Source organism: Elephas maximus, chromosome 19, assembly GCF_024166365.1.
Source record: "Elephas maximus indicus isolate mEleMax1 chromosome 19, mEleMax1 primary haplotype, whole genome shotgun sequence".
NCBI classification, from domain to species: domain Eukaryota; kingdom Metazoa; phylum Chordata; class Mammalia; order Proboscidea; family Elephantidae; genus Elephas; species Elephas maximus.
In genome coordinates this window covers 47936203-48008291 of record NC_064837.1, presented here as the reverse complement: position 1 = coordinate 48008291, position 72089 = coordinate 47936203, and the positions used below count along the sequence as shown (strand labels likewise).

Below are 72089 nucleotides of genomic sequence, written 5' to 3'. Positions count from 1 at the left end.
AGTCCATTAATAATTGTCAAAGATAGACGAGCCTAAAAGTATGAAGCTGGAGGTAGGCTTCCCTTCTTAGTGGACAGAAACAGTGATTGGAAAGTGTGAATACAAGACATTACACCTCTGGCCTCAGTTTCCCCCGAAGTCTGAATTCTGCTGACCGATGAATGTAGAGGCTGGGATTTTAAAGTATCTTTTCGTCATTTAGGCAGCTCTGCGCCACATGACACTAAAACTTTAAAAAAAAATTTTTTTTTTTTCTTTTTAAAACAAGTGTCCTAATAAAGAGGCTTCAGGAAAGAGGGGACTTTAAAACCACAATCTCTCTGTCGCTTACTGTTTGAGCTTCCACAGCAGGCGTGTTTGCTAACAGGTGGAGTAAAACCCTGCCTGTTGTCTGTAACCTGGGGGACTGCAGTGTAACTGTAGTACACTGACAGTGGCCCTTGAGGACTGGGGTTAGGATAACTGCAGACAGTGTCAAGAACCAAGTGTCAAGAGGACAGGGACTTCTGGTATGAAAGTGGGAAAATCTGAGAAGCAAAACGTCTGAAGAATCTGAATACTAAGCAAATTATCATGGGGACTCGCTCATGAATCCGAGTTTTAAAATAAACCCAGATATGAACTTGGACTTCAGGACCACAGTGGCCTGGATAACACAGGACTCCAGTTAGCCTATTTTTCAGATGAGAGTCAGCTACAAGAGTCACAAAAACCGTAATACTTACAGGAAGCATTTTAAGTAAAATAGCAATGAAAGGAGAAGAGTAGGACAGCAACTCAGCCACAGATTAGTGTTAAAAGAATTTGGCAGGACTTTAAAGTCAAATTCTAAGTAGACTTCATTCAAAAGGTCCATGTCCCAAGCTAGTATAAGACTTAATTCCTTAAAATGCCTATGATTATTAAGGCCATGGCTCCTGATTATAAATACAAAGAAGCACTGCTATACCATGGTTTCTGATTTCTCGGATTTGAATACACCGTAGTCGAATCCCATCCTCCAGGCCGTAAATGCTGCTTGCAGTCAAAGCCTGAATTATATTCTTAGCCAATAACGTCAAGCTCCCCAGGAGATTTCAACGTGCAGCTTAAAGATGAGAACCACTGGGTTGAAGGGTTTCTCCTGAGTCTAATTATAATTTGCTATAAATTTACGATTTTTAAGTGAAGCAAAACCAAACAAAAACTGCTATACAATGTGTTTATTACAAGAGCAAAACAGAAACCAAATCATCCAGCAGAGGGCGCACAAGCAAAATAAAATTTTTTTTTTTTTAAGCGTAACATAAAACCTTAATACTTTAGGACCCAAATGATTCATTTTCCCTTCAGTGGTATTATTTCCTGTGAGTAAATAAACTCGATCACAGTTATACAGAGAGTTATCCCAGGTCTCTTGACTCCAGGCCCTATGTTCTTTCCCAAGGCAACGCTACAATGATTTTTCCGTGTTCATTTATTTGCCTACAGAAACATGCAACCAAATTTATTACTAGATTAAAAACATGAGAAGATACCTTTTGATCTGTAATACACATCATAGAAACAAGAGATAATTTGGGGAAAAACCCAAAGAATTGTTTTTCCTCCTTAGAACAGGTAAATTGGATCATTCTACATTCATTCATTCTTTCATTCAACTACTAACCCTGCGTTTAGCAAATAAAACCTGTTGCCATCGAGTCAGTTCCGACTCATGGTCAAACCCTGTAGGACAGAGTAGAAGCTCCCCATAGGGCTTTCAAGGAGCAGCTGGTGGATTCAAACTGCCAGGCTTCTGGTTAGCAGCTGGTAGCTCTTAACCACTGCACCACCAGGGGTGTGTGGTAGATGTTATATCCAAACTTCGCTTAAGATCCCTGTATAGCCCTTTAAGGAGCCCTGGTGTCAGTGGTGTCAATAGGAGGGCGCAGGGGGTAGTGACCACACCAGGTGACACTGTCAGAGGGGGTGACACCAAAATGCCTAAAATTTTCATAGAGTGTTTCTGGAGAAACTTATTATTTTTTATAAATTTTTAAATAAATGTTTGCTTTTTGTAAGCCCAGATTATAAAACATTTTTTTGTAAGCCCAGCTTATATGTATCAATATACCTATAAGGCTAAAACTCTATGCTAATTTACTTTCTGAGCCTTCTAATGCATTCTGGAAACCCTGGTGGTGTAGTGGTTAAGAGCTACAACTGCTAACCAAGAGGCTGGCAGTTCAAATCCACCAGGCGCTCCTTGGAAACCTTGTGGGGCAGTTCTACTCTCTCCTATAGGGTCGCTATGAGTGAAAGCAGACTCCAGGGCAGTGGGTTTTTTGGTTAATGTGCTCAGAGCTTGAAATTATTATTACCCAAATACAACGATGCTTCCAATAATGTGGTTTCGTCTGCACACACGACATGCTGGCGCTGTTGTTTCCGTTGCTGCTGGTGTTTGTCCAGTCAGGAATTCGGTCAGATTTTCCAGTGTTTTAGCTACAATGTTGTGGTAATTAGTATTTGTGAACTTACATCAGTAACTTTTTTGAAAATGAAGTAGTAATTAAAGGAAAAGGAGAAAAATCAAAAAAGGCTTCCTCAGTTACGAATAATGTTATAACTAATAATGTTGTAATTCAATACAGAAAGATTATACAATTTTATTGCTGGTATTCATATAATCTAAGAAATATTACATTGAAGCAATTTATAACTATATCACATATTATTCTGTGATTAAAATTGATAATGAACGTTACTAAGGATTCTGTATGATCTGGTACTGGGGGAGGTACATGGGGGGTGACACCATGAGGTACCACACTGAGTGACACCAACCCTAGTGACCCCACTGCCTGGTGATACAGTGGTTGAGCACTCGGCTGCTAACTGAAGGGTCATCAGTTCCTGTCCACCAGCCGCTCTGTGAGAGACAGCTGTGGCATTCTGCTTCCGTAAAGATTATAGCCTTGGAAACCTGGGGCAGTTCTACTCTGTCCTACAGGGTCACCGTGAGTCCTACTCAACAGCAGTAGGTTTGGTTTTTGGTTGGGCTGAGGTTCAGGATATTTTAGCCCATTCTTCAGTCTGTTTTGTGGGGTACACTATTAGATATCACTGTGGTGTGTTTCGTTATGTGGCTGTGGGTGTTAATTTTTTTTTTTTTTTTTAAGATGGGCAGGGTGTTTCCAGATCAGTCTTCCAGAGTCACTGCACTTCATACACTTACTCACTCGACAAACATTTGTTGGCAGAGGTCTAGGTTCAGCAATTTGATCTCATTAGTCTATTCAGGGTTGATTAGGAGCTAAGGGAAAGGAGCCATATAAACCCAATTGACAAAAGACTCCTATTCATTTACAATGGCAGTGTTGTCGTTTTACCATTATCCAGTGGACCTTTGTCTCAGAATCAATGTGGCTACAAACTAAATTACATATAAGAAAATTGTTTGATGATCATGGAATAGGGGTAAGGCTGTGAACAGGCTCGAAAGGCATTTTTCTAAGTGATTTGAAAGGGAATTCAGTGCCTAGTGACCCTCTCTTGTGCTGAGAATACTGTGTCTGCCAGATGGCCTATTGCACAATAGTCTGTTGTTTGTTCTAGTCTCCACCTAGTCTCCACTTTAGCCAGGTGTTCCCATTTACAGCCACCTGCAAACCCTAAGCTGGCCTCTCTGCCTGGACTGTGAATCCGCAAGCAGAGAACAGACCTACTCGTTTTTTTACCTGGATGATATTAGACTCTCAAATTTGGATGGGTGGGTGGATGGACGGATGGGTGATTGTGTGGGTGGATGAGTGAACGGAAGGGTGGATGGATTCAGTGGAAGCATGAATGAAAGGCAACTCCAATTACTCAGACTCTGCCTGGGTTTCCAGAGGCCTAAGCTCCTGACCCCGTTTGGGGAGTGTGGGGTGAGGTCACGGTGAATCACTACAAGATAGTGCTTTGGCTTGTACTTTAATTTACAGGCACACACTGATACCTTTCCCATTTCAAACAATCAGTGTAAAGAAACGAGATACAATTGGAAAGATGGTGTATTATCTAGTCTGGTCATTTAAATTCGGTATTTAAAAACGTGTGGCCTATATACCTCTCTTTAAAGATATAAGGAATTATTCCACCCACAAAGTCCAATGACTTCCCATAGCACACAAAGTAAAAACGAAAATCCTTGCAGGACAAAGCCATCTGCACCCCGTTGTCATTTACCTCCGACTTCCTTTCCTAACACTCCCCTTTCTGTCCCTCAGTCTCAGCCGCTGGGCTCCAGACTGCCCCACCCACACTCACACCTCCAGACCTTTGCACCTGGGAGGCCCGCCACTCACCCCAGACTTCTACGTGGCTCTTCTCATTCCCAACTTGCTGTTTTCATTCAAATACCACTCTCACAGTGAAGCCAAACCCTAATTAGTTTATATAAAATTGTGCCTCCCTGTCGTTCCCAGCTCCCCTCACTGTCTCCACAGCCTGAATCACCCTCTGCCATACTCTCTTCACCTCTAACTCCACCTCTGAATACAAGTTCCACAAGGCCAGAAACCTTCTGTGGTCTTTCCATTACTATACCTTCAGTGCCTACAGCAGGGCCTGGCACATACTTATAAGTATTTACAGTAAAGCCTGCGAAAGCCAGAACCTGTGCAAGGCAGAAAACTTTCAAAGAAGGAAAACTAAAAGGAGTGACAGAAAAGTGGTAAGACTGCAACCTCTCAAGACAGAAAACTTGCAAGACCCAGAAAAACAAGGCAGTTCCATTGAGTTCTGGCTCTCACAGATTTCACTGTATACATATTCTACAAGGCTCAACCAAAAAAATTAAAATCGCTGGTCTCCCAAATCCTGAATCTTCCTCTCCAAATTCTTTTAGCTCCATGTTAACCTCCATATTTCTAGAGAACATGTTTATGCTGTCATTTCTTTTTTTTTAAATAATTTTTATTGTGCTTTAAGTGAAAGTTTATAAATCAAGTCAGTCTCTCACACAAAAACCCATATACACCTTGCTACACACTCCCAGTTACTCTCCCCCTAATGAGACAGCCTGCTCCCTCCCTCCACTCACTCTTTTCGTGTCCTTTTTGCCAGCTTCTAACCCCCTCCACCCTGTCATCTCCCCTCCAGGCAGGAGATGCCAACACAGTCTCAAGTGTCCACCTGATTGAAGAAGCTCACTCCTCACCAGCATCCCTCTCCAACCCATTGTCCAGTCCAATCCATGTCTGAAGAGTTGGCTTTGGGAATGGTTGCTGTCCTGGGCCAACAGAAGGTCTGGGGGCCATGACCACCGGGGTCCTTCTAGTCTCAGTCAGACCATTAAGTCTGGTCTTATGAGAATTTGGGGTCTGCATCCCACTGCTCTCCTGCTCCCTCAGGGGTTCTCTGTTGTGTTCCCTGTCAGGACAGTCATGGGTTGTAGCCGGGCACCATCTAGTTCTTCTGGTCTCAGGATGATATAGTCGCTGGTTCATGTGGCCCTTTCTGTCTCTTGGGCTCGTAATCACCTTGTGTTCTTGGTGTTCTTCATTCTCCTTTGATCCAGGTGGGTTGAGACCAATTGATGCATCTTATATGGCTGCTTGCTAGCATTTAAGACCCCAGATGCCACTCTTCAAAGTGGGATGCAGAATGTTTTCTTGATAGATTTTATTATTGTAATTGACTTAGATGTCCCCTGAAACCATGGTCCCCAGACCCTGCCCCTGCTACACTGGCCTTCGAACCATTCAGTTTATTCAGGAAACTTCTTTGCTTTTGGTTTAGTCCAATTGTGCTGACCTCCCCTGTATTGTGTGCTATCTTTCCCTTCACCTAAAGTAGTTCTTATCTACTATCTAATTAGTGAATACTCCTCTCCCACCCTCCCTCTCTCCCTCCTCTCATAACCACAAAAGAATGTTTTCTTCTCAGTTTAAATTATTTCTCAAGTTCTTATAATAGTGGTCTTATACAATATTTGTCCTTTTGCAACAGACTAATTTCACTCAGCATAATACCTTCCAGGTTCTTCCATGTTATGAAATGTTTCACAGATTCCTCACTGTTCTTTATTGATGCGTAATATTCCATTGTGTGAATATACTATAATTTATTTATCCATTCATCCGTTGATGAGCACCTTGGTTGCTTCCATCTTTTTGCTATTGTAAACAGTGCTGCAATAAACATGGGTGTGCATATATCTGTTCGTGTAAAGGCTCTTATTTCTCTAGGATATGTTCCAAGGAGTGGGATTGCCGGATCGTATGGTAGTTCTATTTCTAGCTTTTTAAGGAAGTGCCAAATCGATTTCCAAAGTGGTTGTACCATTTGACATTCCCACCAGCAGTGTAGAAGTGTTCCAATCTCTCCACAGCCTCTCCAACGTTTATTATTTTGTGCTTTTTGGATTAATGCCAGCCTCGTTGGAGTGAGATGAAATCTCATTGTAGTTTTGATCTGCGTTTCTCTAATGGCTAATGATCGTGAACTTTTCCTCATATATCTGTTAGCTACCTGAATGTCTTCTTTAGTGAAGTATCTATTCATACCTTTTGCCCATTTTTTAATTGGGTTATTTGTCTTTTTGCAGTTGAGTTTTTGCAGTATCATGTAGATTTTAGAGATCAGGCGCTGATCAGAAATGTCATAGCTAAAAACTTTTTCCCAGCCTGTAGGTAGTCTTTTTACTCTTTTGGTGAAGTCTTTGGATGAGCATAAGTGTTTGATTTTTAGGAGCTCCCAGTTATCTAGTTTTTCTTCTACTTTCTTTATAATGTTTTCTATACTGTTTATGCCATGTATTAGGGCTCCTAATGTTGTCCCTTTTTTTTCTTCCATGATCTTTATCGTTTTAGATTTTATATTTAGGTCTTTGATCCATTTTGAGTTAGTTTTTGTGCATGGAGTGAGGTATGGGCCTTGTTTCTTTTTTTGCAGATGGATATCCAGTTAAGCCAGCACCATTTGTTAAAAAGACTGTCTTTTCCCCATTTAACTGTTTTGGGGCCTTTGTCATATATCACCTGCTCATATGTGCATGGATTTATGTCTGGATTCTCAATTCTGTTCCATTGGTCCATGTATCTGTTGTTGTACCAGTACCAGGCTGTTTTGACTACTGTGGCGGTATAATAGGTTCTAAAATCAGGTAAAGTAAGGCTTCCCACTTTGTTCTTCTTTTTCAGTAATGCCTTATTTATCCAGAGCCTCTTTCCCTTCCATATGAAATTGGTGATTTGTTAATCCATCTCATTAAAGAATGTCCTTGGGATTTGGATCGGAATTGCCCTAAACGTATAGATCGCTTTTGGTAGAATAGACATTTTTATAATGTTAAGTCTTCCTATCCATGAGCAGGTATGTCCTTCCACTTATGTAAGTCTCTTGGTTTCTTGCAGAAGTGTACTGTAGTTTTCTTTGTATAAGTCTTTAACATCTCTGGTAAGATTTATTCCTAAGTATTTTATCTTCTTGGGGGCTACTGTAAATGGCATTGATTTGGTGATTTTCTCTTCGATGTTCTTTTTGTTGGTGTACAGGAATTCAACTGATTTTTGTATGTTTATCTTATATCCCGATACTCTGCTGAAATCTTCTATTAGTTTCAGTAGTTTTCTGGAGGATTCCTTAGGGTTTTCTGTGTATAAGATCATGTCATCTGCAAATAGAGATACTTTTACTTCTTCCTTGCCAATCTGGATGCCCTTTATTTCTTTATCTAGCCTAATTGCTCTGGCTAGGACTTTTCCAGCACAATGTTGAATAAGAGTGGTGATAAAGGGTTATGCTGCCATTTCTTGATTCATCAAATTAAGACATTAAAGACCCAAGTTCCTAATGTGGAGGATGGATAATACTGGATCTTATACCACCTCACACCTCCAGTTTCCATTTCTCTACCTTTCTAGTATAATTATCTCTTTCGTCTTATCCTCCTGCTAGACTGAAGCTCCATGTGCAGGAGTTTTTGTCCCTTTTGCTCACTGAAGTATCCACACATCCTAGAACGGTGTCTGCCACATAATAGGCACTGAATAAGTATTTGTGGACTGAATGAATAGATTCACATCTGTATGGCATGTGGCTTATCCACAAGTCATTCATTATTGTCCTCTCAGGATGCACTGGCCAACCCCCACTTCCCTTCCTGTTGCCTGACTCATCTACTCTCCCTTGAAAGCTGCACTAACAAATGATCACCTCCAGGAAAAATTCAATGACATCCTTTCATCCAGCTTTATTTAGGGGTCCCTCCTCTATAGCTCAAATATTTTCATTAACAATTAACTTATTTATGACTGTCCATTTATTAATCAGTTTCCTCAATTAGTCTATAACCCCCTTGGGGTTGTGAACCATACTGACCACCTCTCAACTCCACTATTTATCACATGCTGCCAGTTGCCATAGAGTTGACTCCAACTATCGATGAGCCCACGTGTTTCAGAGTAGAACTGTGCTTCATGGGTTTTCAATGGCTGATCTTTTAGAAGTAGATAGCCAGGACTTTCTCAAACCTCCAACCTTTCAATCACCAGCCAAATGCACCAAGGACTCCTTATTACATGCTAGACCTATTTTAAAAGATTCTCAAAAAGTTCAGAATGAGGAGCAGATGGCCTGGCACACAGACTGTCCTGCTTGCCACTTTCAGACGAGAGAAATTATTTCTTCCTTATATATTTTTTTTATTATACCAGGTGAGCCCTTATGGTGAACCACTCACAGCATTTCTAGAGATGAAATTTGGCTCAACTGCTTTTCCCTTCATTCTTCCCTTCCCTGTGTTAATTAATCCCAGGTCATTTCATACACTATTTTTTTTTTTTTTTGCAATTGAGTTTCTGTCTACTTCCACATTCAAATATCTCTCAAAACTAAAAATAACGGAGATGGAACCAACACAGCACTATAGACAGAAGCACCACCCCATTCCTCCACAGCAAAGACTCCAAAAAACTAAGTAAAACAGATACAAACATCAATCCTGGAATTCTAAGCATCAAAAGAAAGGATAAAGGACTTATCCAAGCACCAAATGGAATAAGAAATTGACAGAGAACAGAGAATGAGGAGAGCTATGGAGTAAAGGTCCCTTATCAGCTAACATGGCATGGATCCACCATTGTGGACCTGTTAGCCACCAAGAACAGTGGACAGAGAGCATGGGAAGGTGGCTTCATGGAGTTCCCAGCAGAAGACAGAGCACCTGATAACCAGGGATACATGTTTTCCCATTCCCCACCCCTCCCCCTGTGAGGTCTCTGCCACTTTCCACCAGGCCACAGTCCATTGGCCGGGGAGATGCCAGCTCCTTGCTGCCTGGATTCATCCCACCATCACTGGCCAGCTCCTTCAGTGTCATTTTTTTTTTTGTTGTTGTTTTTTTTTTTTGGCTTCTTCTTTTTCTCTCTCATCACCTTCCTTTCCTTTCTCATGAACACCTGGTGCTGTCTGCCATCTCCACTCCTTCTGGATGGGCTGAGCAGTGCCGCTCAGCTGGGAACCACTTCACCAATCCATACCACCAAGCCACCGGGCTCCCTTGGCGCTTTTTTTTTCCTTTTCTTGGTTTTTTGTCTCTCTCTCTACCTTCCTTCCTTTCCTTTCTCCCAAACACCTGGCAACATGTGCCATACCTGCACCTTCTTGACAGACTTTGCAGCATTGCTTGGCTGGGGAGTCACTTCCAGTGGGCTCCCTTGAGACATTTTTCTTTATTTTTCCCTGTGGTTTCTTGTCTCTGTCCCTTCCTCCCTTTCCTTTCTCTCACCCATCTAGCCACGTGTGATGACTTTGCCCATTCTTTTTTTTGTTTTTTTGTTTAATGCTTTAAGGCTTTCATTACAAAATAATAGCAGCCATGAGGTTAAAGTTTGTTCCTACAGTTTCCTATACAGCATCTGCATGATTCTTTTTATTCTTATTGTGCTTGAAGTGAAAGTTTACAAATCAAGTCAGTCTCTCATACAAAAACTTATATACAGCTTGCTATATACTCCTAGTTGCTCTCCCCCTACTGAGACAGCACACTCCTTCTCTCCACCCCATATTTCTGTGTCCATGCAGCCAGCTTCTGTCCCCCTCGGCCTTCACATCTCCCCTCCAGACAGAAGCTGCCCACATAATCTCATGTGTCTACTTGATCCAAGAGGCTCATTCCTCACCAGTATCATTTTCTATCTTATAATCCAGTCCAATCCCTGTCTGAACAGTTGGTTTTGGGAACGGTTCCTGTCTTGGGCTAACAGAAGGTCTGAGGACCATGACCTCTGGGGGGGCCCCTCCAGTCTCAGTCAGACTATTAAGTCTGGTCTTTTTACAAGAATTTGAGGTCTGCATCCCACTGTTCTCCTGCTCCTTCAGGGATTCTCTGTTGTGTTCCCTATCATGGCAGTTATCGGCTGTAGCCGGGCACCATCTAGTTCTTCTGGTCTCATGCTGATATAGTCTGATTTATGTGGCCCTATCTGTCTCTTGGTTTTTTTTTTTTTTTTATCTGTCTCTTGGGCTCATAATTACCTTGTGTCTTTGGTGTTCTTCATTCTCCTCTGCTCCAGGTGGGTTGAGACCAATTGATGCATCTTAGATGGCCACTCGCTAGCATTTAAGACCCCAGACGCGGCTCTCCAAAATGGGATAAGAATGTTTTCTTAATAGATTTTATTATACCAATTGACTTAGATGCCCCCTGAAACCATAGTCCCCAAATCCCTGCCTCTGCTACGCTGGCCTTCGAAGCGTTCAGTTTATTCAAGAAACTTCTTTGCTTTTGGTTTAGTCCAGTTGTGCTGACCTCTCCTGTATTGTGTGTTGTCTCTCCCTTCACCTAAATTAGTTCTTGTCTACTACCTAAGTAGTGAATACCCCTCTCCTTTTCCCCTTCCTCCTGCCCTCCCTCCCCCCCAGTAACCATCAAAGAATATTTTCTTCTCTGTATAAACTATTTCTTGAGTTCTTATAATATTTGTCCCATACAATATTTGTCCTTTTGCAACTGACTGATTTCACTTAGCATAATGCCTTCCAGATTACTCCATGTTATGAAAATTTTCACGGATTCATCACTGTTCTTTATTGATGCATAGTATTCTATTGTGTGAATATATCGTAATTTATTTATCCATTCATCCATTGATGGGCACCTTGGTTGCTTCCATCTTTTCACTATTCTAAACAGTGCTGCAATGAACATGGGTGTGCATATATCTGTTCGTGTAAAGGTCCTTATTTCTCTAGGATATATTCCAAGGAGTGGGATTGCTGGATCATATGGGAGTTCTATTTCTAGTTTTTTAAGGAAGAGCCAAACCAATTTCGAAAGTGCTTGTACCATTTTACATTCCCACCAGCAGTGTATAAGTATTCCAGGCTCTCCACAACCTCTCCAACATTTATTATTTTGTGTTTTTTGGATTAATGCCAGCCTTGTTGGAGTGAAATGGAATTTCATTGTAGTTTTGATTTGCATTTCTCTAATGGCTAATGATCGTGAGCATTTCCTCATGTATCTGTTAGCTACATGAATGTCTTTTTTGTTGAAGTGCCTGTTCATATCCTTTGCCCATTTTTTAATTGGGTTATTTGTCTTTTTGTTGTTGAGTTTTTGCAGTTACATGTAGATTTTAGAGATAAGCCACTTACTGGAAATGTTATAACTAAAAACTTTTTCCCAATCTGTAGGTAATCTTTTTATTCTTTTGGTGAAGTCTTTGGATGAGCATAGGTGTTTGACTTTTACGAGCTCCCAGTTATCTAATTTCTCTTCTGGTGTTTGTACATTTCTAGTAATGTTTTGTATACTGTTTATGCCATGTATCGACTCAACAGCACTGGGTTTTGGGCCCCTTCTTGATGGACAGTGCCACACTGCCCAGCTAGAAAGCCACCGGCACACAACTTTCCTCGGTCTCTGCCACTGTAGTGGTAGGCTCCCACAGCACCTTTTTTTTTTGTTGTGTTTGGCTTCTGTTTATCTTTCTTCTTTCTCTTCTTCTCCACACCCACTTACCTACACACATCACATCCTTTCATTCCCTCCTGCCTATCTGCACTGCACAGTGAGCTGTGCAACCCTAAGTGACACAGGCATGGGCCACTGGCCCCTGCCCTGCACTGCTCCCTGCCGCTGCCCTGTCAGCCCCAATACATGCCACAAAAGACCTATCCTCACCCCTCCCCCCTCTGCTGAACCTGTCCTGTTGCACCATAACTGAGTGGCTGTCCCTCCCCATTGGACAAGATGGTAAGAAGTATCATGCCCACAGACAAGCAAACAACAAAGAACACCAAGCCTGCCTGCCCAGACATAACCAAATAAAACAAAAAAGGAGGATGAGACAAACAAATCTACAACTAATAAACAAAGAAAATAAATCCTAGATGTTCCAAAGACAGCAGAAAAAAAATCAAAACGTATTTTAAAAAGGACAGGATGGTTCCAGTAGGCACCCAAAATGAAACACAAGATGACCATCTAGTAGAAGAAAAGGCACTGGAACTACCTGATAGTGAATTCGAAACTCTAATATTCAAGATTATCCAAGAGATGACAGAAAAAGCAGGCAAAAATAAGGAAAAAATAGACAAAGTCATGGAAACTATAGACAAAATCATGGAAAAGACAGACAAAACAATGGAAGAATTCAGGAAAATAATACAGGAACAAAAATGTCAAAATAAACTCACTAGAAATCATACAAAAACAGCAATTAGAAATCCAAAAGAAAAACAACAAGATTTCAGAAATGGACAGTGTCATACAAGGTTTGAGGAGCAAGTGTGAAACAATGGAAGATAGGATGGGTGAAATTGAAGACAAATCCTTGGATACCACTTTGAAGAAAAATCAGAGAAAACAATGAAGAAAAATGAAGAAACCCTGAGAATGACGTGGGATAAATTCAAAGGCAAAAATTTGCAAGTGATTGGAGTTCCAGAACAGGGGAGAAAACAGAAAACACAGACAGGATCATTGAAGAACTGCTGACTGAAAACTTCCCTAATATCATGAAAGATGAAAAGTTGATTATCCAAGAAGCTCAACAAACCCCATATAGGATAGACCCCAAAAGAAAATCACCAAGACATATCATAATCACACGTGCTAAAACCAAAGACAAAGAAAGAATTCTCAGAGCAGCTCAAGAAAAACAAAAAGTCACAGCAATAAACTCACAGAGGGGAAACAATAAGATTAAGCTCTGATTACTTGGCAGAAACCATGTGGGCAAGAAGGCAATGGGACGACATAGATAAACCTTGAAAGAAAAAAATTGCCAACTAAAAATAATACATCCTGCAAAACTCTCACTCGAATATGATGGTGAATTAGGACATTTCCAGATAAATAGAAATTAAGGGAATATGTAAAAAACCAAACCAAATTTATAAGAACTATTAAAGGGAGTTCTTTGGTTAAAGAACCAACAATACAACAGCCTGAAACTAGGACATGAGGCCACATCAGTCAGATACCAATGTAGGTAATGAACTCTCAAGGAAAAACGAAGCTAAAAGATTTACAACAGGGAACCAGAGAGGTTAATCTGTAATTGACAACAATGTCAGAACAACAAAACAGGGAATAAATGCTGTAGAAAAAAAAAATGCTGTAGGTATAGAACTTTCAAATGGAGAGGAGGTCAAGGTGATACCAAGTTTAAAAAAAAAATCGTTCAAACGTAGGAAGATAGAGGTTAAATTTCAAGGTAACCACAAAGAAAGTTAATTAGCCTGCTCACAAAATAAAGAAGAAAAATATAAAGTCTCAGTAAACACAAAATCTACAAAAATGAAAAAAAATCCACGACCAAAAGTAATTTGGCACAAAACAGTAAGAGGAACAAATAAAATGTCAGACCAGAAAAAAAGCACTACAAAATGACAACAATAAACTCACACCTATCGATAATCACACTGAACGTAAATGGTCCAAATGCACCCTTAAAGACACAGAGAGTGACAGAATAGATTTTTTTTAAAAAAAAGGACCCATCAATACGCTGTCTAAAAGAGACACACCTTAGAAACAAAGATATAAATATTTTAAAAATCAAAGGATGGAAAAAAATATATCAAGCAAACAGCTACCAAAAAAAGAGCAGGGGTGGCAGTACTAATCTCAGATAAAATAGACTTTTAAACAAAATCCACCAAAAAGGACGAAGAAGGGCATTATATGATTAAAGGGACAATCCATCATGAAGACATAATCATAGTAAATATCCATGCACTCAAAGACAGAACTCCAAGATACATAAACTCTAAAAGCACTGAAAAGAGAAACTGACAGTTCTGCAATAATAGTAGGACACTTCAACACACCACTCTCAATAAAGGACAGAACATTTAGAAAGAAACTCCACAAAAGTACAGAACATCTAAAGGCCACAATCAACCAACTTGACATCATAGATCTATATAGAACACTCTACCCAACAGCAGCAAAGTACACATTCTTTTCCAACGCACATGGAATGTTCTCCAGAATAGACCACAAATCAATCTTTGACAAAATCCAAAACACTCAGATAATACAAAGCACATTCTCTGATCACAACACCATAAAAGTAGAAATTAATAACAGGAAAAAAATCAAATTCTTGGACATTAAATGACACCTTGCTTAAAAACTACTGAGTAATAGAAGAAATCAAAGAAGGAATCAAAAAATTCCTAATATCAAATGAAAATGAAAACACTTCTTACCAAAACTTTTGGGACACAGCAAAGGCGGTGTTCAGAGGTTAATTTTAGCAATAGATGCACACTTCAAAAAAGAAGAAAGGGACAAAATCAAAATACATATTAGCTACACAACTCAAACAAATAGAAAGAGAACAGCAAAAGAAGCCCATAGCCACCAGAAGAAAGGAAATAATAAAGATCAGAACAGAAATAAATGAAATAAAGAATAGAAAAACAATAGAAAGAATCAACAAAACCAAAAGTTGGATCTTTGAAAGGATCAACAAAATCGACAAACCACTGGCCAAACTGACAAAAGAAAAACAGGATAGGGCACAAATAATCCAAATAAGAAACGAAATGGGAGACATTACAACAGACCGAATTGAAACAAAAAAGATCATAACAGAGTACTATGAAAAACTATACTCCTACAAATTTGAAAACGTAGAGGAAATGGACAAATTTCTAGAAATATACTACCTAACCAAACTAACAAAGCTGAAGTTGAAAATCTGAACAGACCCATAACAAGAGAAGAGATCTGAAAAGGTAATTTAAAAAAAATTCCTAACAACAACAACAAAAAGCCCTGGCCCAGATGGCTTCACTGGAGAGTTCTACCAAACATTCAGAGAAGAGCTTACACCAGCAGTACTTAAACTATTTCAGAATATAGAAAAGGAAGTGATACTTCTGAATTCATTCTGTGAAGTCAGCATAACCCTAATACCAGACAAAGACACCACAAAAAAAGAAAATTACAGACGAATATCTCTCATGAATATAGATGCAAAAATCCACAACAAAATTCTAGCCAATAGAATTCAGCATCATATCAAAAAAATAATACGCCACAAACAAGTGGGATTCATACCAGGTATGCAAGGATGGTTCAACACTAGAAAATCAATCCATATAAGCCACCACATAAATAAAGTAAGGGAAAAGAAACACAGGATCATCTCAATCAATGCAGAAAAGGCATTCAATAAAGTCCAACACCCATCTGTGATAAAAACTCTGAATAAAATAGGTATAGAAGGGAAATTCCTCAACATAATAAAGGGCATCTATACAAAACCAACAGCCAACATCATTCTTAATGGAGAGAGGCTGAAAACATTCCCTTTGAGAACAGGAACAAGACAAGGATGCCCTTTATCACCACTCCTATTTAACACTGTGCTGGAAGTCCTAGCTAGAGCAATAAGGCAAGAAAAAGAAATAAAGGCCATCAAATTTGGTAAGGAAGAAGTAAAACTATCCCTGTTTGCGGATGACATGATACTATACGTAGAAAACCCAAAAGACTCCAAGAGAAAACTACTGGAAGTAATAGATTCAGCAGAGTACCAGGATATAAGATAAACATACAAAAATCAATTGGATTTCTATATACCAATAAAGAGAATAACCAAAGAAAATCAGAAAAATAATACCATTTTTAATAGTCCCTAAAAAAATAAAATAATTAGGAATAAATCTAACCAGGGGTGTAAAAGACCTATACAAAGAAAATTGCAAAACACTACTGCAAGAAACCAAGAGACCTACACAAATGGAAAAACATACCATTCTCACGGATAGGGAGAATTAACATTGTGAAAATGTCAATTTTATCCAAAGCAATCTACAAATACAATGCAATTCTGATCCGAATACCAACAGCATTCTTTAAAGAGATGGAAAAACTAATCATTAACTTTATATGGAAAGGGAAGAGGCCCCAGTTAAGTAAAACACTGAAGAAGAAGAATAAACTAGGAGGACTTGCACTACCTTACCTCAGAACCTTCTGTATAGCTACAGTAGTCAAAGCAGCCTGGTACTGGTACAAAGAAGGATACATTGACCAATGGAACAGAATTGAGAGCCTAGATGTAAATCTATCTGTAAAAAAAAAAAAAAAAAAATTTTTTTTTTTACAGTCACCCGATCGTTGACAAAGGCCCAAAGTCCATCCAATGGGGAAAAGACAGTCTTTTTAACATATGGTGCTGGCAAAACTGGATGTTCATCTGCAAAAGAAGTGAAACAGGAGCCATGCCTCACACCATACACAAAAACTAATTCGAAATGGATAAAAAATCTAAATATAAAACCAAAAGCTATAAAGATCATAGAAGAAAAAATAGGGTCAACTCTAGAGACCCTAATACACGGCATTAACAGGATATAAACCATAACTAACAACACACAAACACCAGAAGATAAGCTAGATAACTGGGATCTTCTAAAATTTAAACACTTATGCTCATCAAGACAGATCTGACAAACCTGTTTTGGAAGAAGTACAACCAGAATGCTCCTTAGAAACAAGGATGGCGAAACTGCATCTTACATAGTTTGGACATGTTGTCAGGAGGGATCAGTCACCAGAGAAGGGTCAACGGAAAAGAGGAAGACCCTCAACGAGGTGGATTGACACAGTGGCTCCAACAATGGGTTCAAGCAAAACAACAATTGTAAGGATAGTGCAGGACTGGGCAATGTCTCGTTCTGTTGTGCGTAGGGTCGCTATGAGTCGGAACCGACTCAACGGCACCTAACAACAACAACATGCTCATCGAAAGCATTCACCAAAAGAGTGAAAAGAGAACCAACAGACTGGGAAAATTTTTTGGGCTCTGACAAATCCAACAAAGGCCTAATCTCTAAAATCTACAGGAAAATTCAGTATCTCTACAATAAAAAGACAAATAATCCAATTTAAAAATGGGCAAAGGATATGAACAGACACTTCACCAAAGAAGACATTCAAGTGGCTAACAGACACATGAGGAAATGCTCCTGATCACTAGCCATTAGAGAAATGCAAATCAAAACCACAATGAGATAACATCTCACCCTGACATTACTGACAAATAAAAGAAACAGAAATAACAAATGTTGGAGAGGCTGCGGGGAGATTAGAACTCTCATGCGCTGTTGGTGGGAATGCAAAATGGCACAGCCATTTTGGAAACCAATCTGGCACTTCCTTAAAAACCTAGAAATAGAGACATCACACAAATAGACATATGCACAGCTATGCTCACTGCAGCATAGTTCACAATAGCAAAAAGATGTAAACAGCCTAGATGCCCATCTACAAATGAATGGCTAAACAAACTATGGTACATACACGCAATGGAGTGCTACAAAACAATAAAGAACAATGATGACTCTGCAAAGCATCTCACAACATGGATGAATCTGGAGGGCATTTTGCTAAGTGAAATAAGTCAATCACAAAAGGACAAATATTGTATGAGATCACAACTATAAAAACTCATGAAAAGATTTACACACAAAAAGAAACAATCTTTGATGGTTATGAGAGAGAGGAGGATGGGGAGGGAAAAACATTAAAAAGACAATAGATAAGTGGTAACTTTGGTGAAGGGTAAAACAGTTCACAATACTGGGGAAGCCAGCACAACTTATCCAAGGCAAGATCATGGAAGCTCCATGGACACATGGGACACTAAGGGACCAAATTACTGGGCTGAGGGCTGTGGAGATCATGGTCTCGGGAACATCTAGCTCAACTCCCATAACATAGTTCATAAAGAAAATGTTCTACATTCTACTTTGGTGAGTAGCATCTGGGGACTTTAAAGCTTGTGAACAGCCATCTAATATACTCTACTGGTCTCACCCCATCTGGAGCAAAGGAGAATGAAGAAAACCAAAACACAAAGGAAAGATTAGTCCAGAGGACTAATGGACCACAATTACCACAGCTTCCACCAGACTGAGTCCAGCACAACTAGATGGTTCTTGGCTACCACCACCGACTGCTCTGAGAGGGATCACAATAGAGGGTCCCAGAGAGGGCTAGAGAAACATGTAGAACAAAATTCTAACTCACCAAAAAAAAAAAAAAGACCAGCCTTACTGGTCTGACAGAGAGACTGGAGAACTGGAGAAACGCCAACAGTGTGGCCCCTGGACACCCTTATAGCTCAGTAATGAAGTCACTCCTGAAGTTCACCCTTCAGCCAAAGATTAGACAGGCCCACAAAACAAAAGGAGACTAAATGGACACACGAGACCAGGGGCAAGGATGAAAAGGCAGGAGGGGACAGGAAAGCTGGTAATGCGGAATCTTAGGTCTTGAAGGGGAGAGTGTTGACATGTCATGGGGTTGGCAACCAATGTCACAAAACAATATGGATATTAATTGTTTAATGAGAAGCTAGTTCGCTCTGTGTAAACCTTCATCTAAAGTACAGTAATAAATAGAAATAACAAATTTCAACTAACAGAGTTAAACCCATCAGAGCATCACGACTTCCTTCAGACTTAGAACTGTTGCCTTTAGAAACAATGTGATTTAACATTAAGCTCCTCCTGACAAAGTCAAGCACTCAAAACTAAAATGTCCAACAAATCGAAACATCTTCCCGTCACTACTCCTGCTACTTTACAGTGGTAGTTCTGGAACTTTATCTTGTATCAGAACCACCTGGAGGACTTGTTAAAACACAGATTGCTGGGTCATAGACCGGAGTTGCTGATTCAGAGGATCAGGGATGGGGCTTGTTAATTTGAACTTGTAACAAGTTCCCAGGTGATGCTGATGTTGCTGGTGGGGGACCACATATGAGAACCCTTGATTCCCAGTAACTCTCCAGAGGGCTCAGGCACAGAGCTGAGCACCTGTGAATGGGGCTGGACGCCTGCAAAGACAATCAGCTGTTAAGTACGTTATTACAGCATTTCTCAAACGTTAGTGTGCACATGAATCACCTAGGGATCTTGTTAAAATGCAGATTCTTATTCTGTAGGTAGGGGTGGGGCCTGAAAGTCTACCTTTCAAACCAGCTCCTAAGTGATACAGGAGATGCTGAACCACTTAATTAAAACTTCAGACAAAACGGAACCCTGGTGACACAATGGTCGAGAGCTCAGCTGCTAACCGAAAGGTCAGCAGTTTAAATCCACCAGTCTATCCTTGGAAACCCTATGGGGGCAGCTCTACTCTGTCTGTCCTATATGGTCGCTATAAGTCAGAATCAACTTGATGGCAACGGGTTTGGGTTTTTTTTGTTTGTTTGATTGTTTTGGACAAAATAGAAATAAGTTAACCTTGTAGCTTTCACCATATGAACCTTCCAATCTGGATGGGCACAGCTGACTCATCTGTACTGCCCAGATGTATCTGAGCTCTGTTCAAACATTGCAGATAACACAGTAAACCTGGTGAGAAAGGCTGGAAGGGTAGGGCTGTTTATACATATTGAATTAGAAATTTACTCTTCATCATGGTGCTTTGTTACATAGTTACACATTTAGCCTTCCATTGACTTCCTGCTTTAGAACATCCGGCATCTAATGCATTATTGAGCTCAATCCTCCCAAGGGCCTGTGTTATCTCTTTTATTTCTTAGGCTCCATGAGTCGGATTCAATTCAATGGCAACGGGTTAGTTTTTAGTTAAAGGGATTGTGGTGATAGGAAAACAAAAGAGAGCCTCAGCTCTTCCCAGAATTTACCCAATCCATTTACTCTCTTATAGCTGCAGATGAATATTACTTACACACTTAGGAGAGGGCGGGACCAGTCACATAATTTTCAGAGCCCAGTGCAAAAGGAAAGTTTGTGGCCCTTTGCTCAAAAATTATTAAGAATTTCGATACTGTGACAGCAGAGCATTAAATGAACCATGGGGACCTTCTAAGGCCATAGGCTCATGAACCCGACTGCTGCAGGAGGGTCTTTAACATAAGGAAAAACACAGGAATTTGGAAACAAACCAGATGCCCTCGCATTCTTCCCTTCTTTCTCCTTCTCAAAACGTATGTCAGAAATGAATAGATATGGTGAGAAGGGTGGTGTCATTCATTACGTCATTGGATAAAAACAAGTGGTCCCTGTTTCATCTTTGGCCTGCCTTTCCTTCGTGTATTGCTAACTATTCCGACCTTCTGCTTAAAAAAAAAAGTCTTACTAGATGCCACTGATCCCAACAAGGGCTAAACTTTGGTTTGACTATGATAAAATGGTTTACCTAATCTGTGATAAGGAAACATACAGAACAAACAGGATTAGAGGGGAGAGTGTGTAATCTACTCAAATAACAAGCTTTTCAAGTCATAGGAGGGTGCTTCTCACACTTCCAGCGCTCCCCATTCTGCTTCAGGAGAAGGGGGTAGGGGCAGGGTTCTGAAAGTCTCAAACCCCCGAGGGAAGCCTGAAATGCCAGGACCACACTTGAAGAAGCAGAGCTCTAGAGCTGCCTTGGCCATTACGGCCGTCACTAACCACATATACCTACTGAGCATTTGAAGATGGCTAGGAGTCCAAAATGATCGGCAGTTCAAATCCGCCAGTCGCTCCTTGGAAACTCTATGGGGCAGTTCTACTCTGTCCTATAGGGTCGCTATGAGTCGGAATTGACTAGACGGCGCTGGGTTTTAGTCCAAAATGATGACTTACCCAAAAAAAAAAGAGGGAGAATACAGAATGTGAAGTATTGCATAAATCTTTGTATATTGATTACACATATAATTAATTTATAGATAATTACATTAATTATATAAAATTAATTTTAATAACACATTTTACATAGATAAGATGTTATCAAAATTAATTTCATCTATTTTTTATGTTTTTTACTAGAAATGTTACTAAAAAAATTTAAATTACTAGAAAATCTAGAATACTGGCAGAGTGTTCAGGATCATCACTGCAACAGAGGCAAAAGTGATGTTAGATGGTTTTGAACAGTACTTTCTAGTAACCTTACAAAAAAATTCTCAAATACTAATTTTTATTCCATAGGACCTGTCATCCACACTAAGACAAAGATATTTAATGTTTTCTCTTAGTTTATATTTAAACTTATATATTTTTTAATAAATTTAGGAAACAGATAAAATAAGTCGTTAGCTATTTTTCCTCTAAATCAAGGTACGTGTAAATCTGACCTTTCGTTTATAACAGAATGGTGTGAATAAATGCGAGTACACGTGAGTGGGTACATATACACTGCGTTTCAAGCCTGACAGAGTAATGCATTGGGCATATGCTTACAAGGAAACAAATGAAAGAATTCAAAATCGATTACCAGTAGCTTCTCTGAAGATGAGGGCAAAAGTTTTAGGATGACCTTTGAAAGATGGTTTTAAAAAATCTGGATCAGGCTCAGGTTTGAAGCCACAGTTTTACCTAATGAATTCATTCTTTCTCCATCAAAAGACCTGGTTCATCCCAAAAGGAAAATTTTATGGCTGGCAGTTTTACCTTGGGGATTATCACCTAGATATAGAAATAACCTCAGTATAATTTTAAAATACCAGAGCTTTGCAATAATATGCAAATTACTTGTTCAGCTCCTTTCCATAGGGCTGTGAAAAGGACAAAGTTTTTAAGGGATCTCTTGTAGTTCCACCAAAAGATATTTCATTCGAGTTTCCACATTAAAAATGTCAGATAAACGGGAAATCCAGGGTGGAAAGGAGTAGTGTGCTGTCACATTATAAAGAAAGCATCTAGGGTCACATAACAACGTGTGTATAAATTTTTGTATGAGAAACTAACTTAAGCTGTAAACTTTCACTTAAAGCACAATTTTAAAAAATGTCAGATAAAATTTCTGGAATTCTAAGATGCAAAATGATGGAGACGAAATGATCATAATAATTATAACAAAACAGATTGAAGGATAAGAGAGTGAAACAGGCCAGAATAAGTGGTTTCCACTTTTACTCATTGGCTAGTTGGTCGCTGCATCGAGGGTCAAGTATTTTGGATAGTTTTTCCATTTTTGACAATGCTAAGGCACCATGGTAGCATAGTGGTTAAGAGCTACGGCTGCTAACCAAAATGTCGGCAGTTCGAATCCACCAGGTGCTCCTTGGAAACTCTATGGGGCAGTTCTACTCTGTCCTACAGAGTCACTATGAGTCGGAATTAACTCCACGGCAAAAGGTTTTTAAGGCATCATCATATGTCAGTGTAACCTAGAGTTTCAAAAAAGGATCTGAACTAGAGATTAAAGAAAAAACCCTGAATTCTGGACAAATGTCATACTTGTTATGTTCAGTAAAGGTAACTGGTAAATGAACACACACCACAGTAAATACTGGGAATTTAATAAAGCCTCAAATGACTTAGGAATGAAATGAGCCCTACAGTGAGAAACAAAATGAACTACTGGTATGGATCAAATTGCCCAGAAATGTCATGTGTCAACATTAATGTCAGTTCCTCGGAACCAATCTGTCGCTCCTTAATTTCTCCAGGCTTCCCAGACCAGCAGGCCTCCTGACAGTTCATTTCACAGGGATGCATCTACTTTGAAAAAGTGTGTGTAACTCCCGACCTGTCCACTCTATCAATGTAAGACTTGGCCATAAAATCCTGTATATTTTGCCCTGGGTAGCAATTATTAACTATCCCTCAACACATGTGTCAGACACATAAGCAATTGCTTCAGCCTGTTTATACCTCTTCGTTCCTTAAAAAAGTACCAAACAGCAAACAATGAGGCCTCTGTGGAATCTGAGGCATCAAAAATATTCGTTTCACGGTGAAAGTCTGGTAGTAACAACTCATTCTTGGGGAAAAAAATTAATAAAAACAAGTATCCATTGATATCTAGTATGTCTCCAGAAAGGTGTAAAGTCTCTGGCTATGAGACAGGAAGCGTATAACAGGAACAAAACACAAAACCGCAAAAAAGGTTTACTATCTGCTGTGGCCACTGCCACTCCTGAATCTCGGTTATTGTGATGATGTGGTTCTCTGCCTTGACTTTTGTAAATCAGGTTAAATGGGAGTCCTCACAGTGGGGGTGTTTCCTCCTGACCCTCCACCACCCGTGCCTGATTATGTAAGGACTGATTACCTTATTTTATGCTAGCAACCCCACGCTACAATGAACGCATGACCTAGAACCCAGAGCCTAGAGACTGCCTCACCTAATTGTCTATCATCAGGGTCCCGTGAGTCTATTGTCTGCTCTCACATCCTAGGCTTCCTCATCGTTCTCATCCACCCACATTAGAACAATGGCATTCTTTATTCTGAGTACTCTGCTCCCTTTGGAGTTGTTAAGGCATGACAAGAGTTAATACCGGTGACTTCTTACTATCATTTCATCCCGTCCCTGCTCATTTTCCTCCCTCAGGGGTGTTGCTCATGTTGGTCCTCAATGCCTGTCAAGGATCACTTAATCGGCAATGGTCTGGGGGTGGACAAGAACCCTGCTCTCCCCACTCGCTCTAGAATTCCAAATCCTATTTGTATTTCGCATTTCATCCCAATGCTATCCATCTGAAAGTCTTCCAATTTCTTCAGCTGGTTCCTCTGATTGCCCCTCTGATTTCTCACAGCACTCGATCAGGACTCATGTTGTCCTTCTTTGCTAGACCACAAGCTCATCTAGTGCGGTGTCTGATCGCCCAGTCAGTACTCAACAAATACTTATTGAAGAGTAAATGATTTGATTAATTTACCTATTTTTCTATTTTTTAAAAGCCAGTTGTCAAAATCTCATTTCATGTTTTGTCAACTTCCTAGTTCAGTAGAAGCTGACTTTTATAGGAAGTTTTCCTAAAACCTATTTACAACTCCTCCTTCCAAAATTAACCAGTTGCCGTCAAGTCGATTTCAACTCATGGCGACCCCACTTGTGTCAGAATAGAACTTTCAGTGGCTGACTTTTCTAAAGTAGATTGCCAGGCCTTTCTTCTGAGGCACCTCTGGGTGGATTCGAACCTCCAAGCTTTCGGTTGGCAGCCGAGCACGCTAACCGCACCACCCAGAGACGACTCCTTCCAAAATTAGAAGTTAGGAGAAGTTTATTTTCTCTCAACCTCTCTTTTTTTCTCCCTCTCCCTCTCTGTTTTTCAAGTTCCATCTGCACCTTGCAGCAAATTTTCTATGTAAGTGTCTGAAGCTTTTCTTTTAATCAATATTATGCTTTGTTTAGTCTGTTTTTTTAACATAAATGTGTGCACATTAAAAAATAATGACATAACATCAAACTGAGCTGAAATGTGAATGCATCTGCCATTTGTGTTCTGAGGGACTAATTAATAATACACCTCTCCATCTAGTTTGATGTATTCTTATACATTGTACCTTGCTCTAGGACTACGCTGAGGCCAATGATCATTGTCACATCTCTGAACAGCTATTTCAATTCTGTGCTATTATGAGCAAACGAAAGAAGAAATTGAAAGAGTAGGTCTCTAGCCTCAGGGTAGAAGCTAGATAGAATGCATGGGCATATACCTAATACTAGCCTTTTTTTAAAAAGTAATATAATTGGTGTGAGTTTCATTTATTCATCAGGGCGGTGTTTGCAAGACAGCTTTCCTGGGTCACGCAAACCTACTGAAAATTAATTTAGAGAGCAAACATTATGTTGGTTAGTCTGAACTTTCTATATTTGTATTGTTGCTATAGGCAAGTCATTTAATCTGTGTAAACCTTAGTCTTCTCGTTTATAAAACGAGGATGACCTAAATAATTTTCAAGGTCATTCCCAGGTATGAGAGTGCTTCATATTCAAAAATCAGCATCATGAAAAATAAAAACAACCTGTCAATAATTGCCATTTATTTATTTGCTTTCAGATGTTCAAATAACATAAAAGTAATCATAAAACTGAAGCGCAGGTTTTTTTCTTCCCTTACAATATAGTCCGAAAACCTTAATGCTAATTAATTCATTATTACCAGCTAGTTCCACCACTTCTCTGTCAGTTTGTCTTGCTGTGATAGCTTGTATGTTGCCATGATATTGGAAGTTATGCCACCACTATTTCATGGGTGCCTGGAACAGACTAGAAAGAAGGACCTGGCAGTCTACTTCTGAAAAAACTGGCCAGTGAAAACCTTATGAATAGCAGTAGAACATTGTCTGATATAGTGCCAGAAGGTGAGCCCTTCAGGTTGGAAGACACTAAAAAAACAACTAGGAAAGAGCTGTCTCCTCAAAGTAGAGCCAACCTTAATGACGTAGATGGAGTAAAGCTGGTGGGATCTTCATTTGCTGATGTGGCACAACTCAAAATGAGAAGAAACAGCTACAAACATTCACTAATCATCAGAGCATGGAATGTACAAAGTACGAATCTAGGAAAACTGGAAGTAGTCAAAAATGAAATGGAATGCATAAAGTTGATATCCTAGGCATTAGTGACCTGAAATGGTCTGGTATTGGCTATTTTGAATCAGACAACCATATGGTCTACTATGCCGGTAATGACAAATTGAAGTGGAATGGAGGTGCATTCATCGTCAAAAAGAACATTTCAAGACCTATCCTAAAGTACAGTGCTGTCAGTGATAATACCCATATGCCTACAAGAAAAGCCGCTGCTATTCATAAGTTTTTCACTGGCTAATTCTTTTCAGAAGTAGAGTGCCAGGTCCTTCTTCCTAGGACAATCTCCATATGTCTACAAGGAAGACCAGTTAATATGACTATTATTCAAATTTATGCACCAACCATTAAGGACAAAGATGAAGAAATTAAAGATTTTTACCAACTTCTGCAGTCTGAAATTGATCGAACACGTAGTCAGGATGCATTGATAACTACTGGTGATTGGAATGCAAAAATTGGAAACGAAGGATCAGTAATTGGAAAATATGGCCTTGGTGATAGAAACGATGCCGGAGATCACATGATAGAATTTTGCAAGACCAACGACTTCTTCATTGCAAATACTTTTTTTCAACAACATAAACAGCAACTATACATGTGGACCTTGCCAGATGGAATACACAGGAATCAAATCAACTACATTTGTGGAAAGAGACGATGGAAAAGCTCAAAATCATCAATCAGAATAAGGCCAGGGGCCAATTGTGGAACAGATCATCAATTGCTCATATGTAAATTCAGGTTGAAGCTGAAGGAAATTAGAACAAGTTCACGAGAGCCAAAGTACAACCTTGAGTATCTCCCACCTGAATTTAGAAACCATCTCAAGAATAGATTTGACACATTGAACACTAATGACTGAAGATCAGACGAGTTGTGGAGTGATATCAAGGACATCATACACGAAGAAAGAAAGAGGGTCATTAAAAAGACAGGAAAGAAAGAAAAGACCAAAATGGATGTCAGAAGAGATTCTGAAACTTGCTGTTGAGCACCAAGTAGCTAAAGCAAATGGAAGAAATGGTGAAGTAAAAGAATTGAACGGGAGATTTCAAAGGGTGGCTTGAGAAGACAAAGTATTATAATGACATGTGCAAAGAGCTGCAGTTAGAAAACCAAAAGGAAAGAACACATTTGGAATTTCTCAAGCTGAAAGAACTTAAGAAAAAATTCAAGCCTCGAGTTGCAATAGTGAAGGATTCTATGGGAAAAATATTGAACAACTCAGGAATCATCAAAAGAAGATGAAAGAAGTACACACAGTCACTATACCAAAAAGAATTGGTCAACATTCAACCATTTCAGGAGGTAGCATATGATCAGGAACCAATGGCACTGAAGGAAGAAGTCCAAACTGCACTGAAGGCATTGGCGAAAAACAAGGCTTCAGGAATTGACAGAATACCAGCTGAGATGTTTCGACAAACAGATGCAGCCCTGAAGTGCTCACTCATCTATACCAAGAAATTGGAAGACAGCTACCTGGCCAACTGACTGGAAGAGATCCATATTTATACCTATTCCAAAGAAAGGACATCCAACCAAATGTGAAAATTATCGAACAATATCGTTAATGTGATTCACAAGTAAAATTTTGCTGAAGATCATTCAAAACAGCTGCAGCGGTATATCAACATGGAACTGCCAGAAATTCAAGCCAGATTTAGAAGAGGATGTAGAATAATGGATCTCACTGCTGATGTCAAATGGATCCTGGCTGAAAGCAAAGAACATCAGAAAGATGTTTACCTATATTTTATGGATTATGCAAAGGTATTTGACTGTGTGGATCTTAACAAATTATGGATAACATTGTGAAGAATGCGAATTCCAGAACACTTAATTGTGTTCATGAGGAATCTGTACATAGACCAAGAGGAAGTAACTCGAAGAGAACAAGAGGATACTCCGTGATTTAAAATCAGGAAATATGTGCGTCAGGGTTGTATCTTTTTCACTATACTTATTCAATCTGTATGCTTAGGAAATAATCTGAGAAGCTGGACTATATGAAGAAGAATGCGATATCAAGATTGGAGGAAAACTCATTAACAACCTGCATTATGCAGATGACACAACCTTCCTTGCTGAAAGAGAAAAGGACTTGAAGCACTTACTGGTGAAGACCAAAGACTACAGCTTTCAGTATGGATTACACCTCCACATAAAGAAAACAAAAATTCCCACAACTGAACCAATAAAGCAACATCATGATAAATGGAGAGCAGATTAAAGTTGTCAAGGATTTCATTTTACTTGAATCCACAATCCATGCCCATGGAAGCAGCAGTCAAGAAATCGGTGGGCAAATCTGCTGCAAAAAAACCTCTTTAAAGTGTTTTAAAAAAAAAGACAAAGATGTCACCCTGAGAACTAAGGTGTGCCTGACCCAAGGTATTTTCAGTCACCTCATATGCATTTGAAACCTGGACAATGAATAAGGAACAAGCATTTATGGAGTACCTGCAATCAAATACCACTCATGAGATTGGATGTCTGGAGGTTCACGGGTAGGTGCTGTGGCCTACAGCTCAACCACAGAAAATATGAGTATAGCCTCAAGGCACTGCACACACCCATCCTGATAATGGAAACTTTCCTACTGTGAGTGTGGGTGGGGACCTGTGAGAAAGATAAGAATACTGTGGAAAGCGAAATGCATTGGAAATTCTAGGAGGTGGCAATCATAGTGGCAAGAAAGCCTGACTCATGGTGGGTGTGGAGCTGACCTTTTGCAGGGCAGAGGGACACCATTCACCAGGCCAGGTGCAAAACACTATGCCATTTAAATTTCCTGGTAACAGGATCCAGAGCCAGACAGCAATTGAGAAATATAAATGATCATTTAGTCAGAGAACCTTTGGATTAGGAAAAAACAAACCTTCAAGGTCATCTAGTCCACCGCTCACCTAAATTCATTTAATTCACTTCCCCAAACTATATCTCTGTATGTATGTTTCATTCCTATTGCAAATATTTGACATTTGTTTGTACAAAATACACTAATAGTTCTTAGAAAATACAATAGTAAATAGGGACAAACTTAAAAGGCAAAAAAAAAAACAGAGGTTCTGAAAAGAGATTTAGCACCATGAATAAACCGTTGTCCTTTACACAAGTGTTGCTGTAGGGTGCCAACCTCACATGACAGAGTAGAACTGCCCCTTCGGGCTTTCTTGGCTGTAATCTTTAAAGCAGTAGTTCGTCATGTCTTTCTCTCCCAAGGAGCCACTGGGTGGGTTCAAATCATCAACCTTTCAGTTAGCAATTAACCATTGTGCTACCAGGGTTCCTTTTATACCAGTGTAACTTACTATTATATACCTGCATCTGGCTTTTTAAATACTTAAAAAAAAAAAAAAATTTTTTTTTTTAATTATTCATGAGGATTGTAAATATTCTTTATAATGGGGGAAAAAATCTGTCAAAGCAGGTGCAAGGGCTAAAAGAATACACCTTCCTGTTTCCTTTTGTTACCTGTTTTAAAAAAGAACTCACCCTTGAGAAAAGCCTCTAAGAAATGCCTCTAGCGGTAACTTCTGGAATAGAATTAAACATATTGCAGTACCAAAAAAAAAAAAAAAAAACAGACAAATAAACAAGGCAAGGTAGACTGTGGTGTCAACCTATAGGTGCCCTGTCAGCAGAGGAGGAGTCTCGCTCCTGTGAACTCTGTAAATTATCAGCCCAGTATCCACTGTGACACAGACTCCTCTCCTCGCTCCATCCATCCCGAAGCTACATGTACTCTGTCCTAGAATCCCCAATGGAAATCAGGCACAGAAGCTTCCACAGAAGCCTGAGTTCCTCCTCACAGGTCTTGACACACGGCAATGGCAGGTCCCTGTTTAGGAAGGGGGGCTTGCACCGCCTTGGGGCTGCACCCAGTGTCTATGGGGGGGCTGGAGGCCACGGCACCCGCATCTCAACCTCCAGAGGCACGGTGAGCTATGGGAGCCAACTCACCAGTGGGGACCTGTTTGTTGGCAATGAGAAAATGGTCATGCAGGGCCTAAATGACCGTCTAGAAAGCTACCTAGAAAAAGTGCAGGCCCTGGAGCTGTCCAACTCTAAGCTTGAAGTGCAGATCAAGCAGTGGTATGAAACAAACTCTCTCAGAATCGATGGAGACTACACTGCATATTACAAACAAATCGAAGAGCTGCAAAATCAGGTAAGAAATGCTGCCCTTGACTACTCTGTTATTTAGCTGCATGATGGATTAAGAGGGCATATATGTTTTTTTTTTTTATATGTTAGGTGAGTCAAAAAGGACATTGTAAAACAAATTAGGCTGAAAAGCTAGCCCTGTAAAAATGCTATATTCTATCATCTACTCTAGTGGTGTGTACCTGACTGCATAATACAATGACTTTAAACCAAACTATTCTGAGTTATTACGTACAAAATATGTAATTCTTATCCTCCCTTGTTAAAATCTGTACTTCGTCACAATTTACTAAATCAGGACTAAATGGATAGTGATTTTTTTTTCTGAAAAGAGCTCAATTATTTTTTATGTGATAATAAACCTTTCTTAATTTTTCTCCTAGTTGCCACCAACTTTCAAAACCTCAGTCAATTCAGAGATTTTCTCCTTTCATTGTCATAAATGTCACATACAAGTGTTAGAATCCCATATCATAGATCTATGGGATAAAGTGATTCAGGGTGGAAACAGGGGGAGAAGGTAAAGGTCTTAATGCTTAATGATGTTGGGTTTATAAATGCCTGGCTTAACAGCCTGATCATCATCACCAAGCAGTTCAGAAACTGTTGTTGTTGTTGTTGTTAGGTGCTGTCGAGCCGGTTCTGACTCATAGCAACCCTCCATACAGTAGAACAAAACACCGCCCTGTCCTGCAACATCCTCATGATCTTTGTTATACTTGAGCCCATTGTTGCAGCCACTGTGTCAGTCCATCTTATTGAGGGTTTTCTTCTTTTTCACTGACCCTCTGCTTTACCAAGCATTATGTGCTTCTCCAGGGACTGATTCCTCCTGATAACATGTCCAAAGTATGTGAGACAAAGTCTCGCCAACCTCGCTTCCAAGGAGCATTCTGGCTGTACTTCTTCCAAGACAGATTTGTTCCTTCTTTTGGTAGTCCGTGGTATATTCAATATTCTTCACCAACACCACAATTCAAAGGCATCAATTCTTCTTCCGTCTTCCTTTTTCACTGCCCAGCTTTCGCATGCATACATGGCAATTGAAACACCATTGCTTGGGTCAGGTGCACCACAGCCCTGAAAGTGACGTCTTTGCTTTTTAATACTCCAAAGAGGCCTTTTGCAGCAGATTTGTCCAATGTAACGTTCAGAAGCTCTCTACAGTAATAAATTGTTATATTGCTCACAATGCAAATTTATTGCAATCATATCAGAACCTGTTCCCATACCATCCAAGAAAGGTGGAGTTCTCTGTTTTATCAGTTGCGTGGAATAAAAGCAGAAGACTTTGCTCCTAGTCAAAGGCTTCAAATATGACATGGAGCAGCTGCTTTGCTTTAAAGTCCTCATCTAATCAAGAAAAATCGCCCTTTCGCTTTCTATTTTAAGATTTGTATTCCTTTAGCAGAAAGGCCACTTACTTAACAGCAAGTCAGTTTTTCTTGACTTGTTTTAGACATCAGTAGGACCATCAGTTTGATTCAGAAGAGCAGGAAGTTACCTGGGTGTTTCAGGAACTCTGAGAATGAGAGATAAAGGTATTCAAATTGTCATTTCTGCCTTTCCAATCATTCTTCTCAGGTTCCCACTAAAAGCATTCAAAATAAGCCAACCATTCTCCCACACCTGTCTTATTATTGACATTTCTGAATCTGCTTTTGATGGTCCCGAATACATAGGCACAGTCATCGGTTCCATTTAGCTGGAAGACCTGGTATATAAAGGTGGCCTTTCAAGAACTGAATCTACTAAAAGAGACATGTCATTGTACATTTTCTACAAGTAGGCTTCTTATCTATATGCATCTGTGAGAACTCACCCATTAGTTAACTGAGTCTTAAGATGGGGGCTTATCTGTCTCGATACCCCTAGTGCCTGGTACCACATAGCAAGTGTTCGTTTAATCAGCCAATACTCAGCGGGCACTAACTAGGTGCTGGGCACCATGGTGGACACTGGGGACTATGATGATGAACATAATTTAGGCGGAACTGGGCAAGAACAAAGACAATTTCTATACAGAGGGATAAATGCTAGCAAGGAAAGTGTGTAGAGCAACAAGAACACAGGCAGGGCATCCAGTTCAGCTGCGAGGGCATTGGAGATTTCCTGGAAGCAATGATGTCTAAGCAGAGACATGAAACAGTAGGAGTTCACCAGGTGAAGAGAGGCGAAGAGGATTTTTCTAAGAGGGAATAACATCAAAGGCAAAGAACTCAATAAAGGTTTGTTGACTCAAGTTGAATTAAATTCTCCTTTCGCAAAATCACTAGAAAGCTAAGTCCTGGGGACATGCAGTTAGTTGCCTTGTAGGACTCTGTTATGTTAAATACCCATATCATTATTCTTCCTTTCTATTTTCAAGTGGAAATTCCTTAAGAAACTATCATCCCTGATGTAACAGTGGCTATATCAGGTTATGGAGCCCTGGTGACTCAGTGGCTAAGCATTTGGCTGCTAACCAAAAGGTTGGCAGTTCAACTCCGCCAGCCACTTCTTGGAAACCCCACAGAGCGGTTCTACTCTGTCCTATAGGGTTGCTATGAGTCAGAACTGACTTGAAGGCAAAAGGTTTGGATTTTTTTTTTTTTTAATATCAGGTTATATCAGATCCTAAGGAGAAATTCACTCATTCTAAACTCCTATTCAGTTCAAAATATCATTCTTCATCATGTATTTTCCAGATTAAAGATGCTCAACTGAAAAATGCTCGATGTATCCTGCAAATTGATAATGCTAAACTGGCTGCTGAGGACTTCAGGCTGAAGTAGGTTCTCTAATACCATGGTAAAATTTCTTGAAAAGGAATTCCTTTTAATAGTACTTCATGACACCTAACTTGCAATATTATTGTTAGTAAAAGAGTTACCATTAAAGACTTTTAGAATCTTAGTTTCGAAAGTGTTAGAAGCTATTTGGTCTGACCCAGCAGTCAATGCTGAGCTTCTGTCTCCCACAATCTTAAGATTTGGTCATCTAGTGTGTAACTGAGCACCTCAAGTAACTACTACTGCTCTCACTGACTACCTCTGATTATGCTAAGGTGTTCTTTCTTACAGTAACCTATGATCTACCTTTCCACCAAGTAAACCTAATTCCATTCCTTGGAGTAATAACAGTTCACTCTTCTTCCATATAAGACCCCTTCTGTTATCTCAGCAGAGCAATTATGTCTATCCTTGTGATTCTCCAAGTGGGACATTCATGTCCCTTCAAATACCTACAGGTGTATGACCCAAGTTCCGGGGGTGTCTCTTGATGCTTTCTAATTTGCCGGTTTTACAATATGATCTGGCCAGCCATTTTATTTGTAACCACATCACACCTCAGGAGATCAGAGCTTTTTCTCTTAAACTTCTTTCACGCTAGGGCTTCTTCATTCTGAATTTGTACAATACATTGGCACTAAAAAGTCTTGCATGATTTAGAAGGATGGCACTTTAATGCTACAAGGGATTCAAAAGAAGTAAATGGGAAAGCAGAAGATCAAAGCCATAAAAATTCATTAACTTAATCCTACTAAGTCAGCATCTGAGTGTCCCATTCCATTATTTTTTTAATAAGTTTTGCTGCTAAAAAAAAGTGAATGAATATTAGATTGTAGAGGAGAACACATGATTGTTTGATATAATTCACTCTGGATGTATCTGTTTACAAAGTAATAAAAATAAATTAATCGTGTACATTCATTAAGTAAATCTAACTAACCATATTTAACATCAATAACAAAAGTCCTTTAATAACACCGTAATTAAAGCAAAAAATTTCTTTTCTTTTAAAATATATTCTAAAATTCAGGAACTTTTGAAAGTTATTTCACAAACCACTCCAAATCACAGAGATTATGCTATGGACCAGATTAGCTGATTCCTAGGTTCTTATGCACATTTTCTGAATGTATAAAGGGGAACTGAAGGTATTGAAATTGATCTCCTCATATGCTACATAAAAATCTATCATTTTATTAAAATTATCTATCTTTTTTTATAATGAGGTGGAAACCCTGGTGGCATAGTAGGTAAGTATTATGGCTGCTAACCAAAAGGTCAGCAGTTCAAATCCACCAAGCGCTCCTTGGAAACTCTATGGGGCAGTTCTACTTTGTCCTATAGCGTCCCTGAGTCAGAATTGACTGGACAGCAACGGGTTTAGTTTTTTTTAATCCTATAATGACTTGAGAGAGACTCAATTATCTCTGCATGCTAACTGATTCACAGGTATGAGACTGAGAGGGCATTACGAGTAACAGTGGAGGCCGATCTCGCAGGCCTGAGTAAGGTCTTTGATGATCTAACCCTACGCAAGACAGACTTGGAGTTGCAAATTGAAGAACTGAGTAAAGACCTGGTTCTCCTTAAAAAGGAACATGAGGAGGTAAGAAAATATTCACAAGTGATATTGGGAATGATGAAATTTCCCAAATAAGAATAAGGAGAAGAGGAAGAGAACGAGGAGGAGGATGAAGTGGTGTTGGTGGTAGCAGTAATGGTGATGATGAATAAGATGAAAACAATAATGACGGGAGCCCTAGCTTTTCATTAGGCCGTTGTATAGGTTAAATCACATGGAATAGTACCTGGCCCATAATAAGTGTAGTTATTTATTTATTTCTAACTCATTCCTCATAAGATTTCTTATGTTTTTTTTTGTTCAGCCTTATCTGAGACTGTGCTTCAGACTAAAATGAATCGGTATTTTCACTCTTGCAGGAAGTCATTGCCCTGCGCAAGCATCTGGGCAACACTGTCAACGTGGAGGTGGATGCTGCTCCAGGCCTCGACCTCAGCACCATCATGAACGAAATGAGGCAGAAATATGAAGACATGGCCCAGAAGAACCTTCAAGAGGCCAAAGAACAATTTGAGAGACAGGTAACAGCATGATTCTAAAGGGCAAGGTAATGAGTTGAAATTGCTGCCCAGAAAGAGATAACTCATTTCCTTTCTTTCATTTTTTTTTTTCTTCCCATTTTTGGAACTTTAGACTGCAGCTCTGCAGCAACAAGTCACAGTGAGCACTGAAGAAATAAAAGGAACTGAGGTTCAACTAAAGGAGCTGAGACGCACCTACCAGAGCCTGGAGCTAGACCTCCAGTCCCATCTCAGTATGGTAAAGCACAGTTAACTTCCATTTCTCCCATTTCTTAACCCAGTGTGTGTTTCCTAAACACCTGTGTTAGGAATTCTAGATATGCAAAGACATATAAGAAATAACCCCTCCCCTCACAGAGCTGGCAGGGAAACAGGCCAAACAACTGATCATCATGGAAGGGCAGAAAGAAATAGAGGAAAGGGCAATGCACAGCAGGAATGCAGAGGAAAGAGTAAATCTGGAAGACTTCACAGGGAAGGAGGTGGCATTTGAGCTAGATCTTAAAAATAGAGATGAATTTTAAAGTTGGAGAATGAGGGTAAAGACATTCCAGGCTAAGCAAATCAGTCAGTTTATGATAAATTATACTATGGTAACAAACAATCCCCAAATCATAATTGCTCACAACACCACCACCACCACATCGATCATGGGTTGGCTACAGCTCTGCTTCGAGACATTTTCACTCTGCGGGCAAGGCTAAAGGAGCAGCTGCTATCTGAGACGTGCCAGTGTTGTGGCAGATAGAAAAGAGCAATGGCTGGACCACATGATGGCCCTTAAAGCTTCTCAGAAAAGGCATTTGTACTTCCATCTGCATTTCTTTGGCCAAAAAAAAGTCACATGGTCATGCCTATCAATGGGATGAGGAATTCTAATGCTTTCATAAGGAGGGTACCTACCATAAGTCACATGGCCAACCCTGATAAAAGGTTCAGGGAGATAAAGCCTCTCACAGGGAGGGAGGGCAAATATTTGAGAACAATAATACAATGTACCACACTGAGAGAACCGTGGGCGCAAAGCTAAAAACAAAAAGCAAGAACTAGTGACCCCAGGTGAGGCTGAAGTTGCCCATAGATAGAGTAGGAGATAAAGCTAGAAATACACACAATGCCGCGATGGCTACCTGCAGAGTTTCTTCTCAAGAGAAACTGAAATTGAGCCAACTCTTAACCGAAGTCCTCAAATAAAAAATGCTCTCCTTCTTCTGTTCATAGAAAGAATCTTTGGAGCACACATTAGAGGAGACCAACGCTCGTTACGCTGGCCAATTGGCAACCATCCAGGCACTGCTAAGCTCCCTAGAAGCCCAGCTGCTGCAAATTCGAACTGACACAGAACGCCAGAGCAATGAATACAGCATTCTTCTTGACATAAAGACCAGGCTTGAGCAGGAAATTGCTACGTACCGCCGCCTTTTGGAAGGAGAGGCTGTAAAGTAAGTCTCTTAGAAGGGATGTCAATTTCTACATGCTGTTCTATTTGAATGTCCACACATTAAACTCTGTCACTCATTACCCAGGATCAATGCAGTCTTTAATACAAAAGCAATCACACAGACACACACAAATCAGCAGCAAACAAAATATATCAAAAGGTACACACAGCCCAAAAATATCAAATACAGTCTTTGTACTTGAAGTCATGTGGTCAGACTAAGTTAGGAGATGGTTATCTATGTGATATAGATTATTCTTAACTTTTGTAATTAATGCACCAGTGAAAGTACAATAATTTTTTTTTTTTTTTTTTTTAATTCTCATTGAGAACTCATGAGCTGAGCAATAGGCCACAGAGGTCCCTGGGAGCTCATTTGAGAATCAACAGCATTCTAGCAGCAAGGTAGCCGAACACCTCACCTAAGAAAGTCAACAAGAGAACACAAGATTTAAAATTCCACTGTAATTCTGTTATATTCATTACAAAAACTTCTAACCCATGTTAACGAGTCGGTTTTGAAGCTATATATTTTCAAGTTAAAAAGTAAGACAGACACACAAGTTGGAAGCAAGGAGCATTGTAAAATGGGACATACAAAAACACCACTAAAACACATCACTCAGCCTTTGATTGCTTTGAAAGATAAAAAGTGGGGATGGCAGTAACACTGTTGTTTGTTTCTTTTTCTTTCCTTAAAAACAAATCAACAAAAAGGACTTCAGAATATCAGTTAAGCACCCTGGAAGAGAAAGGTAAGTGTTCTAATTTTCATAGATTGCCTGTGCTAAAAAAAAAAAAATTACCAGCCACAGGTGAAAAGTTAAGTGAGACCAATTCTCAAGTGGGCGGAATGACACCCCAAAAACCATACCCATTGCTGTCGAGTGATTCAGACTCATAGCAACCCTAAAGGACAGAATAGAACTGCTCCATAGGGTTTCCAAGGCTGTAAATCTTTATGGAAGCAGACTGGCACATCTGGAGCAGCTGGTCAGTTCGAACTGCCAACCCTACAGTTAGCAGGCAAGCGCTTAACTACTGCACCACCAGGGCTCCTTGACATGATACTAGGGGTTCTAAAAATCATGTGTCTTGCATGTAGGGACCCTTCATATGGGAAATTTGTCACACTTCCTATGGGAGAGCAATTTCCATGCCTGTGCTGTTTCTGTCCTGAGACATCCTGAGATTCTATTTAACAAATAAGACTAAAATGCGAATTTTGCTTAATTCAATATTAGATATTTCTGTCTGGGGGTGGAGAGAGTAGGACGTTTTAAATTTGGGAAGAGTGGCACATTTTCTGCATTTGTTTCTAAAATGGGTTTAGAAGTATTGAAGAAAGAGAATGGATTTAACTGTCTTCCTAAAAGTACAAAATAACAGTAATTTAAAATCGAGTGTCATAAACTAGCACAGTCCGGTGTCTGAATTAATGTTTAATGCTGAAATCTCAATTCAGATGTCAAGAAAACCAGGAAGATTAAGACTGTGGTGCAAGAAGTAGTGGACGGCAAGGTTGTGTCATCTGAAGTCAAAGAGGTGGAAGAAGCTATATAAACAGCTGCCAGAAGGAGATGCTGCTGAGAGCACTGTGGCTATAATTTTTGCTCCCTAAAAGAAAGCAGCCATTTGAAAGCCCTGTTAATGCTTTGTAGTGATTAGAAATGGGAATTTATCAGTCTCTGTAATTTAATATAATGTTTTACTCAGAGGAGCAACAAATTGCCTGCAAAATGAAATCCAACAGAGCGCTAGGATATTTAAAACATCATTACTGCCATCTTTACCGTGAAGCATATTAATTACAAGCTATATTTTTTTTATATAGACCAGCTAACATCAATGTATAGGTAATATTCCTGAAAATTACATTACATGGCAATTACACTAAACCTCGAAGCAGAGAGTCCATGTAAATGACAAACCCCTCTCTTTAACTTTTCCTGTTTCTAAATTGCAAAAGCTCCTGCGGGGTGGGAGGGAATAGATTTCTTACTGAGCCTTTTTTTTTTTTTTAACCTCATTGCATTTTTATATCAGTACAATTCTGCTACCTTTGAGTTATGTTTCCTTTCCACTGTCTCCATTGCCTTTTAAAAACTCAGCTCAACTCTTTGAATAATTTGAGAGTCAAATCCCAATCATAAATGCTGAACAGAATAAGAATGAAGCATACGCTGGAAATGGAATGGATTAAAAGCAAAATCAGTGAAGGTATAAATCATATAAATCATCGTGTGTTCTCTTTCTTTACGTGATGAGAGTATATTATGAACCACTTCTCACTGTTTCTTTAAATAACAGCTTTACTGAGACATAATTCACACACCATAAAATTCACCCTTTTAAGATATACAAATCAGTGGTCACTAGTAAAGTCCCAGAGTTGTATAACCATCACCACCACCTAATTTTAGAACCTTTCCCTCACCCCAAGAAGAATCCCCATACCCATCCACAGTGGCTCGCCATTCCCCCTCTCTCTAGACTCTGGCAACCACTACTTCCAATCTCTAAGGATTTGTCTGTTATGGACAGTTCATACAGATGTTGTTGTTGTGTGCTGTCAGTCAATTCCAACTCCTAGTGACCCTATAAGACAAAGTAGAACTGCCGCATACGGCTGCCAGGGAGCAGTTGGTGGATTCAAACTGTTGACTTTTGGTCAGCAGCCTGAGCTCTTAACCACTTCACTTCCAGGGCTCTATATCATATATATGGAATCATACAATGTGTTGTCTTTTGTATATGAATGTTCACATCACAGTATTCAGAATAGCCAAAAAGAGGAAACAGCCCAAATGTCCATCAATTGATGAATGGGTAAGCTCAATGTTGTATATCTATACAGTGGAATATTATTTGGCAATAAAAACGAATGAAGTACTGACACATGCTACAACACAGATGAACCTCGAGAACATTATGCTAAGTGAAAGACTCCAGATACAAAAGACCACATATTGTATCTCATCCTCTTTTCCATTTTGGTGAGCAAGAACTGCCTTGCAAATATTTACAGAAAAATAAATTTGCCTTGTATCATTGTATTGTAGTAAATAGACAGCTAAAAAAGTTTATAAATAAGTAGGATTTTTAGTTTTATTAATATGTGAAAAATAATAACATCTACCATTTATTGAGCACTTAGTTTGATCCAAACGGTGGGTCAGGCATTTTACATGCATTTCTCATTTAATCCTTACAACACTCCCATGAGGTAGAAACTATTAGGTTGAATCATGAACTTGCCAGTATTTGATCACTTTTGACCTTCAAAAATTGCACTCTCATATGGTTTAGTCTTAGTATATTATCCCCATTTTACATAGGAAGATAAATGAGGATTATAAATGACGACATGAGATAATATTTTCCCAAAGTCACACAGTTACCAATAGTGAAACAAAACTGAATCTCAGGGCTGTTTGTCTAAAGCCATGATACTCTCTTAAGCAACTTACTACGCGACAAATGACTGCTGACCCACACTCAGAATGACTGTTTTCCTGTCCTTAGTTCTGCCATTTTCTAATTGTCATTTTCACTAGCCAGACATTGCATGACACCCAGTTGTGGCAAATGGCCAGCTTTGTTACCTAATATCACACCCAAGACCTAATTCAGCCCAATGGAAAAGCTATTACTTCCACTCATTCACATTCCCTTGCTTTTCAAAGAAGCGAAGAGGTTTCAGTCTCATTTTTTCCCAATTTTTGTCAAAGTCACTTCAACTAGTAAATTGCTTTTTTAAATGTTAAGAACTTAGGAAAGTGAATTCTTTTTCACCTCCCAGGACTCAATCCAGAACAGTCTGAAATTTTTGACAAGCAAATACCAGAGACTATGCATCTAATTAATAAAAAAAAAAAAACCTGCATAGGCTGGTTTGAAATTCACTAGGCACAGCTACTTGTTATATGGCAAAAACGACTCTTTATTGAAGAGGTAGGATTATTACTGTAAAAACGGCATGGGGGCAGCCTCTGATCTCCTCTCTCTCCCCAAGGGGGGAAGGAAAATCAAGATCAACAGCCCAAGGCTGATTCCTATGAGTCAGAGGTAAGACTTGCCTCCTCTCCCCACTATCTTTACCAACTCTGACATCAACAGCCCCTCCCATGGCACTCTCTACTTTTCTGCTGGGTTTGATAATTCGTTGCAATGGCCATACAGAATTTACAGACAATACGATTATGGGGTTTATTAGGGAATTAACAGGTTACAATTCAGGCTCAGGAACACTCAAGATACAGTTCTTCCATCAGGACAGCCTCTTTTCAGCTGTGCTCACATGGACACCTATCTCTGGCCCTAGGCCTCTGCCCTTGTGCAGGCAAGTGTTACAAAGCTCTTTTAGCCTCTGCCAATAAGTTCCCAGAGGCACACCAGGCACTCAGCTTTCTGACTCCATGGGCAGGGAAGTCTCACTGCTTGGTCTCCTGCCACTGCTTTTCGCCATCTACAGGGTTACAGGTTGCAATCTCTCCTGGTCGCCTGGTTTCAGGAGCTTCTCAGCGCAGGGATCTCAGGTCCAAAGAACACACTCTCTGCTCCTGGCTGTTCTTGCTTGGTGGTGGTGGGATCTTCTTCTTCCTGACTCTGGGATAGCTCATTTCAAGCTCAGCGGGATGGCAAAACTGACCAATCTTCTTGGCGGGCCACAATTGCCCTATTTGCACAGTCCCACCCAATCACTTGGGTGGGAGTTGCAAGACCAAGGCAAGAAAGGTCACACAAAAGCAATCCATCACACCACAATTACTCTTAACTCAATTTCATATCAGAAAAATGAAGACTTCTTCCCTGCTTTTTCTTTCAAGTAATCTTCCAAGTAATCAAAGAAAGTAGGCAAGACTATACATACATCTGTAACAAGATGGTTCTACCAGTAGTTACTGTATGAATCAAAAACCAAAACCAAACCCATTGCCATCGAGTCTAGTCCAACTCAGTGACCTTATAGAATCGCTATATTATACGATATAGTATAAAGTACTATGTGAAAGTGAAACATTAATCTCCATGTCTGTACTTTTTATACCAGCTACAAAACAGAACAGCATGATTCTACTTCTGATAGGTATACAGATCCAGGGAAGGTTCCAGGTCCATAAACATAGGGCTATCACACATCCGGTCACTATGAGTCGGAATAGGCTTGACAGCAATGGGTTTGTTTTCTGGCTTTTGGTTTTTTTGTTTTGTTTTGTTTTGGTATCATATTTAGAATGAGCATCAGTGTATTTCATCTCTTGATATGGAATCATCAGGGCAAAAGTTAAGCTATCAAGCTCAGAGCGAACCCCTAGAGGTGAGGTTAGGGTGGAAAGAACTATTTTTTCTGGACTTTGGATATTATTTCTACACAGAGCCCTGCCTGTAACATCTAAAAAGGAGAATGGTGTGGAATGATATAAAATTAAAACTTGGTCAAAGTGAACCCCATGACCCCTTCTGCTCTCACCCTTGCCCACTCAGGGGCAGTTTCCGGTACCTGATCACACCCTGAAATAACAACTCCAACTTTAAGCATAGGTTAATGATTTCTATTCCCCTCCGCCCCAAACATCTGTTTTCTCTTCCCTAGACTTAGTTTTAAGATTCCCCTTGTTGTTCCTGATGTTGTGTGCCATCCCAGGGTATTATCGGCCTCCCAAATCCTCCCCTACCTTGGAGAATCATTGAGCCCCAAAGTCCAGAGGTCAGCCCCAACCACGTGGGTCCCTCCCTGTTCATCCCTCATCTCAAAAGCACAGCATAAGACATAGGCAACCCATTATTCTTCCACTTACGGAATCTCAAAATGTTATTCACAGCAAGAGAGGAAGGTGTTATGGGCAAAGAAATGAGTGACGCACAGAAAGTGGAAGATGTAGCTTTAAGGGACAGAACTCAGGTGGAAAACCATGCAATCAAAGACCAGAAAACTAACCAACCTGGAGTGAAAAGATGATCACACGTTTTACCTCATAAAAATCTAAAGATTTACAAATGCCACATAACTATTTTTTTCTATTTTGAATATTCCCAAAACTCAACAAAAATGGGAAGCATTAACTCTTCATTTGAGCAGTTCACCCTGTCTCTGTTCCTCTGTTTTCTCTATTCCTCAACTTCTGTAATCACTTTGCCAACATGTCCAGGATTGTTTGCTTTGTGCATTCCTGCCTGCCTATACATTTAGGCAGCTGTCAAAGAAAATTATTTCACTTCTAAAAACTGTAAGATAGAGGCTTAATTTTTTTTTTAACTTAGCTTCCCCAACCACACACACACACACACAAAACCATTCAATGAGAGCTATTTCTCCTTCCACTTTCAAGTTGCTCTCCATTCATAACAGGATTCCGAATAAATCTTGGTCAAAGCATGCTAGTTACCAGGGCATAGTCATTTTCAAATTAAATGAACATTAAATGACACATTTTAACATATTAAAGATTAAGTTCTATTTACTTTGGACCTGTCATGAGGAAAGTCCAAGCCCTAGAAAAGGACATCCTGTTTGGTAAAGAGTCATTGGAAAAACAAGGGAAACCATCAATGAGATGGATTGACACAATCACCACAACAATGGGCTCAGACATATCAAAAATCGTGAAAGTGGCACAAGGCTGGACAACTTCTGATTCTTCAAAGCACGTTTTGCAAAGCTTTCACAAAAATTAAAAAAAAAAAAAACATTGCGTAATTTGTTCTATACAAATTTTACCCGTTTTTCATAGCAGTTAACTGAAATGATTCACTGGCTTTTTAACCTGAGGCTTTAATTTTTTTTTTATTTGAACGGTGTGTTTCCTCTTACTCATATTGATAATGACAATAAAATCTGAAGTTTTTATACAATGCATTCATTTGGTCAGCACATGTATTGAGCAACCATTGCGTGCAAATGGAGTCCTTGGGTGGTACAAAAGGGTAGCATGCTTGGCTGCTAACATAAAGGTTGGAGGTTAGAGTCTACTGAGAGGTGCAAAGGCCTCGCAATCCACGTCGGAAAAATCAGTCCCTGAAAACCCTAGGAAGCACAGCTCTACTACGACATACATGGGGTCACCCTGAGTCAGAGTCAATTCTAACAGTAACTGGTTGCTGGTTATGCGCAGTATCTGTTAAAGGAATAACTATACTAAGTAGAGTATAAAGTACTGTAGGAAAGTAAAAGTGCTGGGGATGGAGCATTCCATTATCAATCAGAGAAGGCCCCTAACTACATGGAATTTACTAAGAAGGTCAATTCTTATGTAAAGAAAAATCTTCTAAAACTACTAAAAAATAGCATTTTTAATGTTCCTAAAATCATAAAGTATTAATTTTATTGTATGACACTGCGAAAATATGTCAAATTCTTTTTGTTTTTTAAAAAATGGAATTATTTTGTATTTCTTCAACAAGAAAAAAAAGGTGTCTTATTTACGAATCTTTATATTTGTAATTGAGGAGCGCTGGTGGCGAAATGGAAACCCTGGTGGCGTAGTGGTTAAGAGCTACAACTGCTAACAAAAGATTAGCAGGTTAGCAGTTCAAATCCCCCAGGGCTCCTTGGGAACCCTATGGGGCAGTTCTGCTCTGTCCTACAGGGTTGCTATGAGTTGAAATCAACTCAAGGACAGTGGGGTTTATTTTAGGGGTGGGTGGCTAAGTGGTTAAAGTGCTGGGCTGCTAACTTAAAGATCAATGGTTTGACTTTGAACCCACCAGGCGCTCTGCAGGAGAAAGATGTGGCAGTCTGCTTCCCTAAAGATTTACAGCCTTAGGAACCTTACGGGGCAGTTCTACTCTGTCCTCAGGGTAGCTACGAGTAGGACTTGACGGCAGTGGGTTTTATATTTGTAATTAAAAATGAGAAGAGTCCTGGCCCATACAGTTTGTTGGTCTCTTTCACTCAATCCCCAAGAATTTAAGATGTCTTCTTCCTGAATGGAAACTCTGGTGGCGTAGCAGTTAAGTGCTAAGGCTGCTAACCAAAGGGTCAGCAGTTCGAATCCACCAGGCACTCCTTGGAAACTCTATGGGGCAGTTCTACTCTGTCCTATAGGGTCGCTATAAGTTGGAATCGACTCGACGGCACTGGGTTTGGTTTTTTGTTTGTTTGTTTGTTTTCTTTCTGAATTGGTGCCCTGGTGTCGTGGTACTTAATAGCTCAACTGCTAACCAAAAGGTCAACAATATGAATCCACCAGCTGCTCCCTGGCAACCCTATGGAGCAGTTCTACTCTGTCTTGTAGGGTCACTATGAGTCGGAATCATCTCAATGGCAATGGGTTTGGTTTCAGTTTTGGTCGTTCTGTTGAACATCCTAATGATGAAATCTTAAAATCCCTGAAAATTCAAATCCAACATCAACCAGGAAGACACATTTATTCCTAACCTTCCACGAGTGCATTTCAGAACTGTATATTCCACTAAAAGATATACTATATCATGATTGAATAGTTTCCTACATGAAACAAACAGGAAAAATGAGTGAAAAACTTTTAAAAGTTTAAGGTTTAGGAAGATATTCATTAATTTACCCATTCAACAAGCAATCCTTACTTTCCTACTATGTATAAGATACGTGGTGGTGCTGGGAATACAGGCAATTAATTTGGAGAAGAAAAATTCTTTATGACAATCTCTCTGCTCCACCCAGATTTCTTTTTTGTTTAACAAATATGTAATGGGCACAATTACTGAATTATTTCTATGCCAGTGAATTTTCAATTTGCATAACTCATTTACTTGCTGAGATGGCCAAAAAAAGGGGGGGGGCACTGTATTTCAGTGGAGAGAGTGAACTTTTCAACTGCAACAGCCTATAAAAGGTTGACTTTTCTGCCTTACTGACACTGCTTCTTCTTCACAGATTGTTGCTTCTTGGGCTGTAGATTTCCCCAGGAACACCATGTCACTCTCAGTGCGCACCTATGGGCCATCCCAGCGGCTGTCCTCCCAGAGTGGGACAGCAGGCAGAGTCAGGGGCGTGTCTACTTCCAGTGCTGGAAGCATCTATGGGGGAAGCATCTTTGGCTTTGGAGGCAGTTGTGGGGGAGGCTTTTCTGCTGCTTCCATGTTTGGCTCTAGCTCTGGCTTCGGTGGTGGTTCTGCATGTTCCTTTGCAGGAGGACTGGGCACTGGTTATGGAGGGTCCCTGGGGGGTGGCTTTGGAGGCCTGGGGGCTGGCTTTGGGGTAAGCTCAGGAGGTGGTTCCATAGGTATTCTCTCTGGCAACGATGGAGGCCTTCTTTCTAGATCAGAAAAGGAAACCATGCAAAATCTTAATGACAGATTGGCTTCCTATCTGGATAAGGTTCGAGCTCTAGAAGAGGCTAATACTGAGCTAGAAAACAAAATTCGAGAATGGTACGAAACACGAGGGTCTGGGATTGGAGACCCCAGGTCACAGAGTGATTACAGTAAATATTATACATTGATTGAAGACCTCAGGAATAAGGTAAGAATATGTTTTTCAGAGGACCTTCGGGAATTATTTTTTACCTTTAGTTTTTACTACTACAATATTTTACAGTGATAATCACTTAAAACTTAAGAGATATTTTTTAGTTTGATTGTATTGAGCAACGATCATTTCAAGATGTGTCATTCCATTTTATCACTTTCCATAAAGTGACTGTATTTCTACTACTGTTTTTTGTAGGAAATGTGTTTCTTAATTTTTTAATAATATTTTATAAATGTATTTTCTTAGAAAAAAATAAAACTGCCTTAAGCCCATTACCATCGATTCCGACTCACAGTGACCCTATAGGACAGAGTAGAACTGTCCCATTGGGTTTCCAAGGAGTGACTGGTGGATTCGAATTGCCAACATTTTGGTTAGCAACAGAGCTGTTAACCACTGTGCCACCAGGGCTCCGAAACTGCCTTAGCATTTTAAAGTCACCTAAAAACCTTTCTGTCAAATAACCTATGTTAATATTTTAGGGTCTCATTTTATTTTGTGTGTCTCCCCCTATTTTGCCAGATCATTTCTGCCAATGTTGGAAATGCCCAGCTCATCCTGCAGATCGACAATGCGAGACTGGCTGCTGAGGACTTCAGAATGAAGTGAGTAAAAGAAAAGAAAAGCTGACAATAATTGATATCCTGCCATTTCTTCTTATTCCCTCTTTTCCTGCCTTTGTTGATGGTACATATTTCAACCCTTCTGAAGTCCACGTGCTCTATACATTTAGTGTTTTGGCAATTCACATAGGTCATTCTAGAATGTAATTAGATTTTAACTCAAGTCACATTTAAGACCTGAAGCTGTAAGTTGCTTAAACCTAGGGCTATGGATCACTGTATTTGTAATTTGCCATTGACTCATGATGTGACGTAAGTCTACCAATATCCTCTATCTCAACTTTCCATGTATCAAAATGAATTAATAATGTTTTTGCCTGGGGGCTAAATAAAACAATTATTTTCCTGATGACATTTATAACTAAAATATTAACCACATACTTATTTTTGTATTTCCCTTTTCTTCCCCATACCCTAAACTCCCTGGCATAAGGAAGAAATACTAATTTTCTTTTTGCTCCACAAAATTTCCACAGGAAGTTGCTGTGGTAATGGTCCTGAACCTTTTAAATCTAGGTAAAAGCTAACAAAGTATTTATTAATGTTTTAAGTTAAATCATAAAAGCTAAGCGAAAAGGCAAATGATTATTTTATTTTCAGTTGCTTTCAGGATGCCGTCAGAAACCTCACCTAGAGAGGGGCTGCTAGGTTGATAGCCACAGCAGCCACCAAAGGGGAATTTGTCCCCTTGGGATGCAGTGCTGTTGGGTTCTCTCCAAATGAGCAGTAAGCTATCATTAAAAAAGGGAAAAAGTTAAAAAAGCAAAAAATACATTGCAATGCTGCTATTTTTAAATAGTTGCACAAATTTATGCATAAAATAGCCCTGAAGCTGTCAGGGACTTTGTTCACATGGTTGTGTTGATTCCCTGAACTGTCTTATATTTGGTTTCCAGGTATGAGAACGAGCTGGCCCTGTGCCAGAGTGTGGAGGCGGACATCAACGGCCTGCGCAGGGTGCTGGATGAGCTGACCCTGGCCAGAGCTGACCTGGAGATGCAGATCGAGAGTCTGAATGAAGAGCTGGCCTACCTGAAGAAGAACCACGAGGAGGTCAGCCAGAAAGAGTAGCATTTCTAGGCTGATATTTTTCTCCTAGGCCCAAAAAATACAATTTCAAATTTACAAATCTCAAGTTAGAACAAATTCGGAGGATACTCCATCTCCCGGTTAAACTGGCCACTCGTTTGTTCTGGAGTTCTGGGAGTGTTTGCGCATATATGGCGGTGGTGGTGACGGTCATGGTGGTGGTGACAGTGGTTCCTGTTAGGTTTAACAGATTAGAGGCACTTTTGGATTTTGCAATTTCAGTCATTAGGTAATGACAGTAAGAACTGTAATTGTATTGATTTAGTCATTTTTATTTAATAGTGTATTTTAAAAGTTAAAAACTCAAGTCTGTCAATAACACATGTAATACACAGACACACCATGAAACCCTGCTATACTACAACTAGCTAGCTGGTAAATAGAATGGACATCTACTGTGACCCTGGCAATAGGGCTCTAAAAAGGTTTCTGCAGGACTTTCAATGGCACGAATGGTGTGCAAGCCTAGGTGCTGTTTGCAGTTCTTGGTTTGGCTGCTGCGGTTGAAAGCCTGCAGTGTTGGGTGCAAACACTAGGCCCCTCTACCCTGCAGATGCCCCTCCAAGGGCCAACTTACCCACTACGCGTAGTAGGCACTGCGCCCAGGCCCGTGATAATTTTAGGGGCTGACAAAAACGTTTTAAGTCCTTTGGCTATCAGAAGAAAAACATGAACTTTCAGGTAAAGGAAATGTTTTAATATATTTATTGATATATTCATCTTTATCCCAATCCAGTGGTAAAATATAATTTTTTATGTTGGAAGGTGTCCATGAAGGCAAAGTGCCTAAGCCCCATGAAATTCATAATGCACCCTGGTACTCTTCTGTTTCACTTGATGTCTCCAGGAGCTCCAAAGCTTCCGGGAGGGCAGCCCTGGAGAGGTAAGCGTAGAAATGGACGCCACCCCTGGAGTGGACCTCACCAGGCTCCTCAACGACATGAGGGCGCAGTATGAAGCCATCGCTGAACAGAATCGGAAGGATGCGGAAGCCTGGTTCACTGAAAAGGTTACACAAACCAAAACAAAAGGCTTTGATACCTTCGCTGTAATATGTCGAGGCTGGAGGGCTGACGTTGCCTGGCCGCCTCTTTCCATTGCAGAGCGGCGAGCTCAGAAAAGAGATCACCACCAACAAGGAGCAGCTTCAGTCCAGCAAGAGTGAGGTCACCGAGCTGAGGCGCACGCTCCAAAACCTGGAGATCGAGCTCCAGTCCCAGCTCGCCACGGTAGGGGTCACGTATAGAGCAGAATCATTTCAACTTCCCAAGGCAATGCTGTCTTCAAAATGTTAGCCCACTTGGCTGTGCACTCCTTTAGTAAATCTGTGTCGTTTCCCTTCCACTGCAGAAGAAATCCCTTGAGGACTCGTTGGCCGAAACCGAGGGCGACTACTGCGGCCAGCTGGACCAGGTGCAGCAGCTCATCGGCTGCCTGGAGGCGCAGCTGCTGCAGGTGCGCACCGACGCCGAGCGCCAGAACGCCGACCACCAGCGGCTGCTGAACGTCAAGGCCCGCCTGGAGCTGGAGATCGAGACCTACCGCCGCCTGCTGGACGGGGAGGTCGAGGGGTAAATCAGATAACCGAAACCAAAATCCAAACCCAGTGCCATCGAGTTGATTCTGGAAGATAACTTCAATTGCAGACTAACAGCCACCCCCTGTCTTGCTGACAAACAGCGGATGCAGTTTTTTGCTGCCATATAAGGATGAGGTTCTCTAAGTTGATTCTAAAAAATAACAAATCTAATAAAGACATGCTTTTTATTTATTAAATCCTCTTTAAAAAAAAAAAAAAAGCTGCTGTGTAGCCGATTCTGACACATAGCGGCCCTATAGGACAGAGTAGAACTACTCCATAGGGCTTCCAAGGAAGGGCTGTTGGATTCAAACTGCTGACCTCTTGGTTAGCAGCCCAGCTCTTAACCACCAGGCTCCATTAAATGCTCTAGGCTTTGCTAAATGTGTTCATCCCCTTGTTTTACCTGATAATCATTTATAAAATGCTGTGATGAACAAAGGCACCAAAGGCAGAGGCATATTGTAAATGAATACCTCCATGTGTAAGAAAATCATGCATTCAATTTTTGACATCAATGGCCCAATGCTAAGAATGCTCAACATCAGACAGCCATCTGAACCATCTCAGAACTTCTGCGGCAAACTTTCCTAAAGTAATAGCAGCCTGGACTAGTGAGAAGAACCCTAGACTATAAACTGAGAAATCTACTTTCTCAGACCAGATCTTCCATTAATTGCAGTATGGGAGCCCAGTTTAGGGATGGTTTAAAACTAAAAGTGCATTGCACCAACTGATTATTCTCAGGGTGCATTGATCATTATTAATCAAGAGATTTGGGTTATCCTCTGGCCACAGTTTTGAGTACCATTCTAATTTTTAGCTCAAATAGCACCCTCTCCTTGTTCCTCCTCATTCCAGAAAGCATCGTATGATGGCATCCTCCCTTGTTTTCTTTACAGTGATGGACTGGATGAAAGTTCACTTGTGACAGGCTCCAAATCTCAGACACAGTCAATTGATTCCTCCAAAGGTAAGCAGATTTCCTAAGAGTCACTTAGAATAAGTCAGAATCACATTTATGAATGATTCGAGCTGTAAGATTTCATTCAATGTTGGAGTGGCAATAATTTCAAGTATATCTGTATTCTCAGCAAGAAAAAATATTTGTGCCATCTTATAAAAATGAGTAGTCTGTACTGTACTAAAAGTTTTGGAACCCGGGGGGAAAAATACGAAGAAGTGTTAGGAGTGTCATAACCAACTTTTAAATGTTTGAGAAGAAAAAATGTTTTCATTTGTACACAACACAACATATTTCATTTCCATTACATAAAACACATTTTTTCAAAAATAGAAAAGTCACTTTTGAAAGTTTAAGTTTCATGGATTATACCAGCCAATACCTAATTTAGATTAAATTAAACAAACCCAATTTTTAGATTAATATTTGAAACACTAACTTTGCAACCTTTTCTTTCATTTTTATCTTTAGACTCAGCCAAAAGCCGAAAAATCAAGACAATTGTGCAAGAGATGGTGAATGGTGAGGTGGTCTCATCCCAAGTTCAGGAAACTGAAGAAGTAATATAAAATTTCACAAGATCTGCCACATGATTGGTTCTTTAGGAACAAGAAATTTACTAGAAATTTCTCCTTTCAGAGTAAGATATCATTCATATTAGCTCAATCTCTATTTTTGTGTTTCATGTTCTTTGGCTTCCCTATTTACTTTGAGTCCTTTTTGTCCTTCTGAAACAATATTCAAATGCAAGTCATGGTGGCCCTGTCAGTCTTTATAAGAAACCAAAATTACCTTTCATCCTTCTGTACTTGGAGTAGTCTTTTAATGAAATTTCTTTTGATGGCCTGTAACTTTTTTTAATCATAGAACTTTGATCAAGTAGTAATGTTTTCATAGAATTCATTTCAATAAAAAATGAATGGTAATAATGTGCAATGTGTACCTTTTTGATTCCAACAATTAATGTCAAAGGCATAGAGCGAGGTTTGTGAAATAATAATAACATAAAATGGCTAAACACTGGAATAAAGATCTCGAGATTGGAGGTTAAGAAGATTCTTTTAAAAGTATTGTCCTTTTTATATCAGCCATCAAGATCGTGACGAAATCATATTGTTCACATACAGTAGACAGCAGTGTTCTGTTTATTTTCTGTTGCGTTTTTAGGTGTCATTGAGCCAGTTCTGACTCATAGCAATCTTTATTTTCTAGCACCTTCATTTGTTCAGTCAAGAAACACTTACGTATCCTACTGTGTTCCAGACACAGTGCTAGACACTCAAAGATGAATAAGATATGGTCCTTGCCTTGAAGAGTTCACAACTGAGAGCTGAGGTTGACATCTGTCAGGAATGGTCACACAGGGTGAACACAAGTTCAAAGAACTACAGACACATGGAGGAAGAAGTAAACAACCTGTCTGAGGGGACAAATGGAAGGCTCCATAAATTAGTCAGAGGAGGGAAAAAAGAAACACTCTGGGAAGAAGAAGGACATGGGAAAAGACACAAGGCTATGAAAGAATATTGCTTGGTCTCCCTTATCAGGCCCAGGGTAGGGTTTCTATGAGGGTGGGTCAGACCACAAAGCAATAACAGAAGTCATGTTCCAGGATTAGGGCAAAGGACAGCCAAAGTCTAAGCCTGAGTAGATGGTTGACAAATTCAAAACCCTAGAGGGGAAATAAGAGCAGCAGTTAATGACTAAGAACCTAGGTTTTGAAACCAGACTGGGTTCAAATCCCAGCTTTTTTTTTTTTTTTTTTTTTAACTTAGCCTCTGTGTGCCACAGTTCCCTGATCTTTAAAACGGAAATGACAGTGATAATAGTACCTACTTCATGGGGTAGATCGTTGGGAAGATTAAATGAGGTAATATGCATCAAGCACTAGGAATAGTCCGTGGCACCTAGAGAGCTCTTGATATTTATGTCCTATTATTATTTACTCTACGGAATCAAAATGGGATGGAGAAACTATGGAACTGAAGAGCGTGGACTGTCAAAGCGAGCAGAAGGGAGAGGAAGGAGTCATGCAAGCCTGGAGGAATTCCAGAATCTAGTGCAGAAGCCCATGGAAGGTTTTTAGGCCATTTTAAACTGACTGGCTTGAGTATTCAGCTTTCTAAAGTCATGCTTCCTTTTTATCTTTTTTTTTTTTAATTAATTTTTATTAAGCTTCAAGTGAACATTTACCATTCCAATCAGTCTGTCACATGTAGGTTTACATACATCTTACTCCCTTCTCCCACTTGCTCTCCCCCTATTGAGTCAGCCCTTTCAGTCTCTCGTTTCGTGCCAATTTTGCCATCTTCCCTCTCTCTCTATCTTCCCATCCCCCCTCCCGTCAAGAGTTGACAACACACTCTCCAGTGTCCACCTGATTTAATTAGCTCACTCTTCATCAGCATCTCTCTCCCCCCCCACTGACCAGTCCTTTTCATGCCTGATGATTTGTCTTCGGGGATGGTTCCTGTCCTGTCTTTTTATCTTTTTTAAATGACTTCCAGCCCTCCACTCATCTCGCTTTATTATACATTGCAGTTCAGCTTTCTGTTTGGCCTTCACTTGCCAGAACACTTCCTAGGATTGCCTTACCTTTCACACCCAAAGAGATTCTCAAGGGCTTTTCCTAAACAGAGTCCATAGCCCCCATGTAATAAACACGTATTTTAAAGTATAATATTAAAGTATAAATTATATATTATATACTTAGAATAAATTATTACTTCCCTGGTGCTCAAAAATGCTGCAGATAGTTATCATTTTAAATAGCATTTGCTTTCCTTACAACTACGTCTGAATAGTGTGAAACTCAGAGGAGGAAGGGGTTTTGCACAACAAAAATCCAGTGGTCGTTTCTTAGTTATCTTAGCTTCTCAGTGTTCCATCCTTTGAAACATTTTCTTCACTGGGCTCCAGAGGTATCACTTCTCTGGGAGCTTCTTCTCAGACTCATCTTTTTTTTTTTTTTCTTTTTTTAAATAGAAATCAAAGTTTATCAGTGGTTACCAGAGGTAGGCAAGAGGGAGGGGGAAATGAAAACACAGTACTTAAGGATCACCAAGCTTCTGTTAAGGGTGACAGAAAAATTCAGGAATGGTGTTGGTCAAGCAACATGATGAACATATTTAATGTCACTGAGCTATAGATGGAAACCCTGGTGGCGTAGTGGTTAAGTGCTGTGGCTGCTAACCAAAGGGTCGGCAGTTCAAATCTGCCAGGCACTCCTTGGAAACTCTATGGGGCAGTTCTATTCTGTCCTATAGGGTCGCTATGTGTCAGAATAGACTTGACGGCACTGGGTTTTTTGGGTTGGAGCTGTAGATATTATTGAAACGGTAAATGTTTTGGTATCTATATATTTACCACAATTAAAAAAAAAAAAGTATGAGACAATTGGGGACATTTGAACACTCTCAATATTTGATGATATCAAGGAATATTTAGATGTGATAATGTTATTGGGGTTATGTTAAAAAAAAATCCAGAGTCCTTCTCTTTTTTTTTTTCACTTTGGTAAGTAGCATCTGGGGTCTCAAAATCTTGTGAGAGCTCTTTTTTATTTTTATTTTTTAATTGTATTTTAAATGAAGGTTTACAGAGCAAATTAGTTTCTCATTAAACAATACACATTGTTTTGTGACATTGGTTGCCAACCCCACAACATGTCACACTCTCCCCCTCGCGATCTTGGGTTCCCCATTACCAGCTTTCCTGTCCCTTCCTGCCTGCTCATCCCTGCCCCTGAGCTCTTTTAGTCTTGTTTTGTTTTATGGGCCTGTCTAACCTTTGCCTGAAGGGTGGACCTCAGGCGTGACTTCAGTACTGAGTACTAGACACAGGGGCCGTACTCTCAGGGTCTCTCCAGTCTCTGTCAGACCAGTAAGTCTGGTCTTTTTTTTGGGAGTTAAAATTTTGTTTTACATTTTTCTGTAGCTGTTTTTGGGCCCCTCTGTTGTGATCCCTGTCAGAGCAGTCGGTAGTGGTAGCCAGGCACCTTCTAATTGTGCTGGATTCAGTCTGGTGGAGGCTGTGGTAGTTGTGCTCCGTTAGTCCTTTGGACTAATCTTCCCCTTGTGTCTTTGGTTTTCTTGATTCTCCCTTACTCTAGACGGGGTGGGACCAATGGAGTATCTTAGATGGCCACTCACAAGCTTCTAAGATCCCAGACCATACTCACCAGATTAGGAATGGTGAACCTTTTCTTCGTAAGATATGTTATGCCAGTTGAGCTAGATGTCCCCCAAGACCATGATCCCCAGGACTCAGCCCAGTAATTTGGTCCCTCAGGGAGTCTGGATGTGTCTATGGAGCTTCCATGACCTTGCCTTGGTCAAATTGTGCTGAATTCCCCAGAATTGTGTACTGTCTTCACTTAAGTTACCACTTATCTATTGTCTAGTGTTTTTCCCTCCCCTTGCCTCCCCTCCCTGATAACCACCAACAATTGTTTCTTTCTGTATGTAAATCTTTTCATGAGTTTTTACAATAGTGGTCTAATACAGTATTTGTCCTTTTGTGATTGACTTATTACGATTGGCATAATGCCCTCCAGATTCATCCACGTTGTGAGATGCTTCACAGATTCATCATTGTTCTTTGCTGTTGCATAGTATTCCATTGTGTGTACGTACCATGGTCTGTTTATCCATTCATCTCTTGACGGGCACTTATGTTGTTTCCATCTTTTTGCTATTGTGAATAATGCTGCAATGAACACAGGTGTGCAGATGTCTATTCAGGTGATGGTTCTTATTTCTCTAGGATATATTCCTAGGAGTGGGATTGCTGGATCTTATGGTATTTCTATTTCTAGGTTTTTAAGGAAGCACCATATCACTTTCCAAAATGGAAAGTGATTCCATTTTGCATTCCCACCAGCAGTGCATAGGAGTTCCAAGCTCCCAACAGCCTCTCCAATATTTGTTATTTTCTGTTTTTGTTTTATTATTATTACTTGTCCCAGTAATGTTGGGGTGAGACGGCATCTCATCGCAGTTTTGATTTGCATTTCTCTAATGGCTGGTGATCTCAAGTATTTCTTCACGTATCTTTTACCTGCCAAATGTCTTCTTTGATGAAGTGTCTGTTCATATCCTTTGCCCATTTTTAAATTGGATTATTTGTCTTTTTGTAGTAGAGGTACTGGATTTTCCTATAGATTTTAGAGATTAGAGCTTTGTCAGATTTGACATAGCCAAAAATTTTTTCCCAGTCTGTAGGTTCTCTTTTTACTCTTTTCATGAAGTCTTTTGATGAGCATAAATGTTTAATTTTTAGAAGCTCTCCATTATCTAGCTTATCTTCTGGTGTTTGTGTATTGTTAGTTATGGTTTGTATGCTGTTTATGCTGTGTATTAGGGCCTCTAGTGTTGACCTTATTTCTAAGATCATTATAGTTTTTGGTTTTATATTTAGGTCTTTGATCCATTTTGAATTCGTTTTTGTGTATGATGTGAAATATGAGCCCTGTTTCATTTTTTTATAGATGGACATCCAGTTTTGGCAGGACCATTTCTTAAAAAGACTATCTTTTCCCATTTAATGGACTCTGGGCCTTTGTCAAAGATCATGTGACTGTAGGTGGATAGATTTACATCTTGGTTCTTGATTCTGTTCCATTGGTCAATGTGTCTGTCATTGTATCAGCATCAAGATGTTTTGACTACCATAGCTGTATAGTAGGTTCTGAAATCAGGTAGTGCGTGCAAGTTCTCCTACTTTATTCTTTTTCTTCAATAGTGCTTTGCTTATCCAGGGCCTCTTTCCTTTCCATATAAAGTTAATGATTAGTTTTTCCATCTCTTTAAAGAATGCTGTTTGTATTTGGAATGGAATTGCATTGTATTTGTAGATTGCTTTGGGTAGAATTGAAATTTTCATAATGTTGAGTCTACCTATCCACGAACACAGTATGTTTTTCCATTTATGTAGGTCTCGTTTGGTTTTTTGCAGTAATGTTTTGAAGTTTTCTTTGTATAGGTCTTCTAAGTCCCTGGTTAGATTTATTCCTAAGTATTTTGTTTTTTAGGGGCTATTATAAATGGTGTTGCTTTCCTGATTTCTTTTTCATAGTTCTCTTTATTGGTGTATAGGGATCCAATTGATTTTTGTATGTTTATCTTGTATCCTGCTACTCTGCTGAATCTATCAGTTCCAGAAGTCTTCTTGTGGAGTCCTTTGGGTTCTTTATGTATAGTATCATATCATCTGCAAATAGGGTAGTTTTACTTCTTCCTTACCAATTTGGATGCCCTTTTTTTTTTTTTTGTATTAGTTATATAGTGCTGCTGTAACAGAAATACCACAGATGGATGTCTTTAATAAAGAGAAATTTATTTCCTCACACTAAAGTAGGCTAAACGTCCAAATTCAGGGTGTCAGCTCCAGGGGAAAGTTTTCTCTCTCTGTCAGCTCTGGAGAAAGATCCTTGTCTTCAATCTTCCTCTGGTCAAGGAGCTTCTCAGGTGCACGGAACCCAGGTCCGAAGGACATACTCTGCTCCTGCTGCTGCTTTCTCGGTGGTATGAGGTACCCAACTTTCTGCTTGCTTGCCTTTCCTTTTATCTCTTGAGAGATAAAAGGTGGTACAGGCTGCACCCCAGGGAAACTCCCTTTACCTTGGATCAGGGAGGTGACCTGAGTGAGGGTGGTGTTACAATCCCACCCTAATCCTTTTAACATGAAATTACAATCACAAAATGGAGGACAACTACTCAATACTGAGAAGCATGGCCTAACCAAGTTGATACACATATTTGGGGGGGGACATAATTCTATCCATGACACCTTTATTTCTTTTTCTTGCCTTATTGTTCTAGCTAGGACTTCCAGCACAATGTTAAATAGGAATGGTGATAAAGGGCATCCTTGTCTTGTTCCTGTTCTCAAAGGGAATGTTTTCAGCCTCTCTCTGTTAAGAATGCTGCTGGCTGTTGGTTTGGTATAGATGCCCTTCATTATGTTGAGGAATTTCCCTTCTATACCTATTTTATTGAGAGTTTTTATCAGGAATGGGTGTTGGACTTTATTGAATGCCTTTTCTACATCAATTGAGCTCATCCTGTGGTTCTTTCCTTCTGTTTTATTTATGTGGTGGATTTTGTTGATTGACTTTTCTAATGTTGAGCCATCCTTGCATACCTGGTATGAATCCCATTTGGTTTTGATGTATTATTTTTTTTTTATGATGCTGAATTCTATTGGCTACAATTTTTCATCTACATTCATGACAGATTTTGGTCTGTAATTTTCTTTTTTGGGGTTGTCTTTGCCTGGTTTTGGTATCAGGGTTATGCTGACTCATAAAATGAATTCAGAAGTATTCCTTCCTTTTCTATGTTCTGAAATATTTTGAGTAGTACTGATGCAAGCTCTTCTCTGAATGTTTGGTAGAATTCTCCAGTGATGCTGTCTGGGCCAGGAATTTTTTTTTTTTTTTAATTACCTTTTCAAACCCTTCTCTTGATATGAGTCTGTTCAGATTTTTTATCTCAGTTTCTGTTAGTGTATATAGGTAGGGTGTTTCTAGAAATATGTCCATTTCCCCTAGGTTTTAAAATTTGTCAGAGTGTAGTTTTTCATAGTACTCTGTTATGATCCTTTTTATTTCAGTTGGGTCTGTTGTAATATTCCCCCCTTTCATTTCTTATTTGGATTATTTATTTGCATCCTCTCTTGTTTTTGTCAATTTAGCCAATGGTTTGTCAATCTTGTTGATCCTTTCAAAGAACCAACTTTTGGTTTCGTTGATTCTTTCTATTGTTTTTCTATTCTCTATTTCATTTATTTCTACTCTGATCTTTATTATTTCCTTTCTTCTGGTGACTGTGGGCTTCTTTGGCTGTCCTCTTTCTATTTGCTTGGGTAGCTAATGTTTCAATTTTGTCCCTTTCTTCTTTTTTGATATGTGTGTCTATTGCTAAAATTAACCTCTGAACACTGCCTTTGCTGTGTCCCAAAAGTTTTGGTATGATGTGTTTTCATTTTTGTTTGATTTTAGGAATTTTTTTATTCCATCTTTGATTTCTTCTAATACTCAGTAGTGGTTTTTAAGCAAGGTTTTATTCAGTTTCCATGTATTTGGGTTTTTTTTTCTTTTTCTTGCTCTTCCTGTTATTAATTTCTACCTTTATGGTGTTATGATCAGAGAAGACGCTTTGTATTATCTAAATATTTTGAATTTTGTTGAGGGTTGCTTTGTGGTCTAAGACGGGTCTATTCTGGAGAACACTCCATGTGTGTTGGAAAAGAATGTGCACTTTGCTGCTGTACGGTGTTCTATATATGTCTATGAGGTCAAGTTGGTTGATTGTGGCCTTTAGATCTTCTGTATCTTTGTTGAGTTTCTTTCTAAATGTTCTGTCCTTTATCGAGAGTGGTGTGTTGAAGCGTCCTACTATTTTTGCAGAACTCTCAATTTCTCTTTTCAGCGCTGTTAGAGTTTGTTTTATGTATTTTCGGAACCTTGTCATTGGGTGTATAGATATTTATTATTATTACGTCTTCATGGTGGATTGTCTCTTTAATCATTATATAATGTCTTTCTTTGTCTTTTATGGTGGATTTTGTTTTAAAGTCTATTTTATCTGAGATTAGTATTGCCACTCCTGCTCTTGTTTGATTGCTGTTTGCTTAATATATTTTTTCCATCTTTTGATTTTTAATATATTTATGTCTTTGTTTCTCAGGTGTGTCTCTTGTGGACAGCATATTGATGGCTCCTGTTTTTTTTTTTTTCAATTGTACTCTAGATGAAGGCTTACAGAGCAAATTAGTTTTTTCACTACACATATATTAATATATGTACTGTTTTGAGACATTAGTTTTCAACTCCACAACATGTCAATACTCTCCCTTTCTTAAACTTGGGTTCCCCGTGAACAACTTTCTTCCCCACCCACCCCCACCCCCACCGCCTTCTCAACCTAGTCCCTGGCTGCTGTGCCCATTTAGTCTTGTTTTGTTTTATGGGCCTGTCTAATCTTTTGCTGAAGGGTGAACCTCAGGAGTGATTTCATTACTGAGCTATAAGGGTGTCCGGGGGCCATACTCTCAGGGTTTCTCCAGTCTCTGTCAGACTGATTAGTCTGGTCTTTTTTTGTGAGTTAAAATTTTGTTCTACATTTTTCTCCCGCACCATCTGGGACCCTCTATTGTGATCCCTGTCACAGCAGTAAGTGGTGGTAGCCAGGCACCATCTAGTTGTGCTGGATTCAGTCTGGTGTAGGCTGTAGTAGTTCAGGTTCATTAATTCTTTGGACTAATCTTCCCTTGTATCCTTGATTTTCTTCATTCTCCCTTGCTCCTGACGGAGTGAGACCAGTGGCAAGTATCCTAGATGACCGCTCACGAGCTTTCAAGACCCCAGACATTACTCATCAAAGTGGAATGTAGAACATTTTCTTTATAAACTATGTTATGCCAATTGAGCTAGATGTTCCCTGAGACCATGGTCCCCAGGTCTCAGCACAGTAATTTGGTCCCTCAGAAAGTTTGCATGTGTCTATGGAGCTTCTGTGACCTTGCCTTGGACAAGCTGCACTGGCTTAATGAGTCCTGTTTTTTTATCCATTCTGTCGCTCTCTGCCTCTTTATGGGTGCATTTAAGCCATTTACATTCAGTATGATTACTGAAAAAAAGTATGAGCTTATTGCTGTCATTTTGTAGTTTTTTTTTTTTTTGTGGTGCTGACATTTTCTTTGCTCCTCTTACTCTTCTGTGCTGAATTCCTTTTGTTTGTGGATTTTTTGTTTTTGTTTCTTTAGTTTTTGTAGATTATGTGTTTACTGAGACTTTATGTTTTTCTTCTTTATTTTGACGAATAGATTTATTAACTTTCTTTGTGGTTACCTTGAAATTTACCCTTCTCTTCCTAAGTTTAAGCCTCTCTTTTATTAATAACACCTTGACTTCTTCTCCATTTGGGAGTTCTATACTTGTACTGTTTATTACCTCTTTTATTATTCTGACATTGTTGTCATTTACAGATTGACCCCTCTGGTTCCCTGCTGTAAATTTTTTAGTTTTGTTTTATCTTTGAGAGTTCATTATCTAGGTTGGTATCTGGCTAATGCTGTCATATGCACTAGATTCAGGTTGTTGTCTGATGCTGTTGGTTCTCTAACCAAAGGACTCCCTTTTATAATTCTTATAAGTTTGGTTTGGTTTAAATATATTCCCTTAATTTCTGTTTATCTGGAAATGTCCTAATTTCGCCATCATATTTGAGCAAGAGTTTTGCAGGATATATTATTCTGGGTTGGCAGTTTTTTTTCTTTCAAGATTTTATATATGTCAGCCCATTTTGCCTTCTTGCCTGCATGGTTTCTGCCAAGTAATCACAGCTTCGTCTTATTGTTTCCCCTTTGTATGTGACTTTTTGTTTTTCTCAAGATGCTCTCAGGATTCCTTGCCTTTTTTTTTTTTTGCTAGTGTGATTATGATACGTCTTGGTGTTTTTCTTTTGGGGACTATCCTATATGGGGTTCGTTGAGCTTCTTGAGTGGTCAGCTTTTCATCTTTCAAGGTATTAGGGAAGTTTTCTGTCAACAAATCTTCAATGATCCTCTCTGTGTTTTCCATTTTCTTCCCCCATTCTGGAACTTTGATCACTCGCAAATTTTTACTTTTGATTGTATCCCACATCATTCTCAAGGTTTCTTCACTTTTCTTCATTCTTTTCTGTGATTTTTCCTCAAACAAAGTAGTATCCAAGGATTTGTCTTCAATTTTGCTGATCCTGTCTTTCGTTGTTTCAAATTTGCTCCTAAAATCTTCTATTGCACTATCCATTTCTGAAATCTTGTTCACCTTTTGGATTTCTAATTGCTGTAATTTTGTATGATTTCTAGTTGTCAGTTTATTTCGACATTTTTGTTCCTGTATTATTTTCCTGACTTCTTCCATCATTTTGTCTCTCTTTTCCATCATTTTATCAGACTCATCTTCTCGATCTCTGAATGTTGGAGTACTCCAAGGCTCAATCCTTTTGTCTTCTCTAAATTCACTCCCTAGGTGATCTCATCTAATCCCATGGCTTTAAATACCATCTATTTATTGATTGCTTCTGGCTGTAGTCTCCGAGATGGCCCCTGATGATCCTTACCTCCTGGCATGCATGCCCTTGTGCAGTTCCCTGAATAGAACTGACCTGTATGATCAACAATATACTGAAAAAGTGAGGGTGTGTGGCCTTCAAGGGTAGGTCACAAAAGCATTTCAGTTCTGCCTTGCTCTCTCAGATTATTCACTCTAGGATATATCAGCTGCCCTCAAATTATACTATGGGGTGACAATCTCCCTGGAAAAAATCAGTGCTTTTACAAAATTTCCTAGTGAAGCTTCAATGGCCAGAATTTTGTGGAACATCCAGCAAGTCCAGAATAACAGTCCTTTTCTGATAAAGTTTCAGTCAGAATATCCTAGTCTTCACTATGCAGAGATTTCTTTATAATCTCTATTCTTATAACCTAAATTCACTTTGCCCTATTTTCACTGCCAAGAAATGCAGTTCATTCAGCATCCTAATCACGAAATTACAGCTCTCATTCACCAGATCATCAACTCTAATTCAACACAGACATGAAAGGTCCTTTTAGACTCCGCATTCAGAGAACTGCAGAAGAAGGAGATGTATTTAAGGAAAATAACTTGTAAAACAAAACCTGAGCAAAAGGTCAGACAGCAAATGAGCACATTTTTTATGATTATTTTCAAAATCTAACGTTTCATAAATTTAAAATTTTAGTTTTATATGTTGTGTGTATAAGCTACAAAAAGGTCTGGAAAATATACACTGAGCTGTTAGTAGTAGTTCTCTCTTAGGGATTAGAAAAGGGTTTGGAGAATATTTTCCTTCTTCTTTTGTACTTCTTTAAAATGTTTAATAAACAGCATGTATGACTCTGATAGGGCCCTAGGAGCACAATAGTTAAGAGCTGGGCTGCTTACCAAAAGGTCAGCAGTTTGAACCCCCTAACCGCCCCTTGGAAACCCTATAAGGCAGTTCTCCTCCATCCTGTAGGGTCAGTATGAGTCGGAATCGACTCAATGACAACAGATTTTGTGACTCTGATAATCAGAAAAATATGGATTTTAATTATTCAAAACACATGGATTGCAAACAAGTCACAGTAGAGAGGGATGCACCTAGAAAACAATCCTAGGTTACCGCAGCAGTCACCTCTTTAGGCTTTGTAAGAGTGACACCTACTGGAAACTCAGGAAATGAACTTTGAAAAACTATGATCAAGTCACTTGAGATGTGTTCAATACTAGACAGTTTAGTGGAGGGCGGAAAACAGGGAAGGAGAGATGAGGAAAATAAAAGCTTTTTTTTTTTTTTTAAAGTATCAAGATTAAAACTTGCTTACTTAAGTATAAGAGATATTAGTTTCCAGAAAATCCACCAGTGAGAAGGCACATGCTACAGGGCATAAAAAAGAAAGCTAGTACAATGAGAATTCATCTCACTCCAACAAGGCTGAGATTAATCCAAAACACACAAAATAATAAATGTTGGAGAGGCTGTGGAGAGACTGGAACACTTCTACACTGCTGGTGGGAATGTCAAATGGTACAACCACTTTGGAAATCGATTTGGCGCTTCCTTAAAAAGCTAGAAAATAGAACTACCATACGATCCAGCAATCCCACTCCTCGAAATATATCCTAGAGAAATAAGAGCCTTTGCACAAACAGATATATGCACACCCATGTTCATTGCAGCACTGTTTACAATAGCAAAAAGATGGAAGCAACCAAAGTGCTCATCAACGGATGAATGGATAAATAAATTATGGTATATTTACACAATGGAATACTACGCATCGATAAAGAACAGTGATGAATCTGTGAAACATTTCATAACATGGAGGAACCTGGAAGGCATTATGCTGAGTGAAATTAGTCAGTTGCAAAAGGACAAATATTGTGTAAGACCACTATTACAAGAACTTGAGAAATAATTTAAACTGAGAAGAAAACATTCTTTTGTGTTTACGAGAGGGGGGAAGGAGGGAGGGTAGAAGAGGGGTATTCACTAATTAGTAGATAAGAATTACTTTAGGTGAAGGAAAAGACAACACACAATACAGGGGAGGTCAGCACAATTGGACTAAACCAAAAGAAAGAAGTTTCCTGAATAAACTGAATGCTTCGAAGGCCAGCGTAGCAGGGGCAGGGGTTTGGGGTCCATGGTTTCAGGGGACATCTACGTCAATCGGCATAATAAAACCTATTAAGAAAACATTCTGCATCCCACTTTGAAGAGTGGCATCTGGGGTCTTAAATGCTAGCAGGTGGCCACCTAAAATGCATCAATGAGTCTTAACCGACCTGGATCAAAGGAGAATGAAGAACACCAAGAACACAAGGTAATTACAAGCCCAAGAGACAGAAAGGCCACATGAACCAGAAACTACATCATCCTGAGACCAGAAGAACCAGATGGTGCCTGGCTACAACCCAGGACTGCCCTGACAGGGAACACAACAGAGAACCCCTGAGGGAGCAGGAAAGCAGTGGAATGCCGACCCCAAATTCTCATAAGGACTTAATGGTCTGACTGAGACTGGAAGGACCTCGGTGGTCATGGCCCCCAGACCTGTTGGCCCAGGACAGGAACCATTCCCGAAGTCAACTCCTCAGACATGGATTGGACTGGACAATGGGATGGAGAGGGATGCTGGTGAGGAGTGAGCTTCTTGGATCAGGTGGACACTTGAGACTATGTTGGCATCGCCTACATGGAGGGGAGATAAGAGGGTAGTGGGGGTTAGAAACTGGCAAAATGGACACGAAAAGAGAGAGTGGAGGGAGGGAGTGGGCTGTCTTATTAGGGGGAGAGTAATTGGGAGTATGCAGCAAGGTGTATTACTTTGCTATATACTCCCAATTTTTTTGGTTGTAGCAAGGTGTAAGTTTTTGCGTGAGAGACTGACTTGATTTGTAAACTTTCACTTAAAGCACAATAAAAATTATTTAAAAAAAAAAGAAAGAAAGAAAGCTAGTAGTTATTTAAGAGTTTAGAGCATCAGACAGTCAATCTGAACTACTCAGGATTTTAAAAATGTACGATGCTCAAATATAAAATGAAAAATGTACTTAAATATTCGAGTAAATGGCTTTTTATGGGGTAGTAAATGTTTCTCGGAGCCCTGGTGGCACAGTGGTTACAAGCTCAGCTGCTCACTGCAAAAGGTCAGCAGTTCAAATTCATCAGCCACTCCTTGGAAACCCTGTGGGGCAGTTCTACTCTGCCTTATAAGGTCTCTATGAGTCAGAATCGACTTGACGATAGTGGGTTTATTTATTTATTTTTTAATGTTTCTTAAATCTTGGAACTGTATCTAAGATTTGAATGTCATTGTTTCATATTAGTATCATAAACTCAAAATGAAACCAAAAAAAAGGGTAGTGTCCTAATCTAATTGATCCTCTTCATGACTCCAGCTTTCTAAGAGCTATGGCTGTCTATCAGCAATATATTTATAAAAGGATTTATTATGACCAGAATTAGTGGTTAAGAATTAAGCACCTGGTGAATAAACAGACTGTGCCACATCCATACAGTAGAATATTACCTGGCAATACAAAGGATGGGACTACTGACACCAACACCATGGATGAATTTCCAACCACCATGCTGAGCAAAAGAAGCCAGACACGAAAGAACACATACTGTATGATTCCATTTACATGGAACCCCAGGGAAAACAAATTTAATCTGTAGTGAAACGAAAAAGATCAGTGGTTGCCTGGGCTGAAGGAGTTGGAGAAGTGGAGATTAACTGAGAAGGGGTAAAAGAGAAGCTTTAAACCCAAAACCCAAACCCACTGCTGTGGAGTCGATTACGACATGATGACCCCATGTATTACAGAGTACAACTCCCCCATAGGGTTTTCTTGGCTGTAATCTTTTCAGAAGCAGACCACCAGACCTTCCTGTTGGGTGGGTTCAAACCACTAACCTTTGGATTAGTAGCCAGATGCAGTTTGCAGCACTCATAGACCTTAAAAAAAAGGTTTGTTGTTGTTGGTGCCTTTGAGTAGATTCCAACTCATAACGACCCCACGTAGAACTGCCCCATAGGGCCTTCTTGGCTGTAATCAAGGGTGATAAAAACGTTCTATATCTTGTGCTGATGGTTAAACCAAAAAAATCAAACCCATTACTGTCTATTTCGACTTACAGCAACTCTATAGGACACAGTAGAACTGCCCCCATAGGGTTTCCAAAGAGCGGCTAGTGGATTCAAACAGCCAAACTTTTGGTTAGCAGCCAAATACTTAACTACTGTGCCACCAGGGCTTACATGGGTGTATTGACTCTTCAAACTGTACACACTTTATTGTATGTAAACATACTTCGATAAAGTTGATTTTAAAACAATAGCTACTTAATAGTCGCTCTTCCTGACAATGCTGTTGGAAGCAAAGAGGCATAATCAGTGGTGTGCTGGAGGAGGTTTGCACCTGCTCTCAAAGTACGAACTGATAAATATTCAAGTGTTTCATGAGCTGGCTGCTAAATCATTGGTAGCTTGAAATTGGCCATGACGGGAATTGGCAAACACTGCAATTTCCATCATGGCGAACTCAGAACCGGTTTACCGGCACATCATCGAGCACAATGGTTAATGCGGGTTGAGAGGCCGATTGCCTGGATTTGGGTTCCAGCTCTGCCAAGTTCTGGTGGTTTTACTTACCCTTATGTTTTTCAGCTCTCGGATCTGTAAAATCAGGACAATAATAGTACCTACCTCACCTGTGGCACATATTTGTTGTTGGTAAGTGCTGTCAAGTCAGTTCTGACTCATAGAGACCCTACGTACAACAGAACAAAACACTGCCCAGTCCTTCACCATCCTCACAATTCTTCCTATGTTTGAGCCCATCGTTGTAGTCACTGCGTCAATCCATCTCATTGAGGGTCTTCCTCTTTTTTGCTGACCCTCTACATTATCAAGCCTGATGTCCTTCTCCAGGGACTGGTCCCTCCTGATAAGAAGTCCAAAGTACGCAAGATGAAGTCTTGCCATACTTGCTTCTAAGGAGCATTCTGGCTGTACTTCTTCCAAGACAGATTTATTTGTTCTTCTTGTAGTCCATGGTATATTCAATATTTTTTGCCAACACTATAATTCAAATGCATCAATTCTTCTTTGGTCTTCTTATTCATTGTCCAGCTTTCACGTGCATGTGAGGTAATTGCAAATACCATGGCTTGGGTCAGGAGCACCTTAGTCCTCAAGGTGACATCTTTGCATTTTAACACTTTAAAGTGGTCTTTCGGAGCAGGGGAGCCCTGGTGATTAGGAGCTATGACTGCTAACCAAAACGCTGGCAGTTCAAATCCACCAGCCACTCCTTAGAAACCCTATGAGGCAGTTCTACTCTGTTCTTTAGGGTCACTATGAGTCCGAATCAACCTGGAGGCAACGTTTTTTTGGTTTGCAGCAGATGTGCCCAATGCATTATGTCATTTGATTTCCTGATCACTGCTTCCACGGGCATTGATTGTGAATTCAAGTAAAATGAAATCCTTGACAACTTCAATATTTTCTCAGACAACTGCAAATCTGAAAGATAAATAGGCAGTATTCTTTTTCATTTGAAATATTTCTCCTTAGCTGACTGCTAAGAGCTCAAGCTTTCTCATCTGACACATGGGGGGAAATAATACTTACACTTCCTACATCATAAGCTATTGTGAGCATCCAAAAAAGCCTATTTCTGTGAAAGAGCACTGTAAGCCATAAAGCACTTCAGAACTGTAAGATGCTAGTGTTAATGTAGCTGCTGAAATTAAAGGGGGAAGAATTCTGCAAGTAAATCTAGGGTACATAAAACAGACTGAGGAAAACCTTAGCACTCTTAGGGATTAACACTCAGTTTAAGAATTTTTTTTTTCTTCCTAAACCAACATAGTATAACAGCAAAATCCAGAACAACTACAATGCATATATTTCTAAAGAAATGCAAGTTTTTTAAATTATGAAAACAAATATACAATTTAGAAGCACCTTTAAATAAACCATGCTGAAGAAACAGTCCACAGAGAGGCAGTGAGGTCTAATAGACAGATAAAAAAAAAAATAGACAGATAAAAAACAGACACTAGATGGTATTTCAGGCTTCACTCAGTGAGTCATTATTTTGCTCAGAACAAGTTACTCAACTTGGGATGACTCACCTTTTATAAAAAGACTATAATAATATCACTATAATGACATTAGTCCAGCATTTTGGAAGCCTCATGAAAAACATCATAAACACAGGACACTGTGAACTTGGTCAGTCAGAATATGTTCATTTTAGTTATCAACTTGGAATCCACCTGGATGACAGAGTTAATTTTTTGTATTAAACTTCCCCATCTTATCTAATGAATGACTGAGTAGGCTGATAAAGAGTAAGATAAATTTTCTTCATTGTTTTTTAAAAAAACAAACAAATACAATCAGCATCCAGTCAAGAGATAATCCTGGAACATAAACTGCAGAATCTGATCTGGGCTAATAGAAAATTCATCAGGGGTGTTATAGATAAAGCAGTACAAAGAGGTCTAGTTTTCCTAATCAGAGGCTGGTGGTAGGAAGTCCTGAGAGTTGGGTGGTGGATATAAATAAAGGTGGGAGAATTTAACTCAGTTCCCCCACTGGAGTCTTCAATGGAACATCTCTCTCCCCTACGTGACTCTGGAAGGTGTTTTTACAGCTTAGAGCTAGAAAGAGAGGGAAGGGCTGAATGCTAGCCAGTGGGAAGATGAGAATGGCTCTAGGGGAAGGTAGGTGTCAGCAGGGAGGAGTATCCAATGAATGTTTTAGTCACCATCATCATTATTTGTCACCTCCAGGGTACACAGTGAACAATTACATGACAGAGATTTTATTTCTGAGGAATTAAAGGACAATATAATACTGTAATTCCCAGGATATAAAGCTAAAGTGGCAGGCTACACAATTATTTGCTGATTTATCCAGAGGACAGTTTTTTTAGCTGCATTTTCTAAAAATTTACACCCTGAAAACCTACTCATATAAAGCTGTGTTAAAAAGAAAACACAGTATGTATCATAAAACACTTGCTATGTACCCAATATATTCAAACAGCTTATAACATTATGGTAACTTATCTCTGAATCACAAACCTGTTTAGGATCTTTACGGGTCATTTGATTTATGTTTGGTTTGGTCAGAAAAATACCAAATAAGAAAACATTATTTTTGACAGATTTATGGATTTCAGTCAAATTGACCTTTAGTTAAACAATTCATGGAAAGTTATTCCATCGTCAATGTTGGTCTCACAATCCTTCAGTTGGAGCTTTTCAGGGTCAAGCTCCACATTTCCTGAATCCATTTTTTCATTCAAGAAATATTCTAAGCATATCCTAGCCACAATCTGGCATTTTACCTCCTAAATATCTATGACCTAATTATTTTTCTCCATCTCCACCATCATCACCCTGGTCCAGGCTACCATTTATCATCTCTCGCCTGGATGATCACATAGCTTCCACTTTTACCTCCCACCATTCCATTCTCTCCACCACAACTGCAGGAATCTTCTTGGAAACACAAACTTGATCCTTTTACCCCATCAAAGGCTCCATATTTTCCTTCGAATAAAAACCCAAAACCCATAAGCTCAGCCTCCCTCTTCAGCCTCAAATTTTTTGCCTCCCCTTCCTCTTTTCATGAACGCTTACTGGCCTCGTTTGGCTTCTCTAACACCCTGCTTCTTCCCAGTCCAGCACCTTCCCATAGGCTTTTTCCCTCTGCCTAGAAGGCTCTTCCTCTATTTTGATCTGGCTAACTCCTACTTGCCAGTCAGGTCTTAATTCAAATATCACCTCCTCTGAGAAGCCTTGACCAGACTCTGCACACCCCCACCACCATCAGCAGTAACCACCCCAAGTTCTCCCATTATATGCTTTCATAATATCCTGAAGTTTTCCTTCATAGCTCTTAACACAATTTGTAATTATATATTTATTTGTATGACAACTGAATTAATGAATTAATGTGTTTCTCCCACTGTGAGCTCTGTAAGGTTTCTCAGGTCAAGGGCCATATCTGTTTTGCTTACCACTGTAGCCCTAGCATCTAGCACAATGCCCATTGCAAGGGGAGATAACAAATATTTGTAGAATACATGCACATGGAATTGTGTATAAGTGACAGACTATTCACTCAAGAAAAGCCAGATCCTACTTTGGTGAGTAGCATATGGGGTCTTATAAACTTGCAACTGGCTATCTAAAATACTTCAATTGGTTCCATAGCGTTTGAAGCAAGGAAAATGAAGAAAACCAAAGCACAGGGAAAATATTAATACAAAGGACTAATGGACCACATGAACCACAGGTTCCACTAGCCGGAGCCCAGAAGAACTAGATGGTGCCTGGCTACCACCACCAGCCAACAGCTCTGACGGGGATAACAGTAGAGGATCCCAAAGAAGAGTGGAAGAAAAATGTAGAACAAAATTCAAATTTATAAAAAAAAAAGACCAGGCTTACTGGTCCGACAGAGACTGGAGGAACCCCTGAGACTATGGCCCCTGGACACCCTGCTAACTCAGAACTGAAGCCACTCCTGAAGTCCACCTTTTAAAGATTAGATGGGCCTATAAAACAAACAATAACACACATGAGGAACACACTTCTTAGTTCAATCAAGTACATGAGAAAATGCGCAACACCTGCCCAAAAGCAAAGACAAGAAGGCGGGAAGAGACAGGAAAACTGGACAAATGGACACGGAGAACCCAGGGTGGAAAGGGAAAGGGGGAAAGTGCTGACATACTGCAGGGATTGCAACCAATGTCACAAAACAATTTGTAGATAAATTTTTTAATGAAAGACTAATTTGCACTGTAAACTTTCACCTAAAACACATTTTTTTTTTTTTTAAAGAAAAGAAAAGCTGGAACAATGCCTGTATTACTCTAGGTATAAACACCTAGATATACCCAGCACTTAACATGGGGCTACCAGATAAGATGCACTCAATATTTGCTGCATGAATACTGAATAAAAAAATAGTGGTGATATATTTCCTCTATTATTTTCTTGAAACATTCATTTGATTTTTATCTTTTTATTTATTCCAAAATTTCCACCACTCATCTTTTGGTATGAGTCAACAAACCCAACTTATCAATGCATAGCAGCTAAGAAGAGTGTCTGTCATATAGAAGGCACTAAAGAGATGCTTTGAATTTATTTAATTTGAATCTATACTTTGGTTACTTTATTTTAAAATGCATGAGTCACATGGAAATGAATTTCACTTACTTTATTCTTCTTAAATCTTACTAAAGTAAATATGCTGGCTTTCAGGGACTGAAAGCCACTAAGGAAGTGTTTGTATTTTACTGAGAAATTCGTTGAATTCCATTAACATTTTCAGAAAATCGTCAAGATACTTGACCCTCAAGATACTTGCCACTCCAGGGACATAATTTTTTTTATCTAACTGTACAAATCTTAGCTTGGCAATTTCATAAGGCATATTGACATAAATCATATTGCTCAATATATTGTATCTGTTGACTCACTAGAAAGTGATCTTCAGTTTCAACAAGCAGTCATTTAATTCATGATGTTTCTGTTTTTTTTTTTTTAAGGAAATTAACCTGAGGACTTTTCCCATACATCTAAAGAGTACTGGGAGTTGTTTTCACAAAACAGAGTGGTATGGTATCTATGCAGTAATTTACATGAAGGAAAAAATTTGTCCATAGATATTCACTTATAGCAACCTCAGAATCCTTCAGCTCACCATTAGGGTGTGATACAGGAAGTCAACTAACTATGAATATAAAACTGAGTTATCTTAAAGCAACTGATAGAAGGAAGACTGGCTTTCCATGAAAAAACTCAATCTGAAAACTTAATACATGTGAGAATTTAGCCCAAACCTTGTCTCTCCTTAGCCCAAACCTTGTCTCCCCTAGAACCCAGAGGTGTTCTATCTACAATAGACTTTTCTCTCAATCAAACTAATATTAACTGGGCATTATGGCGCAACCATGAGCAGAAATAGATATGTATGCAAATAACCTTATCTTGAGGTAGAAAGTGACCCTCACTACCAAAGAAAGTAAAAATGAAGTACCACAGAAATTTGGAGGAAGGAAAGAATATGTAGAGCTTGGACATGAGGACCACTCTTACAGTAGAAGAAACATTGAGCGCAGACTTGAGGAGTATATAAAATCTCAATGTATGGTGCTAAATAGGAGTGGGGAGGCAGAAACAGAACCAAATAGCATCTCACTTGGAATGCTTTCCCACAAGACTAAGTGCTCTTTTTCTGAGAACTGATAAGAATTTCTACGTTCTTTGCCCATGATGACCTGCACTTTATTTTTGGAAAATGAATTTGGTGCCTGATTCCTTTTCAAAAGCTGGGGCCATGTTCTGTTGGCCATCCAGAAATAAATTCCCAGCCCTTAATGTGGGATCTGCAACGATGCAGGTATGCCAAATAAATACTGGTTGAAATGATGTTTAGAAACATCACATTGGGTTCACACGTTATCAAAACTAATATAAAAATTCAGACAAAAGGATTGGCTGAAGTTCAATGAAAACTATTAATCAAGCCCATCACTGGTCATATTTTAAAACAAAAGTATACATTGACTGAATTTTTCATTTTGGCACCAATTATGCTGTCACATAGGTATGGCCCTGGCTTATGAGTCACTCAAAAATCTGCAATATTGGAATAATAATATAGTGTGTTTTAATCACTATATTACAGCAGGTGAGGACACATGAGGACAAAGCCAACAAAGCAGCAAAGTGACCACTGTTGAATCTTTGTGAGGAAGAATGTCCTACATGTTAAGTGATACTTAATAGTTGAGCAACCCAGAAGAAAAAACATGGACCGTCAAGGAAAGTTTGCTAAGAGCAAAGTAAAAATTCAGTGCATGTTACTAGATTTTGCAATATCTACATGTTGAAATAAACAAATGTGATTTTAATTGGAGGAGGAAGATAATTATAGCTTAAGAGCCAACCAGTTACCACCACAATCAGAACTGTCTGCGTGACAAGTCTTGGCTCCATGACCAAGACAAGAGGGTGAACCCAAAAAGTGAGTAAAACAAGT

General features: G+C 39.5%; 2 protein-coding genes across 2 annotated transcripts; both read left to right on the top strand.

Moving 5' to 3' along the window:
- The first annotated feature begins 29527 nt into the window (after nucleotides 1-29527).
- KRT20 (keratin 20) lies at nucleotides 29528-37809 on the top strand. The gene is made up of 8 exons (XM_049860603.1): nucleotides 29528-29935; nucleotides 32619-32701; nucleotides 34152-34308; nucleotides 34644-34805; nucleotides 34918-35043; nucleotides 36027-36247; nucleotides 36964-37001; nucleotides 37712-37809. Exons 1-8 carry the CDS (start codon nucleotides 29528-29530, stop codon nucleotides 37807-37809), a joined length of 1293 nt encoding a protein of 430 aa, XP_049716560.1.
- Nucleotides 37810-45127: 7318 nt separating this feature from the next.
- Nucleotides 45128-50524, top strand: KRT12 (keratin 12). The gene is made up of 8 exons (XM_049858821.1): nucleotides 45128-45691; nucleotides 46223-46305; nucleotides 47220-47376; nucleotides 48260-48421; nucleotides 48516-48641; nucleotides 48763-48983; nucleotides 49894-49964; nucleotides 50427-50524. The coding sequence occupies exons 1-8, from the start codon at nucleotides 45143-45145 to the stop codon at nucleotides 50522-50524; spliced, it is 1467 nt and encodes a 488-aa protein (XP_049714778.1). The 5' UTR covers nucleotides 45128-45142.
- Nucleotides 50525-72089: the final 21565 nt, after the last annotated feature.

What these genes read in the sequence shown, in the direction of transcription:
- KRT12 (XM_049858821.1), top strand. Translation starts at nt 45,143, where the DNA reads ATGTCACTCTCAGTGCGCACCTATGGGCCATCCCAGCGGCTGTCCTCC. An exon ending in GCTGAGGACTTCAGAATGAA is followed by an intron (nt 46,306 to 47,219) that starts GTGAGTAAAAGA and finishes TTTGGTTTCCAG; the next exon opens with GTATGAGAACGAGCTGGCCC. An exon ending in CTGGACGGGGAGGTCGAGGG is followed by an intron (nt 48,984 to 49,893) that starts GTAAATCAGATA and finishes TTTTCTTTACAG; the next exon opens with TGATGGACTGGATGAAAGTT.
- KRT20 (XM_049860603.1), top strand. Translation starts at nt 29,528, where the DNA reads ATGGAAATCAGGCACAGAAGCTTCCACAGAAGCCTGAGTTCCTCCTCA. An exon ending in TCGAAGAGCTGCAAAATCAG is followed by an intron (nt 29,936 to 32,618) that starts GTAAGAAATGCT and finishes TGTATTTTCCAG; the next exon opens with ATTAAAGATGCTCAACTGAA. An exon ending in AAGAACAATTTGAGAGACAG is followed by an intron (nt 34,806 to 34,917) that starts GTAACAGCATGA and finishes TTGGAACTTTAG; the next exon opens with ACTGCAGCTCTGCAGCAACA.